The sequence below is a fragment of the Sturnira hondurensis genome, unplaced genomic scaffold (assembly GCF_014824575.4).
Source record: "Sturnira hondurensis isolate 20B ecotype Veracruz unplaced genomic scaffold, ASM1482457v3 Scaffold0007378, whole genome shotgun sequence".
Lineage (NCBI taxonomy): Eukaryota > Metazoa > Chordata > Mammalia > Chiroptera > Phyllostomidae > Sturnira > Sturnira hondurensis.
Window position 1 is genome coordinate 117731 of NW_028080009.1, and position 67681 is coordinate 185411.

The 67681-nt window shown below is 37.5% G+C and overlaps 2 protein-coding genes and 1 long non-coding RNA gene across 7 annotated transcripts; 2 read left to right on the forward strand and 1 right to left on the reverse strand.

The window, feature by feature from the left end:
• Window positions 1-8066: 8066 nt before the first annotated feature.
• LOC118990819 (putative olfactory receptor 52P1) lies at window positions 8067-9619 on the forward strand. Its single transcript, XM_037051610.1, has one exon. It carries the CDS (start codon window positions 8085-8087, stop codon window positions 9048-9050), a length of 966 nt encoding a protein of 321 aa, XP_036907505.1. The 5' UTR covers window positions 8067-8084; the 3' UTR covers window positions 9051-9619.
• A 14275-nt stretch (window positions 9620-23894) lies between these two features.
• Window positions 23895-49103, reverse strand: LOC118990796 (tripartite motif-containing protein 5-like). Of its 5 annotated transcripts, XM_037051566.1 has the most exons (9): window positions 48967-49098; window positions 45653-45732; window positions 36218-36701; window positions 35537-35632; window positions 34656-34886; window positions 28678-28700; window positions 25464-25564; window positions 25155-25181; window positions 23895-24892 (listed from the first exon to the last, which is right to left on the reverse strand). In XM_037051566.1, exons 3-9 carry the CDS (start codon window positions 36635-36637, stop codon window positions 24231-24233), a joined length of 1560 nt encoding a protein of 519 aa, XP_036907461.1. In that variant the 5' UTR covers window positions 36638-36701; window positions 45653-45732; window positions 48967-49098; the 3' UTR covers window positions 23895-24230. The 5 variants fall into 5 exon arrangements, with proteins under 5 accessions (XP_036907461.1, XP_036907463.1, XP_036907462.1 ...); XM_037051568.1 differs by lacking the exon at window positions 45653-45732 and having other exon boundaries at window positions 49038-49103; XM_037051567.1 differs by lacking the exon at window positions 45653-45732 and having other exon boundaries at window positions 36218-36697.
• Window positions 26928-45249, forward strand: LOC118990797 (uncharacterized). The gene is made up of 3 exons (XR_005067295.1): window positions 26928-26998; window positions 40334-40337; window positions 45239-45249. It is a non-coding gene; the product is annotated as an uncharacterized LOC118990797 (long non-coding RNA).
• Window positions 49104-67681: the final 18578 nt, after the last annotated feature.

Genomic DNA, 67681 nt, shown 5'->3' on the forward strand with positions numbered 1-67681 from the left:
GGAATCATACATACAGGAAAATATATTTGCCAACAATTTCTCAGACAAGGGTTTGATCTGAAAAATATATAAGGAACTCACATGACTCCACTGTAGGAAGACAAAAAAAACAATTAAAAAATGGGCAAAAGACCCGAACAGACACTTCTCCAAGGAGGACATACAGATGGCCCAGAGACACATGGAAGGAAACGCAGCTTCACTAGCCATCAGAAAGGTGCAAATTAAAACCACAATGAGATACCACTTCACACCAGTCAGAATGACCACCATAAACAAAGCAACAAACAACAAGTGTTGGAGAGGTTGTGGAGAAAAGGGAACCCTACTGCACTGTTGGTAGGAATACAGACTGGTGCAGCCACTGTAGAAACCAGTGTGAAATTTCCTCAGAAAACAAAAAATTGAGTTATCTTTTGACCCAGAAATTCCACTGCTGGGATTATACCCTAAGAATCCTGAAACACTAATTCAAAAGAACCTATGCACCCCAATGTTCATAGCAGCCCAATTTATGAGAGTCAAGTACTGGAAGCAACCTAGGTGCCCATCAGTAAATGAGTGGATCAAAAAACAGTGGTACATTTACACAATGGAATACTATGCTGCAGAAAGAAAGAAGGAGCTCCTACTCTTTGTGACAACATGGATGAAACTGGAGACCATTATGCTAAGTGAAATAAGCCATGTGGTGAAAGAGAAATACCATATTATCTCACCTATAATTGGAACATAATCAACAAAACAAACAAGCAAGCAAAATACAACCAGACACATTGAAGTAAAGAGCAAACTGACAGTAACCAAAGCGAAATGGGGAGTGGGCTAATAAAGGATAATAAGGGAAAGGCCATCAAGGAACATGTATAAAGGACACATGGACAAAGCCAAAGTGGGGAAGGCTGGAGGGTGGGGTGGTAGAAAGTAATGGTGGGAAAATGGGGACAACTCTATTTGAACAATAAAAAAATGATAAAAAATAATTTTTTTCTATAGGTCATAAAATGATTATACTCATTATGTTTTAAAATATAGTAATAAAAATTTTAAAGGAAAAAATAAAATAAAATTTTATAATAATAATATATATTAATAGGTAACTTCAGCTACTGATTAGTACATTCTTTACTTTCTGATCATTAACATCACATATGTCAAATAAAAGTGGATTTCTTTCTGGACTTTTCATTATTTTATTCCAGTTGTTATTCTATCACAATTTTGGCCTAAACTTCTGAATTTTTAAAATAATTCTTAAAGTTTAGTAGGCCAGTTCTTCCCATCTTGCTCTTACAAATTTGGCTATTCTTCGAATTTTATTTTTTATATATAAATGTAATTGATAAGTTCAACAAAATTCCTCTGAGGAGTTCATTGGGCTTACATCTAATGCACAGATTCCTTTGAGGAGGCATCATTAGGGTATCTATTGTTTCATCTAAGATCATGATGTGGTGCTCTCTTTTTAAATGTTTTTGTTTGTTGCTTATGCTATTACAGTTGTTTCTGCTTTTTCTCCTTTTCCCACCTCCACCCAGTACCATCCACTTCTGTCCCCCAGTCAATCCCCATACTGTTGTCTGTGTCCATGGGTCATGCATAAATGTTCTTTGGTTAATCTCTTTATCATTTTTCATATAGTCCCCATCCTGCTCTAGGAGCTGTCAGTGTGTTTCATGTATCTATGCTTTTGTTTCCATTTTGTTCATTTGTTTATTGTGTTTATTAAGTTCTGTACCACTAAGTGGCACATACAAGGTCAAGCAACCCAATATGTGGTCATCTTGAATTTATACAAACCATGGTGAATTCATGGCTTGAATTCGTAGACAATAAAAACCCCAAGTCAAATACGGATAATTAAGCACTTTATTAAGCAAGAGTAGAGTGAGTTAAGATTATACATCACCAGATGGGAATTCACCAACATCCAAACATAGATGCTGGGGAATCCCAGAGACATCATTCCGGGACCGACTGGTAAAGCTCCGAGTGAAGCATCCTTCTCTTGGGTCAGATTCATCAGTGCTTGCTTACAGGGTTGCTTAAATGAGATTTTAAACAAAGATGGTTATGAGCCAAGGGCATTGTGTGACTTGGCCTTCAGTCCACTCCTCAAGGAACTGGCTAGGTTCTATCAGGGATGTTTTCCAAGGCATGAACATTAAGAAAGTACAAATCTTTCTGGGAGAAGAGCCAGCTCTCCCCAAAAGAATGCACATACACAAGCAGTTGGTGGAAAAACAGGTCATGGTAAGGGCATGAACAGGGAGGGTTCTTAATGTCCTCTTAACCTTTCAGATTCCACACATAAGTGAGATCATGCGGTATTTGTCTTCCTGTGACTGGCTTATTGCACTTAGCATAATGCTCTCCAGGTCCATCCATGCTATCAAATTTTCATAAAATTTACCCATTTATGTTGATTTTGTATCTGTCAATTTTGTTGTACTCTTGTAAAGTCTAACATATTCTCTGTAGCTTGTCTACAAAAATACTACTATTATCCACACACTCTTAAAATTATTTCTTCCCTACTGCATGGCTCTGAGAAGCACAGTGCTCAGTATAGATGGAGTGGGGGTGATAGTGGATTTGCTTGCATTTTTTATATAGAAACACTTATAAATGTTTCCAAATTTTCATGGTTTATTACACATTTCTCATTTTTGACTTTCCAAGATCTAACACCACTTGCTTCCCATTATATTTTTGAAAAGTATGAAATTTATCTAAAATTATACACCTATTTTCATTAGGTTTTTGTAGTAACATCCATAGAATTATCAGAGAGTTCTGTTGCTTGAGGTTTAGTTGAATATTGAGATGGTTAGAAAATATTTAGTTAAGTGTTTGTATTTTTGTACTTTAGTTAATAATGAAACAGTTATAAAATGCTTACTTACATTTGTTTTTAATTGGGAAATTAAGTAACTTGGTGGTTTCATTACATTTTTATTTCTAAAATGGAAAGGGCTTTAGAAATCATACACAGAAGCCAGTAAGAGAAAAATGGTACATTGTATGAGTCCTTTTTATGAGATGTCTGGAACAGGAAAATCATTAGAGGCAGAGTTGATTGGGGATTATCTAGAGTGGGGAGGGGGTTGGTAGGGCAAGATTTAGAGTGACTGCTAATGGATGTGGGGTAAAAATATTCTAAAATTGAGAGTGGTGATGCTTACACAACTCTTTGTATATATTAAAAACCTTGAATTACATACTTGAATGGATGGATTTTATGGTATGTACATCATATCTCAAAAAAGCTATTAAAACATGAAAAATAATATACCTTTGTAGTTGCTATGTCTGATTTATGTCATCTTTTCCATTCTTAATATGTATTTTATTTATTCTTTTTCTTCTCCGAAACATCCCAAACTTCTGGTAGATATACATTAATGATGCAATGAGAGAAGTTAACACATTAGCTTCTGTATTATTAAAAATTTCATCAGAAAAACATAACCAATAGGTACAAGTAAGAAGGGTGTGTGTGTGTATGGTGTATCTGAGATGTGGAGAATTAAAACACAAAATACTAACAAATTTTTATTGAAATATGTAATATATGTGTGTCAAAAGAACCCGTATTAAAATTGAACTCAATGAATTATTACAATGTGAACACCCTCAATTAAAAACACACTACCCTTTCACAAAAAAATGTGAAAAAAAAGATAAAAATAAATAAGGCAATTTGAACTAATTGTAAAAAAAATAAAAACCTATGAGGTAGATGTTATTAGCCACTTTTTACAATAAAGTCTCAGAAAAGGCTCTGAGAAGTAAGTTTCCAATGTCAGACACCTAGCAAGGGACTGACCCCTGTCCTGTGTCCAACTTCAAAAAAATAAAAATAAAAACAAAAACATACTACCAGAAAATGTTATCAGCATTTCAACACAGACAATATAAATGATATACTTTAGAATTTGGAGCTAAAAACGTAAAACCTGTGGGCTATTATATACTTTAATTCTAAAACTAAACAACTTCAAAATTTTTTTCAAATGGAAAAATAGAGAGTTCTAAGGGAGTAACTTACAAATTCTCCTTCCCTGACTAATGAAAGCCTCTACTTTCACCTTTGTATTTTTAGGTGGTCAAATAAAAGAGAAAAGCTTGAATGCTTGATATCCTAGGGACTACAAAGCTCCCCAGATGGCTTTAGCCATAAGCTCAGTGCCACCCCCAAACTCCCAAGTGGGGCTGTGAGATATATTTCATCAGTATAACAACCTCTTGGCCCAGCATTCAACTCGTTGAGGGTGGGAGACTAGAAATGTTCTTTCTATCTTCTGAGGATGTTTCCACAATACTGTGCTTTCTCATTCCTGCTGTCCTGGAGACATGTGAGTTTGTGTCAGCAAAAGTCTTTAAAAGACATTTTGTATCTCATAAGAGAAAGTCGTCTGTGTAATTGGTGATGGAAAGTCTACTTCAAAGCAGGAAGAATGAGATTTAGAGGCCAGGAAAGGGGATTTTGCTGAGTAACAGCTCTGTGTAGTCTAATTTGGAATATTATTTAAAAGGCTTCCTAAAATAGGAGTTTTAGTTTGGTGTTATTTAGGCTCAGTGGTTGAAAAATGGAGTAGAGCTGGGAGCTGTCAGAAAAGAAAGAAGTAAGTGATCTGTTAGCTGGACCAGGAAAATGGTAGGCTTTGTGAAGAAATTTTAAACATTTAATTTTTAATTAATAAAAAGAAGTAATTATTCACTAAGCACTGGAGAGAGAAATGTGTCTGCCTAACAGTGTATAAATCAGATGCAATAAACTAAGCAGGGAGAATCAGCAGAATGCTACTGATTACCTTGGGTTTTGTCGTGGCCCAGTGTACTCATAAATAGGCAGAGGTATCCCAAGTTTAGCTGTGCTATTGTGCAGAAGAAATGACAGCCTTAGGTTTGTGGTGCGGTTTCAGGCATGGAAAGTTTTCTCTATTCCCAATCTTTCCCTCAAATTGTGTTGGAACTTTTATTTTACTGAGGGTATTGGCTCTAATGTCACAATTAGAATTAGGTAAAAGTTTGAATTAGAGGGATACGTTCAAACTGAGTAAGAATGGTCACAAATGTTTATTAATATTATAAATCATTTTATACAAGAGATGGTATGAGATTACAGGTTCATTCCTGTGTGTTGGGATGGTCATGAGGCTGAGTGAGATGATAAGCATACACAACACTATAAAGGAGTTGGTGTGTGTAAAGGTTGGAATTCCTTATAAACCACAGGAACTCCAAGTAAAGTTCACATACATTAATCAAATTAGGAACCAATCTAGATAAGTGATTCATGGTAATCTGTGCTCAGTTTAGTTCCTACAAGAAAAAGTATCAACTCAGAGACCTTTTAAAGAACAGGAAGGAACCTCAATATAGAATCTTTTAGTTAATTTAAGCCTTCTGGCTTTGTGTGGAGTGAATTTATGAGATGATTAAAAACTGTAAGGATGGCTGGCATAAACTAAATTGTTGGGGTGGTGTAGTGAATAGGTCTTTACTGCTTCTTCCACTGATTCTAGCTCCATTCTCTATATTGAGCTACCCAGTAGGGTAGAGGTATTAATTATTTCAACAGGTAAACTTGTGTCATAAAAACCAGAACTGAGCGCATCTATTTGGCTGAGAGCAGCCAGAGAAGCTATTTTCCAATCTATTGATTGTCAGTCAGGTGACCCTAGAGGGCATGTAGAAAAAAACAATTCTAAAACACTGATTTTATCAAGTTTGCCCTACAATGAAGCAACTCTCATTTTATAAATGTCCAAGCTAAGACAAGACCCTAGTTGTTTAAAGAAACTTCATGAAGATTCTGTATTAGATAGGAGGCTACTTTCCTATTAAAATGAGGCAATGACATTTACTGAGCACATTCTATGGGCCACAAACTGTACTAGGTGTTTTATTCAAATTTCAACAACCTTACAGAGGATTATTATCATATTGCAGATCAGAAAAGTCTAGAATCTTACAAGAAATTGGCTTGTCTAAGGCATCACTGCCAGTAAGAAGTGAACAGAAAGATTTGTTCCCAGTTTTATGGATTCCAATGCCGACAGTCTTTTTTTTTTTATCACCACAACTTCCTGCTTTACAAACTCCAAGATTCTATGCCTCCAAAATATTTTGCCTCTCCAATGAATATTTGAGCACAAGAGTGAAATCTGTACTATAGTTTTGCCTGAATATTAGGTAGTTCCAAGAGCTTAAATCACATCAATAATAGTCACATTTTGGACAAGTTCAAACTTTTCCCTTGATATGTTTCTTATTAGGTAAGATAACACCCTAGATCAAATTGATCAGAACCTTAGGTCTTGGCTGCATCTTCCCTCATAGACATAAGCTCACAGAAAATTGTGTCAAACAAGACTCTTCATATGCACCTACCTGTACAAGCCACATTTATCTCTCTTCTGTGGAGGTGATATGGTTTATTGGCTCTGAGCTGATTAAAATAGCACTGGTAACCAATCTCCTCTCCTTCAGTTAGTCCTTATGTCTGTGAGGACAAACACAATAGTTGGTTTTGTTTACCAACATGTTTGGGTTATCAAACGTTGCTGTGTCTTTTAAATCCACCTACCCAGCAAGGAAGAACCTGTTGTGCAGTACAAAAAGAAGCTTCTCTGATTTCTTTTTTCCTGGTGACTATACACACAGAGAACCTGGACTATTAAGGAATACGAGAGTTCACATATGGTGTAAGAAAGAATTGTGGCAGAGTTGATTTGTCTTTGATAACTATTTTCTCACTCCTCAAATTTCCTAAAATTGGTGTCTTTTTTTACTGATTATTGAAGTACTGGTTGTTCAGTTTTGAGACTAGAGCTAGTTAAGTCACAGGTGCACATGAAATATTTGTGGTTGAATGGATGGATATAAATTTCTGGGCACTAAAGTTCTCATTCCCATTTTGAAGACTTCTAGTTAAAGTGATTTCTCAGACTTTATCTTAACGACTAGACCTTTGTTTCTATCCCATTACCATTATACCTTAACACGTTCTGCATAACTCCTTTTGGTTTAAGCACTCCTTGCAGTGAACTGTGTTCTCCCAAGGAGTGGAAGTGTGGGAAAGATGGGATAAATGAGATAGTTGTATAAGATTTTTCCACAAGAAGAGATAGTCATCACTGTCAATTCTGTGAGTTAACATAGAATTGTAAAATCACTTCCTAACATTGTGAAAGGATGAGATTAAGAAGGATTTGGCTACATCTTTTCTTTGAAATCACCAAAAAACACAGGTAGAATGTGAATGAAAGATTAATGCGGAAGTAAACTGGAAAAGGTTGAAAGTTTCTCTTTCAGAAATAGAACAAAGTCCATAAAGGGTTAACTTCAACATCTTGTGAAATGGAAATTGGACATGTGAGGGTCCATGAAGCATGTTCTGGAATTTCAAATGAAGATTGATCAAAGATATGGGGAAATATCTCTTGGTTAATGAAAGGAGCAGAAGCAACTATGGTGGTACTAAGACCAGAAATAATTACCAAGCACTAGATCCTAAACCAGAATCCATTCTCAGTCCAAAAACGAAAAAAAAAAAGTCCAACTGTATCCAGTGGACTGTGTTGGCAGTTTGCATTTGGGACAAATGATCCCATGTAATCTCTTCTGAGAGAGAGATGATAGAGAGAGAAAAGAGAAGGGAAGGGAAGGGAAGGGAAGGGAAGGGAAGGGAAGGGAAGGGGAAGGAAACGGAAAGGCCTAATACCTTCCTTTGAGTACAATAGGCCTTAGATATAAAACAACTCTAATTTATTTAAATGCTTATTTGAGCCCTTTATCACATTCATTAATTTTATTTAACAAGTATGTTGTGTCAGGCACTAGTCAAAGTTCTTTACAAATATTAACCTGTACAATTCTCTTAACAACCCCAAGGAATGATACTATTATTAATCCCATTTTATAGATGATGAAGCTTGCCTAACATTATATAGCTAACAGCTAATAAGTGTTACTCTAGTCTCATCATATCCCTGTTCTGTGTTGTCTCTTTAGGTTATCTGATACAGTGGGGGAGTTTCTGACCAGAGATGCTCCTCGGAACTCCTGGCCAAATCATGGAGTCTCCTAATCACACTAACATGGACCCTTCTCTTTTCTTCCTCCTGGGCATCCCAGGTCTGGAACAGTTCCACCTGTGGCTCTCACTTCCCGTATTCTGCCTGGGCACAGCCACAATTGTGGGCAATATAACCATCCTGGTTGTTGTTGCCACTGAACCAGCCCTGCACAAGCCTGTGTACCTATTCCTGTGTATGCTCTCAACCATTGACTTGGCTGCCTCTTTCTCCACCGTTCCCAAGCTACTGGCCATCCTCTGGTGTGGAGCTGGACACATCTCTGCCTCTGCCTGCCTGGCACAGATGTTTTTTATTCATGCCTTCTGCATGATGGAATCCACTGTGTTGCTGGCCATGGCCTTTGACCGTTATGTGGCCATTTGCCACCCACTCCGCTATACCACTATCCTCACTGACACCATCATTGCCCGCGTTGGAGTGGTAGCTATGGTGCGGGGCTCCATGCTCATGCTCCCATGCCCTTTCCTCATTGGACGTTTAAGCTTCTGTCAAAGCCGTGTGATCCCACACACATACTGTGAGCACATGGCTGTAGTGAAGCTAGCCTGTGGAGATACTAGGCCTAACCGTGTATATGGACTGACTGCAGCACTGTTGGTCATTGGGGTTGATTTGTTCTGCATTGCTCTCTCCTATGTCTTCATTGCACGAGCTGTCTTTCGCCTCTCATCTCATGAAGCCCGGTCCAAGGCCCTAGGGACCTGTGGTTCCCATGTCTGTGTCATCCTAATATCTTATACACCAGCCCTCTTCTCCTTTTTTACCCATCGTTTTGGTCACCATGTTCCACTCCATATTCACATTCTTTTGGCCAATGTCTATCTGCTTTTCCCACCTGCTCTTAATCCTATGGTATATGGAGTTAAGACCAAAGAGATTCGAGAGAGGGTTGTCAGGGTATTTCAAAGGGGGCAGGAAACTGGGGTCAAGGCATTTGAGTGATCCAGGAATATGGAATGGACATAGTCCAAAAGAAAAAAAGCTCTTTAAGATTAAATAATCCTCAGTATTTGAGATTGGAAAGTGGTTTTAATAGGGTGATGACAGTTTCCACATTTCATTTCCAAGGTTAATAAATCATAGAAGAGGTCATGTTGGTTGAGCATTGTTATCTTCAATCTAAGGGGAAATAACATTGGAAAATTCTTACAACCCAGGTTAGAAGAGCCTCTGCATAGCCAAAGAAAGTTTCCTCAGCTCCTGACCCTCTCCCACTATAGTAAGCATGGCTTTCTAACTTCACACTTTAGGCTATAGCTGATATTTTGCCATCTGCAAGGATCAAAAGATGGGACCATAAAGCCACAGAGAAAGAAATTAGAGCTGTGAGTCACATCATTTTGCATAATTTCTATATTCCTTCATCAGAGCTTGAAACCAAGAAGAGGAAAACTCAACAATACCCATAATATTAGCTAGTGGCAGAGCAAAGGCTTGAAAACTATGATCTCTTGGTACAGACCAACAGAAGTTCTATGGATGAGATTGTAGGAAAAGTCTGAAATAACTCTTATTTGTAAACTTAAAATATTCATCCCATGTTTATATTTCTGTTTCTATTATCTAGGGAGTTAAACTGAGTTCAAGTGACTTGGACACCACTCCCTGATGGGCAATTTCCGAATATTCTTACGCATTTGCACAACTGGTAGGGCCCTCCAGAAGTCATTGCCTTCTATATCCTGAACCTGTGAAGGATGGTCACTTCTCCAAATCAATCAGAGGAAGAAGTCTTTGTCAATTCATTTTTCTATTTATTAATAAGAAAGAAGGGCTAAATGTATCTTAGTCCCTCAATCCTAGCTAACCCTGTGTAGGGGAAAGTTCTTAATTGTATCTGTGACACTGAGATTGGAAAGCAGTTATTATAAATACTGATCCTTCTGTTTTCCAAAAAGAATAGCTTTAGAAAATTGACCTAATACATTTCATTAACAAATGAGCACTTTAAATTTTGAATTTATTCACAGTATACACTGTCTGCTTGTCACCCTCCCAGTAGGTCATTCCATATGTTAGGTGAGGGAGACACAAAATCCCCTGCTAGGAATTCACAGACCCTTCCACTGTTGGAGATGTCAGTCCTGAGGGCAGAACACTAAGGCCCAGATTTTTAAAGTTTCCATTCTCAGGAACATAAATGTTTTTTACTGTGTTATTTTATATTGGTGGGGATAGATAGTCTGCAAATATTAGAATTCAGTAAAATAGGCAGAACACTGTCTTTCAAAGAAAGATAATTATTACACTGTTTTATAAGACGATTGCCAGTGCATGGGCTGGTACTGTTTTTAAATAACTTCATATTCTAATCTTTAAATTGAGATATTCTTAATATATTTTTAGTAATTTTATACAATTCTAAACACCATAATTTAGCAATTGAATTGATTTTTGTGCTTCAAATTGTTCACCTCGATAACCCACAAATAACTCTACAACCCTAACTCTGGAACAATTTCTGTACCCTGTGTCATAAGTTCCTAATACTCTCTTTGTGGAACACGTCTAAACAAAGTATACAGATATGCAGATTGCAAGCACAATTCGTACATTATCTACTTTTTAACTGGGATGTCAGTGCTACATGACTATGCTTTCACCTGTTGCATATTTTGCAATAAAAAGATCTTTTAAAAAATATACTCAATCCCCTTATATACCTTTTGCTCCCAATGGTTGCACATTCCATTATTTTTTATTCCATAAGAAAAATAAAATGATAGGAAGTAAATTGTCTCAAATTCTAATTCTCACACAAACTTTTCACATCTACAGTCATTTTTTTCTTTCTTTATTACTCTATTTGTTCCTTACCAAATAATTTTTCTGATTAAGCAAGATTCTCAAAATATGGTCTTGGGAGCTCAGATTATCTAACACTTACTCCTATATCTTGTGTTCACAACCTATGTGAATTCATTCACTTTTTGACCCAATAGCAAAATTTTTCTTTTTCTTAATGACTTTTCTTTTTAAAGCAAGTTCCTGAAAAATATTTTTGGAACTAATTATTTCTGCTTTTTGACTGCTATTTTTTTCCTATGTCATAATCTGGCTTCAACCACAAGTTTAACTTTCCATGGAAATATCTGTCATCAAAGCCACCAGTGACTCAGTAATTGGACTGCTTGACAATATGTTGTATTATTGACCATACCTAATTTTCTAAAATCTATTAGCTACGGCTTCTGTGATACCACAAGATCCTAACTTTTATTCTTTGTCTATAATATTTTCCTTGTTCTCAAAGAAATTATATGGATCAAAAAGAAAATCTCAGTGATGTCCATAAGGAAAAAATAATAACACTTCAAATATGAAAGCAATAAGACTAGAAATAAAGGAATTAAAAAGTCAATATTTTTAGTTATTAAGCAACTGTAAATTTAAATGTCATAAAAATATTAGTTTCATTGATAAAATCAGTATGGACTTCCTAAAGATAAATTTTTTCTTGGCATGGTCTAGAATACGAACTCTTATACACTGCTAGGGATATGTTTTAGATAACTAATAAAACTAGCATGATGATTACTGAAAAAATTATTACAAAATTTTTATTAAGTAAAATGAATCTAGAATATCAAAAGAGAAAAAATTAAATAAATTCTATTTATCTGTTTAATAAAAAGTATGCAGTCTTAAAAATTCCTCTTTGGAAGAACAGTTAATGTACTAATTGTGTACTCTTAATTGTAAAAACAGCAATATATGTGGGTAATGAGGTAACATTATTTCATTTCTCTTAAAGCATGTAACTGGGCATATACTCATATTAAGATATTTAAAAGATATACTAATAAATGTTACTTCTCTGTAAGGACAAGAAAATACATGTTAAAAGTAATTTTAAAGAGTAATTGAATAAATGATTGTATAAATAAATCATTGACATAATTTAAATGTATTCCACTTGTTTTCCCCAGGGTCTTTTTAAATCTTTATAGTAAACAAAAATAAACTGCAATAGTGAAATCATTAGTTTATTTTTTTCTTTTTTCAAAGATTGGGTTTTTTAAAAATATATTTTATTGATTATACCATTACAGTTTTTCTATTCCCCCCTTCATTCCCCTCCACCCTGCACACCCCCTCCCCCACCATTTCCCCCCCTTTAGTTTATGACCACATGTCTCAAGTTCTTTAGATTCCATATTTCTCCTACTATTCTTGCCCTCCCCCCTATCTATTTTCTACCTACCCTCTATGCTACTTATTCTCTGTACCTTCTCCCCCCTTCTCCTCCTCCCATTCCCCTGTTGATAACCCTCCATGTGTTCTTCATTTCTATGGTTCCACTCCTGATCTAGCTGTCCTCTTGGTTTGCTTTTGTTTTAGGTGTGGTTGTTAATAACTGTGAGTTTGCTGTCCTTTCACTGTTCATATTTTTTATCTTCTTTTCCTTATATAAATCCCCTTAATATTTCATATAATAAGGGCTTGGTGATGATGAACTCCTCTAACTTGACCTTGTCTGGGGAGCACTTTATCTGCCCTTCCATTCTAAATGAAAGTTTTGCTGGATAGAGCAATCTGGGATAAGGTCTTTGGATTTCATGACTTGGAATACTTCTTTCCAGCTCCTTCTTGCCTGTAATATCTCTTTTGAGAAATCTGCTGACAGTCTGATGGGTACTCCTTTGTAGATGACTGTCCCCTTATGTCTTGCTGCTTCTAGGATTCTCTCCTTCATTTTAATCTTGGCTAATGTAATTATGATGTGCCTTGGTGTGTTCCTTCTTGGGTCCAACTTCTTTGGGACTCTCTGGGCTTCCTGGATTTCCTGGAAGTCTATTTCTTTTGCCAGACTGGGGAAGTTCTCCTTTATTATTTGTTCAAATAAGTTTTCCACTCGTGGCTGTTTCTTTTCCCCTTCTGGTACCCCTATAATTCGGATGTTGGAATGTTTAAAGATGTCCTGGAGGTTCCTAATCCCCTTCTAATCCCCTGCTTGACTGCTGGCTCCACCCATCTTACTGGTCCCGGTTGAACGGTTCCTTGTTGTTGGACTTCCATATAATTCAATTTTCTGTTCTTTGGCTGTGTCTTCATTTACTAAACCTTTGTTGTATTCAAACTTGGTTGTGGGAGAAGGCACAGTGTTTCCACCTATGCCTCCATTTGGGGGAAGTCCTTCAACAGTCTTCTTATCAAAAAAAATTCAGTTCAAAATTTGCTCTGAGATTGTGATGATTAGACAGCCAAGTTTATGAGATACTGGAGCAGGTGTATTTCACATTGATTTATCTGCAAAAACTAAAGTATTTAAATATAACAATGTAGATGTCACCAACAGAAGTTCCACTTTACATATGGAGGAAAAGAGAGAAAAGAACTTAAGATGGAAAAATATTTAAATTCATTTTAAAACAATAGATTAAATTTGTTATTAACACTATGTTACTTTGGTTTAAGCTTGTACCACTAGCTGGCCATGTAGCAAATGTATCAAACCTATGTAGGACCTAAAATTTATTGTAATAAATCCATTTCTGTGACTTATGAAAAAGAGGGCATATGGAATATTATTTTATAGTAGACATTATAGGGGAAATATTAAGACTTAGAATTGAGCATTTTCCAGAATCATCAAGATTTGTTTAAAAAAATAAAAACAAAGCTGGAAAAGTGAGTAAATAGAGACACAAAGAGATCCAGATGGAGGCATGTAGGGAAGAGTTTCTAGACTAAAAGATTTTTTGTTCAAAAAGAGAATAATGGTGAGTACAAAAGTGCCAGAATGTTTTAAAACAAAGTCTATGTTCCCAATATTGCAATTCATTGTGCTGTATACATGTGAACTTATATTTTGGTAAATGATATATATGACAGTTGTTTGAGGTGTATGATGTTGTAAACTTATTTGTTACCAAATTTTTAAGTGTATTTAAAACACTTATGAACTCAGGATTGCAATATTGGTCCTAGGGGAAATATTATTCATATAATTGAAACTACCATATTTTGACTGTTTTTCTAAAATGCAGATTAGTAAACAAAAATGGTAGCTTAAAACCAAAATTCTGGCATAAAATTGAAAACTGGAGCTTTCATAACATCTAAGTGTGATTTTGAAAAGTTTGCATGTCAATACCTGCTGTATTTGAATAAATTATTAAAAAATGTCTGTGCTCTCCCATGATTTGGTTTACAAATATTCTTTTTTAAAAGATCTTATTTATTTATTTATTTATTATTATTTTCTTTTTTCCTTTTTAATTTTATTGATTATGCTATTACAGTTGTCCCATTTCCCCTCTTCATTCCCCTCTACCCTGCACATCCTGTCCCCCACCATTTCCCCCCCTTTAGTTTATGTCCATGTGTCACAAGTTCTTTAGATTCTATATTTCCCATACTATTTTTGCCCTCCCTCCTGTCTATTTTCTACCTACCGTCTGTGCTTATTCTCTGTACCTTCTCCCCCCGTCTCCTCCTCCCACTCCCCTGTTGCTAACCCTCCATGTGGTCTCCATTTCTATGGTTCCACTCCTAATACAGCTGTCCTCTTAGTTTGCTTTTGTTTTAGGTGTGGTTGTTAATAACTGTGAGTTTGCTGTCCTTTCACTGTTCATATTTTTTATCTTCTTTTTATTAAATAAATCCCTTTAACATTTCATATAATAAGGGCTTGGTGATGATGAACTCCTTGAACTTGACCTTGTCTGAGAAGCACTTTATCTGTCCTTCCATTCTAAATGAAAGTTTTGCTGGATAAAGCAATCTTGGCTGTAGGTCTTTGGATTTCATGACTTGGAATACTCCTTTCCAGCCCCTTCTTGCCTGTAAGGTCTCTTTTGAGAAATCAGCTGACAGTCTGATGGGAACTCCTTTGTAGATGACTGTCCCCTTATCTCTTGCTGCTTCTAGGATTCTCTCCTTCATTTTAATCTTGGCTAATGTAATTATGATGTGCCTTGGTGTGTTCCTTCTTGGGTCCAACTTCTTTGGGACTCTCTGGGCTTCCTGGATTTCCTGGAAGTCTATTTCTTTTGCCAGACTGGGGAATTTCTCCTTTATTATTTGTTCAAATCAGTTTTCCACTCATTGCTCTTCCTCTTCCCCTTCTGGTACCCCTATAATTCAGATATTGGAGCATTTAAAGATGTCCTGGAGGTTCCTGAGCCTCTCCTCATTTTTTTTGAATTCTTGTTTCTTCATTCTTTTCTGGTTGGATGTTTCATTCTTCCTTCTGGTACACTCCCTTGGTTTGAGTCCCAGTTTCCCTCCCATCACTATTGGTTTCCTGTGAATTTCTCTTCATTTCAATTAGTTTAGCCTTCATTTGTTCCTCTAATTTGTGACTAAAATCAACCAGTTCTGTGAGCATCCTGATGACCAGTGTTTTGAACTGTGCATCTGATATGATATCTCTTTGTTGCTTAGAAGTATTGGCTCTGGGGCTTTGAACTGTTCTTCTTGAGCCATGTTTTGGTCTGTTTCCACCTGTTACACATAAGGGGCAGAGCCTTAGGTGTTCACCAGGGGAGGGCGACCCAGGTCTCTGGGTTGTAATGCTGTATGTGGGGTTGGAGTCAGAGAGAGGCAATGGCATTTGTTCCACTCTCTCTTGGATTTCCATCCCCTCTGCTACTTCCTGCAAGCAAACCAGGTCCCCCCTGGTGCCAGCTCCCGGGTGTGTGGGCCTGTGCACCCTCCAGAACCCTGTAGGTCTCTCCAACAAACTCTCTGAGCCTGGGAGCCTCTCCCAGCACTTCGACCCCAAAAGTCTTTCCAATTGATGCATTCAGGCTCTAATTCCCGTCACTGAGGCCCTAGCCTGAGTGGTCTGTCTCACTGCTCGCTCCTTCACTTGGTTTATCTGCATGCAAATGTGTGACTGCAGTCAGCCAGCCGCCTTGTTCCCTCACTGGGTCCGTGGGTTGCCACCCCACACCTGGAATCTGCCAACTGCTTCCAGGTCTCCTGAGTCAATCCTGTGGATCTTTCCTGTTCAACCCGCTCCGACAGCCGCTGACTCCGTCCCTCTTACTGGTCTGGCTGAATGGTTTGTTGTTGTCGGACTTCGGTACAGTTCAGTTTTCTGTCTGTTTTGGTTGCATTTTTGTTACTAAAACTTTGTTGTCTTTAAACTTGGTTGTGCGAGGAGGCACAGTGTTTCCACCTATGCCTCCATCTTGGCTGGAAGTTCTCAGTTTTCTGATAAGCGACCAAGCATGAAGTGAATTTGTTTCCCAAAGTTTTATGGACCTTCAGCTAACTGACCCTGACTCAGAATAAGCCCTCATAGTTCTTTAAATGTTATCTATTGTTTGGTCATTATTGCCTGATGATGAATGATGAGCTTTACCTGTATGCCTGTGCAAATTGAATCCAATGAAAGCCCAATGAGGAACAGGCTCAAGGCCCTTCTCTGAGAGATTGGCCACCTCTCCTCCCCAAGCAGATCGTGTCTTGGTAGATTTATTCTCATCCAGGGGGCCTCTGCAGGTGGAACCGCCCCTCCCCGCATCTTCTCAACAATTTCTTAAGATTAAAGTAAAATGTGTATTATGAAATCATTATACATATGATGAGATCAAGTTTCTGGGTGTCTTATAAGAAGTATACACAGACTATGTATTATAGAACTGTATACTTGAAACCTCTATAATTTGGTCAACAGGTGAGGAGAGGGGAGTTGTGGGGGAAAATGGAGACAACTGAACTTGAACGACAATAAAAAAATAAAAATAAAAATTAAAACATAGTTATGTAGCATTTGATCAGATCTTGCCTAGCATGAGCCATTAGTATAACTGCTTTCTTCCAAACTAGTGGGTTGTTTGTTTTCTTCAAGGTGACTTTCAAAAGATGCACACTTAGGAGGAAGAAGTAGGACTAATGAGGAAAGTTATACAATATCATAATAAATATTTGTATAAGTACAAAGTTATGAAGAGCAATAGTTACTGATCTTCTGAGATTAGAAAGAAAATAAGATAATTACTGAAACATTTTTGTATAATATTCAAGGTCTTTTTAAATTAACATGAAGGTAAGAGACCACAAAAATAATTGTTTTGTAGCATTGTCACAGATATCATAAAGAACATTGCAGAGTTGTTTTTTTGTCCAACTTCTAAGAATTCACATTAATTTTCTGTGATGCTATTAATTTATGCTCATTAACTTCTATTTTATACTTCTTGTGGTATTTTTATTTTATACATGCACAAAACAAATAATTTTTTTCAAAAAACCAATCTTGTATATTTGATTTCTCTCATTCATCTTGATAGCAATTTTTTTAAAAGATTGCCAGTATTCATTCTCTTCACTTACTCATCCCAAATAATTCTTACCCCCTCTGGCTTTCTTGAGAATGTCTTTTATCTCTTCATATGACTGAAATAACTCTTGTCAATTTCATAAATAAGTTTTAAGTCATTAAATCTATTAGGTCCTTCTCCATGCCTATCTTGTCCTACCTCTCAACAATATTGAATATAATTGATTAATTCTTTTTTCTAGAAACACTCCTTTTCCTTAATTTCTAGAACACATTACAAATTCCAAGTTGTTTTTTATATTGACTGAACACTTTCTATAATTCCATTTGATTTTATTTTTCCCCTGCTTTTCTTTCATATCCCTGGGTTCAGTTTTCTTTCATTTTTTCACTCATCCTCTATGCATTTCAGTATAAATGCCATAAATACCACTGTATGTTAATGACTCCTAAATTAATTAACTTATTAATGAATTAATTGAAGCACTAGAAACACAGTAAATATTAAGAGTAATAAAATGTAACATTTCACAATTACAGCAGCAATTTAATAGTAAAACACAAAATACCTATACCTGTATGTGCTTAATATCATAGATACAAACCGGAGAAATTGATAGGACTGGAATGGGAAATGAACAAATCAACAGTTGGATATTTTAAAACATCCTGTTAGTAATGGAACAGAAAAGAATTAGGAAAACCAAAATAGCTATAGAAAATCTGAACACAGTAAGTGACCTAACCTAACTGATTTACACAGAAAACACCATCCAACAACTCTAAGGTAGAGTTTTTATTTCTCAAATGAACATAAAACATTTGCCAAAATAAAAAATGAAAGCCTCTGAAGAACAACTTTATCCTAATAATTTTTTAATCTGCACCACCTTTTTTTATTCTTGTTTATTCTATCACAGTTGTCCCAATTTTCCCCCTTTGCCCTCCTCCATCCAGGTCACTCCCCCCAACTCCCACTATCTCCACACCATTGTCCATGTCTGTGGGTCATTTGTACATGTTCTTTGACTAATCTCTTCTCCTTCTTTCCAACATTCCCCCTTTCCCCTTTTCTCTGTTAGCTGTCAGTCTGTTCCCTGTTTCCACATCTCTGGCTCTATTTTGCTCATTAGTTTATTTTGTTCATTAGGTTCCTCTAAAAAGTGACATCCTATGGTATTTGTCTTTCACTTACTGGCTTATTTCACTTAGCATAACAGTCTACAGTTCCATTCATGCTGTCACAAAAGGGTAGGAATCCCTTCTTCTTTCTTCGTGCATAGTATTCCATTGTGTAAATGTACCTCAGTTTTTTAATCCATTCATATGTGGGTGGGCATTTAGGATGTTTCTAACACTTGGCTATTATAAATTGTATTGCTATGAACATAGGGGTGCATAAGTTGTTCTGAACTGGTGTTTCAGGATTCTTAGGGTGTATTCCCAGCAGTGGAATTGCTGGGTTAGAAGGCAGTTCCATTTTTAATTTTTTGAGGTATCTCCATATTGTTTTCTGCAGTGGCTGTACCAGTCTGTATTCTCACCAACAGTGCACTAGGGTTCCCCTTTCTCCACATCCTTGCCAGCACTTTATGTTTTTTGATTTATTAATGATAGCCATTCTGACAGGTGTGAAGTAATATCTCATTAAGATTTTAATTTGCATCTCTGATGGCTAGTGATGTTGAGCATTTTTTCATATGTTTATGGGGCACCTGTATGTCCTCATTGGAGAAATGTCTTTTCAAGTTCTTTATCTATTTTTTAATTGGATTGTTTGTCTTCTTAGTATTGAGTTAAGTGAGTACTTTATATATTTTGGAGATTAAACTCTTTGCTGATGCATCACTGGCAAATATGTTTTCCCTTATAGTCAGGGAAAACATTTCTCTTTTTTTTATGATGGTTTCTTTAGCTGTGCAGAAGCATTTTAATTTGATGTAGTCCCATTTGTTTACTTTTTCCTTTATTTCTCTTGCCCTGGGAGATATATTGGCAAAAATATTGCTACATGGGATATATGAAATTTTATGGTCTATGTTTTCTGCAAGGACTTCTATGATATTACAATTTTATTCTGAATAAAGACTTTATTTTGAATTTATTCTGGTGTATGGTGTAAATTGGTGGTCTAGTTTCATTTTTTTTGCATGTACCAGTCCAGTTCTCCCAAGACCATTTACTGAAGAGACTTTTTATTTCATTTTATACTCCTGCCCCCTTTGTCAAATACTAATTGACCATGGAGACATGGGTTTATTTCTGGGCTCTTTGTTCCTTTCTGTTGATCTATGTGTCTGTTATGTCAGTACCAGGCTGTTTGGATTACAGTCACCTTGTAATATAGTTTGATATTACCTTAGGTACTGTGATCCCTTCTACTTTGTTCTTCTTTCTCAAAATTGCTGAAGCTATTTTGGATCTTTTTGGCTCCATATAAATTTTTGAAATATTTGTTCTTTATCTGTGAAATATGTCATTGGTATTTTAATAGGGATTGCATTGAATTTATAGATAGTTTGGGGTAGTATGGACATTTTAATGTTAATTCCTTCAATCCATGACTAAAGCATATGTTTCCATTTATTTATATCTTCCTCAATTTCTTTTTTCAATGTTCTATAGTTTTTCAACTACAGGTTGTTTATGATTTTGTCTTAGGTACTTTATTTTTTTTGTTGCTTTAGTAAATGAAATCTTTTCTTGCTTTCTCTTTCTGATATTTTATTGTTGGTATACAAAAATACCATCGAGAACTGGAAAGCATTATGCTAAGTGAAATAAGCCAGGTGGTGAAAGACAAATACCATATGATCTCACCTTTAACAGGAACCTAATTAACAAAACAAACAAACAGGAAAAATAAAACCAAAGATACTGAAATAGAAAACAGGCTGACAGTGACCAGAGGGCAGAGGAAAGGGAATTTCAGGGGAAAAGGAGAAGGATTTGAAGGAACAAGTATAAAAGATGCCTGGACAAAAATAAGGGGGTGGGGTGGAAACAGGAGGAGGGTGGGGAAGCCTGGGGGTTGGTCTGGGATGGGGGTAAAAGGCAAAAAACTGTACTTGAACAACAATTAAAATAAAAAACAAAAACAAAAAAATGCCATCTGGTTACTTTTTATCTGGCTACTTTGCCAAATTTCTTCTTAGGTCCAGTAATTTTTTTGGTGAAGCCTATGGGGTTTTCTATGTACACTATAATGTCATCTGCAAAAAAATGACTATTTTACTTTCTCCTTTTGAATTTGAATGGCTTTTATCTCTTTTTGTCTGATTGCTTCTTTTGGGTGAAATGCTCTTTAAATATCAGTTAAGTCCATTTGATCTAGAGTGTTGTTTAATGCTGCAATATCCTTGTTGATTTTTTGTTTGAAAGGTCTATCCACTTGACAGTGGGGTGTTAAAATTCCCTACAATGACTGTGCTGCTGTCGATATTTTTCTTAAAGTCCTCCAAGATTTTCTTTGTATATTTAGGTACTCCTATGTTGGGTGCACATATGTTTATAAGGATTATATCTTCTTGTTGGATTATTCCCTTAAGTATTATGCAGTCATCCTTTTTTGTCTCTTGTTATGGCCTTAGTTTTAAAATCTATTTTGTCTGATACAAGTATTGCTACACTAGCTTCTTTTTTATGTCCATTTGCATAGAATACCATTTCCCATCACTTCACTTTCAACTTGTGTATATCTTTTGCTCTGAGGTGGGTCTCTTGTAGACAGCATATATATGTGAGTCATGTTTTCTTGTTCATTCAACTACCCTGTTTTGATTAGAGCATTTAATCTGTTTACATTTAGGCTTATTATTGATAGGTACTTATTCATTGCCATTTTTTCTCTTTGTTCCTATGTTCTCTGTATATATTTCTTCTTCTTTACACAGTCCCTTTAGCATCTCTTACAATGCTGGTTCGGTGGAGAGGAACTCTTTCAGCACATCGGATGTACTTGATTATGCTCTGTGCTGATTGCCACTGAGTCTGTGATCATAGTATTTCATTAAGTAGCTGGAATTTTTTATGTACTATCACTTAAAATAAGGATTCATTTGGAGTGCAGGCCCAATGAATGTTAGTAACTCTACTGTATGTTGTATATTGTCACTCACCTTCCAGTTTGATATAAAAGTTAAGGTCTATCAGCTCGGAGGTATTATGAAAATAATGTGAAGGATCTTCTTTTTTTAATTAAAAAATCACTATCTCCTTTTTTAAAAATATCTTTTTATTCATTTAACTCTAGAGGGGAAGGAGAGAGGGAGAGAGACATCAATGTATGGTTGCCTCTCATGCATCCCCCGCTGGGAACTGGCCTGCAACCCAGGCATGTACGCTGACTGGGAATCGAACCACGATGCTCTGGTTCTCAGGCCCGCACTCAATCCACTGAGCTACACCAGCCAGGGCTAAGGATCTTCTTTACAAGTCTGGTTTTCCATATAGTCTTGAGCACATTTATGTCAACTTAAAGGCTGACAAATAGAAAAGCCAATGTTTCTATGGACTCATAAAATAACTTTCTTTAATAATGATATATTTCAATAAATTAAGATAATTGAAGAAAAATATGTTTGATATTTTCAATAATGATACAAGAAGATGGCACTTTTATTCAATGACATTGACCATAATAAAAGGAAGTGAAACAGAACTGATATTCCAGAACTAACTTACACATTACAGTACAACAGAATTAGATTTATTAGAATAATTTTTACAAACCCTATGTCAGTACTGCCATCTTTCCTATGTCAACTACAGAAATTTTTTAGTATGTTTTCTAATCCTCGTTCACCTATTTAACCCACCCTCACCCCTCTCCTTTCTGGTTATCATCTGTTTTTTCTTAGTGTTTATCAGTCTGTTATTGTTTTGTTTTGTTTACAGGCCATATATAAGTGAAGTAATACCATATTTATCTTTCTCTGGTTTATTTCACTCACGGTAACACCCTCTATGTCCCTCCATATTGTCACATATGGCAAGGTTTCATTATTTTTTATGGCTGAGTAATATTCCACTTTATATATGTATCTCCTTTAGCCATCTGTCAGTGCACACCTGGTTCCTTCCATACCTTGGCTAATGTAAATAATGCTGCAAGGAACATAGGGGGCATATGCATGTTTTTAATTTTTTTTTACTGTCCAAGTACAGTCATCTCCATTTTCACCCCACCCATCCCTACTTCCCACCCTAGAACCTACACCTTTTGACTTTGTCCATGTATCTTTTATACATGTTCCTTGATGGCCTTTTTGTTATTTCCCCCCATTATTCCTCCCCCTGCTTTGATTAGTCCCAGTTTTGTTCTTTAGCACATGTATGTTTTTGAATTAGTGTTTACATTTTTTTTTGGATAAATATCCAGAAGTGGAACTTCTGGGTTATATGGTAGTTTTATTTTTAATATTTTGAGGAGTCTCCATACTGTTTTCCATAGTGGCTGCACCAATCTACATTCCTACCAACAATGCCAAATGGTTCCTTTTTTCTGAGTTCTTGCCGACACTTGTTATTTGTTAATATTTAATATGATTATAAATATGTTATATTTTAGTTTTTTACTTGCTTTATATTCCTCATATACATTCTTTGTTGCCTTTTGCTCCTTTTTTTCTTCTTTTACATTATTTAGTATGACTGACTACGTTTCATTTTCTAGCTTAGCACACATGCCAAAAAAATAATGCTCTATTTTAAAAAAATGCCCTGTCTGGTGTGGCTCAGTGGATTGAGAATTGCCTTGTGAACTGAAAGGTCACTGGTTTGATTTTCAGTAAGGGCACATGCCTGGGTTATATTTTAGATAACGTTAATATTTAAACCAGTAGACATTGGGATCCCACCAAGTCCTGAATGAACATATTCCATATTCCCTCTCATTAGAAGAGCAGACTTTTCTCTTTGTTCTTGAGAATTTTTGACTCACTGCAAATGTCAGGCTGACCTGAGCAACAAAATGCTTCTCGACACAATTGTTAGAAAAACCCACAATTGTACTTCTGATTCATCGTATCACTGTGAATAATAAGTCTTTAAAACTGAGTAAACAAAGCTAATATAAATTCTATTTCAATGAAATAGAATTACTCCAGAAACATGGGGTGGGGTGTGGAGACTAGGTAGCTAAAAATGGTAAAAACATTTATTTTACAATTAGCTGTTTTTTAAAAAAATTTGTAATTCTTTTACCAAGTTATTTTATTTCTTAAAACAAAATAAGGGCAATAAGGTTGAGAGTAAAATAATATGTATTCTTTTTTTTTATATTTATAGAGAGGGGGAGAGAGGGAGAAAGAGTAGGAGAGAAACATCAATGTGTGGTTGCCTCTCATGTGTCCCCTACTGGGGACCTGGCATGCAACCCAGGCATTTGCCCTGACTGGGAATCAAACTGGTAACCCTTTGCTTCACAGGCCCGTGCTCAATCCACTGAGCTACACTAGCCAAGGCAATAATGTGTATTCTTAAAATCATTTATTTCAGTCACAGTTAGAGGCAAACAAAAAATGAAGAGACAGCATATTTGATTATTGCTTATGTGCTTAAAATGATGAAATTTATTGGAAACATTTTTGTTTAATTCTCACAAAATTACATGAGGGCCATACAGTCTTTTTTTGAGGCATTAGTAATTTTATTTGGGATGACAGGAAAAAGTAAATTAAGATCCTTTACTAGTGCAAACAGGATATTGAGGAAAATATGCTTGACACGGGGCAAATTTTACAGTCTGTTGAATGAAAGATGTTGATGTGAAAACAGAGGGGAAGGCAGCAATAAAAGGTTGGTGAGAATAGTGCAGAAAAGCTCAGCACCTTAGGTGCACCCCAGGCCATAGGCACTACAAGGAACTGGGTGAGAGCATAAGAGCTTTAAGAGTTTGGAGAACACAGTGTCATGGGGACATCACATGTCATAGGACAGAAATATGGATACATTTCCTGAGAAAAGGAACATGAAGAGAATTTATAGATAAGAAACCCATGGTTGGTGATGTTATAAAATGAGACGGTGCGAGCATCATAGTCTAGGAAAACGCCGACACGACGGGGAGGAACGGTTGGACTGAGGGTTACTTTGAAGAGACCAGAGAAGGAAGATTTTGCAAGAGCATTATATGCACATCCATTTACTAATTGTATAACCCAATAGCCATCATCTCTAGGGACTGGGGCTATAAGTGAATTACCAAATGTAAAACATGAAGCCATCCGATCTTTTCTACCAACACTCAATGGTTTGAGCTCATATAACGGATTGAGCGTCGGGGATTTCTGAGAACACACCCCCAAGATCCAGGTACGTTTGTTTGAGACATCTACCTCCCAATAATGTTTCCCTGATGTGATAGATGGTACACCAACTACACCATTATTGCTTTCCTGATGGAAGTGATTTTCTTGGTTAACACCAAGAATAAAAGAGATTTCATGTTGCACTTGTGGTTCACGGTGGTATTCATATCTCACTTGTTTAAGGTCTGCAGAAATGGCAACGTTTCGCCTGTCTTTGGGAGGATCCAGGGTAATGTGATCTGTAGAAAAATTCAGGGTTGGATGAGGGATATGATATATTTGTATTTGTGACATTGTAGTGGGATCTTGAGAATAACATGAATAGAAACTGGGAAGAACTTAGTTTTACTCTTGGGAATAAGTATAACACTGCTGAATCATAATGTGTATGTGTGTGTGGGAAAGGGATACTCGGTCTTAAAACAAGGGACATAATAAGAAACTTGAAATTCTGAAAGAGGATGAGGGCAGAGGCTTCATGATACAGTGATTTTTCCTTACCCCAATAGCGGCGCACATCTGTTAGCTCTGAAATGAAAAAAAAACACATAATATTAAATATAAGCAAAGGAGTTAGCACTAGAATCTATTTCTTTTCCAGGTGAGGGGAGAGACTAGGGGCTATGTGAGACAGCAAACAGCAGAATGAGAGATGAATAGGACAGCTGGCCTCTCCCCATTAAATATGAGCACATAATATCCCTCCTCCTTTGTGTCTTTTATCCATACCTAGAAACTGAACCCTCCTCCCTCTTTAACTCCCACCATCACAAGAATCCCACAGCCACCCACTTGCTCAGCATTCCTTACCATCGAACACTTGTAGCATCCCATTCAGGTCAGGAACTCGGAACACTTTCCTTTGTTCCTTGGAGAGAAGTTTTGGCCTCTTCAGAGTGAAAGTCTGACTACTAAGATGACAAAAAAAGATCCCTACATTTTTTGTCTCTCCAAAACTACTGAATTCTTTATATTCAACCCATTAAGCACTTAAGCCTCCTTCCATGCAGAACTTGTGAAAGGAAAAAATAGACACCTGAATCTGTAGCCAAAGGAATGTGCTCATGTCCAACTTTTCAGTATGCACTGTGTGTTCTTAGGAAGGCCTTGACCTCACAGAAGTGTGGTTTATTCCTTTCAAGATGGTAACTAACATATATATCTCTAACTCCTAAAATTATATAAATGTACATAAATTATTTTTTAAAATGGAAACTTTGGTTTGTAAAAGTAAAATAATGTGACGAAAAGTCACTGAATGGATGTATAGGGATATTGCCCAAAGGTGAGATTGCGGAACCTAGCCCCTAGTTGTTTGAGATACATCAAGTGAGGAAACACTCTCTGGAGGGCATCAGGACCTTTAAAATCTGCTCCCCAGTGGAAAGGCCCTAAGAATACATTTCAGGGTTTCTGGGGAAAATTGTAATACTTGGAAAAGAAGACATTATATATACCATGCTAATAGTGGTCTAAATTTCATGGGTTTGAAGAGCTTGATGCAGCCAGGTAGGACAAAGGTGCAGTCCTTTCATTCTGGCTTCAAAAATGCATGATCAAAAGGGATCAATTGTTCACACCAGGACCAAAATATTCATTGTGATTGAGGTCTGTTTTTGAAAAAATAAAGAGAACCATGTAGAAGGACTACAACTCTCCTATTCCCAGAACAGAAACTTAAATATAAAAGACTTGTCTCCAATTCTGGGTATTTGGCAGATAAAGAGGACATAACTTACCCAGTATAAATCAAGCAACTATGAAATACTCAGTTGAATACAGGCACACTGGGTGAGCAAAGTTTCCAAAATCACATGGATCTGATACTGCAACATCTCATCCCTAAGTGCTGCTGTCACAAACTCTGGAACTTCCCCAACCTACATTCTCTACCATAGAATCTTCTCCAGTCTCAACAGTTATATAACATGCAAACCATAATATGTGAACATAAATTTAAGGTAAAACTGCACCCAGATTTTTCTCCCTTTAGCAATATTTTACTCTAATTATACACCAAATAACTTTAGGGCTTCTGGCCAAGGTGGAGGCACAGGTAAATGTGTTTTTCTTCCTCACATAACCAAAAGAAGGAATAACAAACAATTTAAAAACAAAAAACAACCAGACGTTCCAGAGAATTGAACTGTGTGGAAGCCTGACAACCAAGGAGTTAAAGAAGAAACACTCATCCAGACTGGCAAGAGGGGCAAAGATGGGAAGATGGGGCAGTGACGACAGGTGAAAAGGTGGGAGATGGCAGACTAAGATACTCCACATTCACGTGCAGGTAAGCCAGAAGGAACAACTGGGGAGTGAGACAGATTGCATAACCCAGGGTTCCAGTATAAGAAGCTAAAGCTTCTAAACCCCTGGCTGTAAAAACCTGTAAAGGTTGCAGCATCAGGAGAAACTCCCAGTCTCACAGGAGAGTCCATTGGAGGGGCCCATGGGACCTTAGAATGTACTCAAGCCTGCCTACCCAGGAATCAGCACAATCTGCTTGTAGGAAGTGAGGGAAGTGACTGAGAGTGGAGCGAGAACCAAGCAAGTGACAATGTTCCCTCTCTGACCCCTACCCCACATAGAGCACCACAATGCAGTGAAGTGGGTTGCCTTGCTCTGGCAAAAACCTAAGGCTCCTCCCCTTTCAATGTAAATGGTGGACTGAGACAAAGAAATATGGCCCAAATGAAAGAACACATCAAAACCTCAGGATAAGAACTAAGCAACGAGTAGAGAGCCAACTTATCAGATGCAGAGTTCAAAACACTGGTAATCAGGATGCTTACAGAAATGACAGTATGGAAGAAGTGAAGACTATACAAAGTGAAATAAAGAAAAATATACAGGGAACCAACTGCAAAGGGAAAGAAACTGGGACTCAAATCAACAATTTGGAACAAAATGAAGAAATAAACATTCAGCCAGCATAGAACGAGGAAATAAGAACTCAGAAAAATGAGGAGAGACTAAGAAGCTCTTATATATTCCCACATCTGAATCATAGGGGTGCCAGAAGGAGAAGAGGAGAAATTAAAAACTTATTTGAAAAGATAATAAAGAAAAACTTCCCCAATCTGGCAAAGGAACTAGACATGCTAGTCTAGGAAAACACAGAGAATCCCAGAGAAGTTGGACCCAAGGAAAGACACACCAAGACACATCATAATTAAATTACCCAAGATTAAAGATAAGGAGAGAATCTTCAAAGCAGCAAGAGGAAGGGAGACAGTCAGTTACCCACAAGGGAGTTGCCATAAAACTGTCAGCTGCTTTCTCAAAAGAAACCTTATAGGTAAGGAGGGGCTGGAAAGAAGTATTCAAAGTCATGAAAAGCAAGGACCTACAACCTATATTACTCTACCCAGCAAAGCTGTGATTTAAAATTAAAGGGCAGATAAAGTGCTTCCCAGGTAAGGTGAAGTTAAAGGAGTTCATCATCACTGAGCCCTTATTACATGAAATGCTAAAGGGTCTTATTTAAGAAAAAGAAGATAAAAATTATGACAGTAAAAGCCCTGGCTGGTGTAGCTCAGTGGATTGAGCATGGGCTGTGAACCAGAAACTATGACAGTAAAGTGACAACAAACTCACAACTATCAACAATTGAACTCCCCCCCACCAAAAAACAAACTAAGTAAACAGCTAGAACAGAAATAGAATCACGGAAGTGGAGACCACACGGAGGGTTATCAGTGGAGAGGGTAAGGGGGGAGAATGGGAGGAAATGTACGGGGATTAAGAAGCATAACTGTAGACACATAAATAGACAGAGGGAGATCAAGAATAGTATAGGAAATGGAGAAGTCAAAGAACTTACATGTACAACCCATTGACATGAGCTAAGGCGGGGGAATGCTGAGGGAGGGGAGTCATGGTAAGGAAGATAAAGGGGAGAAAAAAATGGACAAATGTAATAAAATAATCAATAAAATATACTTAAAACCTCACCAAATAACTTTAATGGCTTTAAACCTTATTTGATAGCACAAAAGGTTCATCTCTGGTCTCCCACACATACCTTTCCAAGATGCCATTCACATCCTAAAGGGAAAAGAAAACATAAGTCAATAAGTAATAAGCCTCCTCATTTACAAAGCTTCAACTCATCCCCACCACCCTGTGATATGATGGGAATAGATATGGTCCCAGTGTGAGCCAAAAATTAAAGAAAACACCCAGGTCAATTATTGCAGAAGGCTCAGTTAAAGTTGCCAGGTTTCCTACCATTTAAAAAGAATTTTGACCCTTGTGGAAGCACAACATGATCTTCCAGTACTTGGCGATAAGACTTACTTGGAGAAAAACATCAGGTCCACAATATTTTCCCCATGTTCATAAGACTCCCCTTAAGATGATTTGAATAATTCATGGACTGTTAATTATTCAATGTGAATATAAAGTGATGTACTATTATTTGTCAAGCATTATGCCATAAATGGGAGAAACAAAGATGAGCAATTATAGTGTTCCTCAAGAACTTGACTTCTGCTAAGGGTACTAGCAAAAAAAATGTATTAATGTAGGCTTTTCTCAAGTCTCTGCTCATTTTATACAATATCTATAATTGACCTCATTCACTCCCTAAATTAAAAACACACATGGGCAATTGATTTCCAAGCCTTTATTTTTACTCAGTTTTGTCTCTTAAATGCAGGTTAATATATTCCCTAGAAAAGAAGCCACAGAAACCAGTAACTTAGGATGTCTCATATGTACCTTATGCTTCACCAACCAAATTGCCTCCTCCTTTACACCCCTTTTTCTATGTTACCAAGATCCACTGAGTCACTGTCCTCAACATTACAATGCTTACCTACATTTCACTCTCTACCAAGCCAGTTTAGTCCACACCGTTAACAGTTTTTAGTCATCTGAATGAGCTTACCATCACTCATTTATTTGTTTGAACACATAAGTTCTAATATATTTGTTCTTTTTATCTCAGGCTAACTTCTTTCATGACACCAAAAAGCAGGCCAACTTACAGGTCTATACACAAAAATTTACTTTGCTCTCTGTGTTAGGGCTTTGTTGTTGTGTATTACAAAAACAATTAAAAATGGATGAACTAGAGAAAAGGAATTTGGGGGACAGTTGTGACTTCAATCAAAGCTTAGTTTTGAAGCTCCAACATTGTCATCAAGATCTGGTCTCTGTCTTTCTCCAATTCTATGTATGCTTCTATATTGACTTTATCCTCAGTTCATGAAGAAAACATGTGTCTCCTCTAATAAATTCCTGAAAAAAAATAGAACTTGTCTTCCCAGTTACATCAAATTCCAAGGCCCTAATGGCACTGGCCTGCACTGGATCAAATGCCCATGTTAAACCATCACTGTGTTGCTGCTAGAAGAATATAAAGCAATGTTAGAGGCTAGTATCCATATTTTGTTGGAATTAATTTAGTATTAATCTGAAGTAGATTATGAGAAAATAGGACACATGTTGTAAATAGAAAAGCAAACACCACAAAAGTAGAAAATAGTAAAACTTAAAATTTTGTACTAAAAATATCTGTTTAACTCAAAAGAAGCTTGTCAAGGAGAAAGAGCACAATTAAAACAGCAGGCAACATGTAGAAGAAAATAACAATATAAATTAAATAGGGCTATATCAATGATTGTATTAAATGTTATTGTCTTAATCCACCTATTAAAAAGCAGAGGTTGTCAGACTAGATAAAAAGCAATTACAATTATTGCTATATAAAACATGTGTTTTGGGTTCAAAGATACAAATATGGCAAAACTAAAAAGATGAATTTTCATTTAAATGGTGCAGTAGGTAGATGCTGTGCTCATCTCCTCCAGCAACCACACAAAGACAAGCTGAGCAGAACTCCTATATCTAAAGATATAAAGAAGAAGCCACCTCAAGAGTGGTAGGAGGGGCAGAGACTAAACTGGCTGGTATCACACCCACATGTGGAGGTTATGAAGCGAGAGAAATATCTTAGCTGCAGAGGTCCTACTGAGGAATGAGGAGTCCCAGCCCCACAGCAAGCTGAGACAGAACTACCAAGAGGAGTCCCCACATGATCTGACTGTGAAAATCAGCAGTCTCAGTCCACATGTGATAGAGGGTTGATGCAAACCAGGTGTCTCTTTAAAGGGCCCTAGCACAGGATGATTCCCTCACAAACACTTGTCCTATGCCCCAGAGTACGGGAAGAATCTTGCAAAGGCCAGAGACATTCAGAGAGAAACTGAATTGTCTGGCTTCAGGTGGAGGGCTGGATGGGAAACCCTCCCAGGGACTAAAGTACCAACCGGTGCCATTTTTCTCTGGTTGAGCCCTGCCCGCACACGGCCTGCAGGCCCAGGTCAGTGCCAAATCTGAGTCCTCATTAACCTGGCTAACACCACTCTTGCTCCATTCTAGTGATTCTCTGACACTCCACCAAACACAATTAAAACCTCTGGCCAAATCTCTTTCAGACATACAGGGACACCTACCAGCCAACACTCTAACTTTCCTAAAACTTCTTAAGGGTCCACAAACAGCAAACAAGCAGTGGCTGACTTCAGATGCCCTTTAATTCTTGCTAAGCAGCTGCAGACAGACAATAGTAGCATCTGACCTTGGTTAACCACAGCACCTCTTCAAGGCATCTGCAAGCCCAGAACAGGCAAACACCAACCCCACATCTCCTTGTAGTCTGTACCAGGTGGCACTGGGCCACACATAGGCAGTGGCTGACCTTGGCCTTCACCAGAGTCCCTCTAAGTCCCCAAGCCAAAAAACCTGGTGGCCAGCTTCAGAACATACCAGTGCACCACCCAACTAGCACCAAAAATGACACACTCAAAGAAGGGCAGATTCAGCAGGCTTTAGAGCCCTGCTAAAGTGAATCCCACTCCACTGAGTCATCACCGTCACAAAAGCTTATTCACTATAGCCAATGCCATTCCTCACAGCCACTCAGCCTGAGGGTCAATTCCACCCACCAATTTGCCAACAGTAATCAAGCTCACCTACAACAGTAGAGACACACAACCCACACAAGTGAAACCCCTGGAGCACACAGTTCAGATGAACAGGGATACTGCAAAGGACACTTACTACATAAGGCCATTCTGTCAAGATGAGGAGACTTGGCAGATATACATAATACATAGAAATAACCACGGGGAGGCAGCCAAAATGATGACACAAAGAAACATGTCCCAAATGAAAGATCAAGACAAAACTTCAGAAAAATATATAAACAAAATTGAGGCAAGCAATCTACCAGATAGAGAATTCTAAACTTTGGTTAATAAGGATGTTCACTGAACTTAGGAGAAGAATAAATGATCTCAGTGAGAACTTCAACAAAGATATTGGAAACATAAAAAAATGAGATAGAAAGTATTAAAAGCCATCATGAGAAATGAAGACCAAAAAGAGAGAATCTGAAAAGCAGTTAGTTATCTCTAAGGGGGCTCCCATAAGACTATCAACTCAGTTCTCAATGAAAATTTTTCAGGCAAGAAGGGATTGGCATGAAATATTGAAAGCGATGAAAAGCAATGACCTACAACCTAGATTTCTAGGCTATTGTTTAGAATTCAAGGAGATGTAAATAGCTTCTTAGAGAAGAAAAAGCTGAAGGAGTTCATCACCACCAAACAGTATTACAGTAAATGTTAAAGGAACTTAAAAACAAGAAGAAAAAAATCAAATATATATATATTTGATTTTTTTCAAATACCCTCTATATATGCCCTCTATGATTTTTTCATATACCCTCTATATATATATAAAGAGGGTAAATGGTAATAGAAAAATACAATAAAAAGTTTTAAAACATAAGTAAAGAAACCATCAAGAATGTAGATGACATGTCAAACCATATGAACCAGGTTTATCTGTCACTCAATGAATGTACAACAAACTTTTAAAGTTAAATTCATGTAATAATTTTGGACATGCAATATTTTAAGCAATAAACATGCATCAATACATTTAATAGATTCAAATCCTAAAATACGTTTTCTGATTAGAGAGAAACTAAATATGAGACACAGCAGAATAAGTTTACACCAAGTGTTTGTAAATTAAACAAGAGTTTCAAATATCCCAAGAGTCAATAAAGTAATCAAAAAGGAAATCTGAAAATAAGTAAATTAAATTTAAAAAGTAAATAAATCAAAAGTGGGGAATATAATTTTTAAATGCATTTATATATTAGAAACTATAACAGGAAAGATCATATGCACCCCAATGTTCATAGCAGCATAATATACAATAGCCAAGGGTTGGAAGTAACCTAAGTGCTCATCAGTAAATGAGTGGATCAAAAAACCGTGGCACATTTACACAGCGGAATACAGCAGAAAGAAAGAAGGAGCTCCTACCCTTCACAACAGCATGGACGGAATGGAGAGAATTATGCTAAGTGAAATAAGCCATATGGTGAAAGAGAAATACCATATTATCTCACCTATAATTGGAACATAATCAACAAAACAAACAAGCAAAATACAACCAGAGACACTGAAATAAAGAACAAACTGACAGTAACCAAAGAGAAGTGGGGAGTGGGCTAATAAAGGATAATAAGGGAAAGGCCATCAAGGAACATGTATAAAGGACACATGGACAAAGCCAAAGGAGGTAGGTTAGAGAGTGGGATGTGGGGATGGATGGGGTGGGGGTGGGGGGCATGGTGGGTGAAAATAGAGACAACTGTACTTGAATAAAAATAAAAAGATTCTCTCAAATCAGTGGTCTAAATTACCACATTAAGAAACTATAAAGAGAACAATAAACTAAACACAATGAGCACACAAGCATACAACACACAAAAACATATACACATACTCATACATGCATGTGAATACATATCTAAACATGCAAAGTAAACTATATAAGAGCAAAATCAATTATATAAAAAGATTAAAAATAGTTAAATTAATAAAACAATATAGTTTATTCTTGAAAAACATCAATAAATTTAGCCAAACATAACTAAATTGACAAAAAATAAAATAAAATCATCGAAATTAGGATAAAAGATAGAAAATTACTGCAGTACTGTAGAAATAAAAGAAATTCTAAGGGACTATGATGACTAACACCATGTTTACAAATCTGACAAATTAAAATGGACAAATTTCTACAATGATGTACATTATGAAAAATTGACAAATACCATATGATCTCACCTTTAACAGGAATCTAATCAACAAAACAAACAAACAGGCAAAATAACCAAAGACACTGAAGTTCAGAACAGGCTGACAGTAACCAGAGGGGAGAGGGGAGGGAGTTTCAGGAAAAGAGGGGAAGGGTTTGAAGGAACTAGTATAAAGGACACATGGACAATAACAAGGGGCAGGTGGAGGTGGGAGGAAGGTAGGGGGGGTTGGGGGATGGGCTGGGATGGGGGTAAAGGGCAGAAAACTGTACTTGAACATCAATTAAAATTTAAAAAGTTAAAATTAAAATAAATGTCTTTAATTGCTGCATGAAACATTAAAAAAATTGACTGAAGAAATTTTTTTTTAAAAAAACCTAATACAAGTAAAAAAAGTTAAACTTTTCAAAAAAAGGAAAGTCCACAGTAACATGGTTTCCATGGTGAATGTATTGAATAATTAAAAATATATATCAATTCTTAATAATTGTTTATTCAGAAAAACACAGAAGTAGGAGAAAAATCTCAACTCATTCTAAGGAAAAAAATCTTGCATCATGAAGAGGTATCTCAAAAATATTCTATACTAGATAATAGATACAGGGCCTATAGTATATAATTAAACACAATGGACCTTTTATCCATCATCAAAATTTTGCGCTGAAATTGATACATTAATTTGAAAAAACAAGATTTTTCCTTGTTGTTCATGCACACAGTTATTCCTATAACCTCTGAAATGCAAGAAAATTTCACTGCAAGACCATGGGAACCTCAGTGTCACCACTAGAAACAGCACAGCCACACAGCAGTGCAGGAAACTTTGTCTTCACTTTCTTCAAGTTCAGATGCTGAGGCTTCTTCCCTAGTCTTACCTGCAGCATCTTCATTGTTGACCCCTGCAACCGATGCTCCAGCTCAGAGATGAGATCTCTCAACAACAGGCTCTGCTGGACCTGCTCACTCTCAGACTGTTCCAGGTCATGGAGAATATCTCTCTTTTCCTTCTCCAGCTTTCCCACTTCTTCTTGCTCCTTGCTGCACAGTATGTCTCTCATTTTTTTAAAACAATCTTGGGCACTTTGGATCTCACTTTTTATTTGATTCTTCAGGAATGAGAAAGACAGAGAGGAACTCAGGCAATTAGACAGAGACTGGGAGCCAGAAAAAGTATTTGATTCAGAAGTTCTCACAGGGAAGGGAGATAAAAGCAGAGGAGCAATGCTTGGGGAGGCTATATTTCCTATAAAAACTAATATTTCCTATTACTTTCTCTTAATCACATTCTAAAATATTAGCCTTTGATTTGCATTATTCAGGCCAACCCCACACCACAATGCGACCCTGGGTGTGGCTCAGCTTTCACATAGCTGTGCAAGACTGTCAGGTCTCCTGCATTACTCCTGACCCTCATCCTCAGCCTAACACTGAGAACCAGAGGACAGAGCCATGAGACATTGGCAATTGTTTTCCCCTGGAAGAGTTAAAGGCTCAAAATAATGACAAAAATGAACAGAGAAGTCACTAGCTCTCCTTACCAGAGAGGCTCTCTATGAGAATCACTAACTTACAATTACCTGTGTTAATTTGTGACAGGTTCACTTTCAGTCACAATTTCTCTCAGGAAAAGGATAAAGAATGATTAATCAATAACTCTGGACATACCGACTGTCAGGGAACAGAAGGAAGGGAGCTCCTTGGGACTGAGATCTACCCAGATCCTTGTCTAACTCCCTCAAGAACAGTCTCCTCCTACCTCCCAGGAAATTCTCTCTTCTCTGATGTCAGCGCCAAACTCCTTAACTTTCTGCTGTTCAGCCCTCAGCCTGTCCAGAGCTGCCTGGAGTCTCTCCTGTGAAGAGGAACCACATCAGTGTCAAGCTATGGGCTTTTTCAGCATCAAAATAGAGGACAAAAGGGAAAAAATCAGGCCAATCTTTGAAGAAACTATAGTATACAGTAACTATGAAACAACATTTAGAATCTGTGACTTAAAGGAAACCTGATGTCTGAATATTTTCTCTAAGACTCAGGTGATAGAAATTACCATTCCCATGTCGGGAGAAGACTGATTCTCTGTGTCCTCAAAGAAGACACCTGATCCAGTAGTAAGGAGAGAACTTAGGCATGAATCCACCCAGTTGCCCACTTACCCCTCCTGTTCAAAGGGGCAACAACAGCTTTTCTTAGACACTAAACCTCCACTTATTAGCACAAGCTATGAAAATATTGACTTCTGGTTTTGAGTCTCCACATCATTTTGTAATTGTGTGGAATGCACAAAAAGTCCTTCTGGCCTTGGAAGATGAGCATAGGGAGAAATGTGATCACAGGCCTCAACAATACATTGGCAAGGTAATTAGAGCCAAATGCAAAGTAGAGATTTCCCATCAAGTTCTATTTTCTGCCCTGTCTTTCCTCCACCCTGGTCTGTTACCTTGTACTCCTGGGCAACCTCCTCTGTGAGGAGAGTGTGGTGATCTCGGTGCTCTTGAGACCTCTCGCAAAGCCAGCAAATAAACTTCCCATCCTCCTTACAGAAGAGCAGGAGTTTCTCTCCATGGCGCTCACAGAGCTCTGTCTTTTGCTCCTCCTCTGGGCTGAACTTGACCTTTTGAAGCATCTCCACTATGTTGGCCACATGCCGATTAGGCCGCAGGTTCCCAGGCTGGTACCTGATTCGGCACACAGGGCAGCTGCTCTCTCCTCCACTGACTATGGACTCTTTGATGTTTGCAGTGATACAAGCTTGGCAGAAGGTATGCCCACAGTCCAGGCTCAGGGGTTCTGTCAGGAGCTCCAGGCAGATGGGGCAGGTCACCTCCTCCTTCATGTTCACCAGGATTCCTGAAGCCATCGCAGCTGCTCCCCTTCTCCTACTTGTCCTGATGTCCAAAGCTTCTCTTGCTCACAGATCCTGACTTTGTGTCAAAGTTTAAAAGGGAGCAGAGTAAGAGAAATAGGAGTAAATCATGATAATTGTTTAGAATCAAAGTGGACAGTGACCAAGATTGAAGAGAATAAAATAATAGAAACAATGAAAAAATTTGGAAACCTAGTTATAAAGGTTTTGCATAAAAATTTCAAACACTTAATTTCTGAATCATCTCAAATGACAAATTATAACTTTATATATGAAATTGTTGTTATTTTAATTATTTTACTGAAAAAAAAAAACCAATGACCCGACACTTTTTCTACCAAAGTGCTTGTGTGATTCTCCATCTCTCTTGATTCTTCTTTCCTAAGTCATGCACACCCTGGATCATAAAAGCACCAAGCCACTCATGCTTCCTGTCTTTATATCAGCTCTTCTCTCAGCGGGCAGTGCTATCCCCGATATCAGTAGGACTCATTCTCCTGACAGGTTTGTTTATCAGAAAGACCTGCTTTCATTTGCTTGTTTACAGTTTAACCATTGTCATCACTTATTGCACATTTACAACTTCTCTTATTATTATGACATACTATGTGAAGATATGTTTGCACACATAGACAAAGTAAACTCTTTATCAGATGTATATATAGAAATAGTAAGTGCATTAAGAACAACTGAGAAGGGTGGAAATGGGAGGGAGGGGGAGCATGGGGGTGGGATGGGATGGGAGTAATAGACAGAAAACTGTACTTGAAAAATAATTAAATAAAAAAATTAGACCGCAAATCAGTAAATGCAATACACCACATAAACAAAAGCAAGGACAAAAACCACATGGTTATATCAATAGATGCAGAAAAAGCTTTTGATAAGGTACAACGCCCATTTATGATAAAGGTACTCAGCAAAGTGGGAATAGAGGGAGCATTCCTCAACATAATAAAGGTCATATATGAAAGACCTACAGCCAACATCATACTCAATGGGCAAAAACTGAAAGCTTTTCCACTAAGATCAGGAACAAGACAAGGTTGTCCACTTTCACCACTTCTATTTAATATAGTATTGGAAGTTCTAGCCACAGCGATCAGACAAGAAAAGGAAATAAAAGGCATCCAAATCGGAAAGGAGGAAACAAAACTGTCACTGTTTGCAGATGACATGATAGTGTACATGGAAAATCCTATAGACTCTACCAAAAAACTGCTGGAACTAATAAATGAATTTGGCAAAACAGCGGGATACAAAGTCAATATCCAGAAATCAAAGGCATTTCTGTATACTAACAATGAATCAGCAGAAGCAGAAATCAAGAAAAAAATCCCATTCGATATAGCAAAAAGAAAAATAAAATATCTGGGAATAAATCTAACCAAGGAGGTTAAAGACCTGTATGCAGAAAATTACACAACACTGAAGACAGAAATCAAGGAAGACACAAACAAATGGAGACGTATACCGTGTTCATGGATTGGAAGAATTAACATCATCAAAATGTCCATACTACCCAAAGCAATTTACAGATTCAATGCAATACCTATTAAAGTACCAATGGCATATTTCACAGACATAGAACAAACACTTCAAAAATTTATATGGAACCATAAAAGACCCCGAATAGCAGCTGCAATGTTAAGAAAGAAGAACAAAGTAGGAGGGATCACAATACCTGATATCAAACTGTATTACAAGGCCACTGTAATCAAAACAGCCTGGTACTGGCATAAAAACAGGCACATAGACCAATGGAACAGAATAGAGAACCCAGAAATAAACCCAAATCTCTACAGTCAATTAATATTCGACAAAGGGGGCAGTATCATAAAATGGGGTAAAGATAGCCTCTTCAACAAATGGTGTTGGGAGAACTGGACAGCTACATGCAAAAAAATGAAACTCGAGCACCAACTTACATCATACACCAAAATAAATTCAAGGTGGATAAAAGACTTAAATATAAGCCATGACACCATTAAAGTCCTAGAGGAGAACATTGGCAGGAAAATCTCAGATATTTCACGCAGCAACATTTTTACTGATATGTCCCCTAGAGCAAGGACTATAAAGGAAAGAATAAACAAATGGGATCTCATCAAAATAAAAAGCTTCTGCGCAGCTAAAGAAAACAGCATTAAAATAAAAAGACAACCAACTGTATGGGAAAACATATTTGCCAATGATACCTCAGACAAAGGTTTAATCTCCAAAATATACAAAGAACTCACACGACTTCACTCTAAGAAGACAACTAACCCAATTAAAAAATGGGGAAAGGACTTGAACAGACACTTCTGCAAGGAGGACATACAGAGGATCCAGAGACACATGAAAAGATGCTCAATATCACTAGCTATCAGAGAGATGCAAATTAAAACTACAATGAGATACCACTTTACACCGGTGAGAATGGCTATCATAAACAAAGCAATAAACAACAAATGTTGGAGAGGGTGTGGGGAAAAGGGGACTCTGGTCCACTGTTGGTGGGATTGCAGACTGGTACAACCATTATGGAAAACAGTATGGAATTTTCTCAGAAAACTAAAATTGGACTTGCCTTTTGACCCAGCAATTCCACTGCTGGGATTGTATCCTAAGAACCCTAAAACACCAATCCCAAAGAACCTATGCACCCCAATGTTCATAGCAGCACAATTTACAATAGCCAAGAGTTGGAAGCAACCTAGGTGCCCGTCAGTAAATGAATGGATCAAAAAACTATGGTACATATACACAATGGAATTTTATGCTGCAGAAAGAAAGAAGGAGCTCCTACCTTTTGCAACAGCATGGATGGAACTGGAAAGCATTATGCTGAGTGAAATAAGCCAGGTGTTGAAGGACAAATACCATATGATCTCACCTCTAACAGGAAGCTAAACAACAAAGCAAACAAGCAAGCAAAATATAACCAAAGACACTGAAATAGAGAACAGGCTGACAGTGACCAGAGGGGAGAGGGGAGGGAATTTCAGGGGAAATAAGGGAGGGATTTAGAGGAACCTATATAAAGGATACATGGACAACAACTGAGAAGGGTGGAGATGGGAGGGAGGGGGGAGGATGGGGGTGGGATGGGATGGGAGTAATAGACAGAAAACTGTACTTGAAAAATAATTAAATAAAAAAAATTGGAAAAAAAATTAGAAAAATAAAATTAAAAAAAAGAAAATCATTACCTTCAATACAGAGTGTTGAAATGAAACTAATATTTGGGATCTCCCTCCGGAGATCTGTTCCTACTCCACTGAATCAACCAATGACAAACTGAGGTAACCTCACTGATCCAATTAATACCCAAATGGGAAGAGGGGTAGTAATGAAGGGATACAGACCAGCTAGGAGGTTTTGGGGAGTCTTGTGCTTATAAAGAGTGAAATTTCAGCTTGTCCTGGAAGTATGCCAAGGACATTTATAGGAGATAAAATGTGTGTATGTATGTGGATGGTAAGAAAGGAGATGGTACAAATATACTCATAGGATTCAGTCACACATCTAAAAACAGAGAAACACAGATGAAATTAATGTCAGTCTTGAGAAAAAAGTCTCCAAATACTAGGAAACATCATTCAACAAATTATCACTTGTTGGGGACCGCCCTGCCTGGTTTCAGGAATTGTAACCGTTCAAGGCTGAGTGTACGACCTGTGGAATGCGAGCCACTGAGGAGACAAGGCTTGTCTCTGGCAGCAGATGCTGCCCCTGTTTCATCTCTGTGCCCCCAAAGTATGGTCGATGGTCAGAGACAGGTGAGACCCCTCAGAGGAGCGGCAACCTAGGCCAGACACGATCACTTGGGAGGCCATCAAGGAAGGAGTCAGGGGGCTGCAACAAAGAGGGAGTGATGGACCCTCATTCCATCACCCCCCACCCCCGCTATTCTGACATAGCCTGAGTTCCCGTTTCTGTCTGGGAGAAGTGCTTCCTGGCTCTAATCCACTTAAGCCTAAAAACCTATGACCCTATGACGGGAAAGGCAGTGCAAGCCTTGTGCTGGTAATGGCAGCTCCCTGGGAGCTGAGTAATTAGGCCTGAGAAGGAATATGTGAAACCCTGTGAGACCTGCTTTGTTTAAGAATGCTTTTAGTTAGATGATAAAGGCCCAAGCAGAAGAAGAGTTTATGTTCTCAAAGTTCTATAGCCTTTTAGCTGAGAGGACCTGATTTAGAAGAAACCCTAATGGTTCTTTGTGTACTACCTACTGTTTACTGCTTGACAATGATTAATAAGCTATACCTGAACTCCTGTGCAAAAATCCCAATAAAAGCCTGACTAGGCAAGGGTTGGGGCACTCTCTCTCCCTTGGAGAGAGTTGCCTGGCTGCTCCAAGCTGCTCTCCCCTTGAGAGGGTGGCGAGGCTGTTCCAAGGCTCTCCTCCCTTGAGGGAGTAGCCTTGATGGCCCTTTTCCTCCACAGGACTCGGTAGTCAGTGTGAACTTGTCTCACGTCTCATCCATGACACCATGGACACTGCTTGTCAGTGCACGTGTCAATCACTGACAATGAATTACACGCTAATAACTGGGCTAGTATTCATAAACACCACAATGAGTCTAAACAGAGGGCTTAAACCACGAGGATCTTGACATTCACCTGAAAATAAATAGTAAATTAGACAATCAGTCATACATATGTGCAAATGAAATGATGTGAAAAACACTGAAAGAGAGCTGTGCATTCTGTTGGGAAATCCAATAATGGGGGCAGATAAAGGGTTGTCCAATAATTCCAACTTGAAAACATAAAAGTTGAATTGACCAATGAAAAAGATGAAAAACTGAGGGAGAGAAAAAAAGTATTAGGTAGAGGAAATGTTTGTGGAAGATATATATCACCTTGTCTTAGTTTGTAAATGCTAGTATGGCTGGTATGCACACAACTGCGGGGCCTTTGATACCACACGAGCCTGTAGTGACCATGATATATGGCGTTTTCCCAATATGTAACATTTAGGTACTCTTTCCAGGAGCAAAAGATATTATCCATATTTTCCCACCAGAGAACACAGAGAACATGATTGGCTCTGCACTTTGTGGGCTGCACAATGTTAGTTGTAGTAGATGAAAGAGAGGTTCTATGGATAGTTACTTCATAGGGAGATCTGATCATAAACCTCTAACTGGGGGTGACTGGGTATATCACCCCCAGGCACATAACTTCTTTACTCAAAAGATTATCTTTGCCTTAAGCAAACTTTCTGTGCGTAAATTATCTTTGCCTAAATAAACGCACAGTTTCTGTTCACTTAGGCTTAGCACACCTTCAAAATGTCTCATTTTCAGACTTCTCAGAAGTGTGACCACCCTCAAGAGAGCATATAATCTTAACTATCCAGTAATTCCTGCCTTTCTTTTGCCAACTTTGGCGTAATATTCCTTACTATCCTGCTTAATTCCAAACATGTAAAAGAAGCTGACAACTGCCTTTCTAGGAAGTATTTTTTTCAGTCTGTTGCTTCCAGGCATATCCTCTGTTTGGCTCAAATACATTTTTAAAAAAACCCTTTCCAAGTTTTGACATTTTTGCTTTGACAGTGGAGTTGGGAAGGCGAGTAGGATGCATGCACTGTTGCCCAAGGGAGAGAGGATGACAGCTTTTAGGACAAGGAGATAAAAGAAACGGAGAGCAGGGGATGAGAGAGTGAGACATACCATTAGGTAAAAAGGCAGGAGGGGAGTTAGATAATGTGGGAACAAAGGATCAACATCAGGTCTGGATTCTTTATTCCTGCAAAGGTAATATTGGCTTATTCATCTAGTAGGCTGGTTTTTGCTGTTGTTGTTTTTCAGAGGATTGGGGCCAGGGGCACCTACAGGGTTACAATAAAGTGGAAGTTTGGCTACCTTGTAAGGCAACATCACAGACAGTAAAAATGAACAAATGTGTAAAATACATTTGGACTACAGAGACTTTGCATAGCCTTTAAATGCCAGTTATCATAGACCTTAATTGTCATAAGTAACATGTAACTCATAACTTACTATACTTCTTTTCGGCCCCTGGAAGTTGTGTTCATGGGCTATTACAAGGTAATTGGTTCTTTGTAATTAATTACTAGGCTTGCATAAACAATGGTAGTTTTGTAAGTGCCAAGAATGGCATCAGTTTTTAACCAATGGAGTCAGACTGGACCTTGGTTCAGCAACCTCGGTACTTGAGTTCTGGTTAAGAGAAGCATTCAGAGCTAAGACTCAAATTATAAAAAAAAATTTACTTAGAAAATCACAGAGGTAGAAGAAGGGAACCATAGGAGAAATGGCTCAAGAAACAAGTTACAGAGGCAAAAGTAGGGCCCTTGGAGATTAAGCGGGGAGAGAGAGAGGAGAGAGAAATGTGCCTTGAGAGGTGAAAGAAAGGTTCAGGGTGGAAACGGGAGGGAGGTGGGGAAAACTGGGGGTGGGGGCACTGGGATGGGAGTAAAAGGCAGAAAACTGTACTTGAACAACAATTTAAAAAAAAAGAAAAAGAAAAAAAATGTTCAGGCATGTTCAGGGGAGAGAGCGAGAGCCCTGGAAAAGAAGGGGGTGAGGAAAGCTTCAGGGCTTGCTCCATAGAGAGAGAGCCTCACTGGGTCCTCAGTCCTAGGGGCTTTTTTTCTGAATTCTCAGGGGAGGATCTTAATAGAATATTCATCAGCTTTCTCCATGTGTCTCCTCAGGGTCTAGTTTTCAACGCATTGGTCAGCACTAGAGGACGGGGGTCATTAGTCATTGTAGCTGGTCTGGATGTCTTCCATGGCATTGCTCTGCCTGGCCTTGCGGCCTTTCTGGGCCTGAAGCTGAAACACACCTGAGGCCTAAATGTTATTTCCAGGAGTTAGCAGGTGGTTGTGCAAGAGACAGTAGTTTTGCCATTGCTAGATACCTGGGGCTCTCCACTCTGGTGACCCTTGGAACCTGGCCCATCATTCCTATTCTGCTCACGCTCATTTTAGTGCTTACTAAAATTTCACACATTTTCTTAGTCTGATTTCTTAAAAGACTGAATGTTTCTTAAAAGACAGGAATATTTCTTAAAAGACAGGAATAAAGTACCTCTTGTATCTGCAAAAGATATCACTGAGAGCACACCTGAAGAACCATGCCAGCAGGCCCTGTCTCTTAGCCCCAGGGACTATCTGTCCTTCCCAAGATGGAGTCAAAAATGCAAACAAAAATTAACTTCAGATGGTAACAAAGAATAAAAAGTATGTATTGGAACAAAAGGAGCTGTAGCCTGGAGACACGGATTCAGGTAGCAACATAATTATGTTTCCCTCCACAAAGGGGAGGTCAAACTTTAGAAGTCCAAGTTCCATCCAGAATTCCATTTAGGTATGTTCTATGTAAATGAGATATCTAAACAGCAGAATGTGTTCTGGGGTTCTTCCCTGTGCACAGAGCAGCCCCCTGTCGGAAAATAACTTTATCGTGGTCTAGTTAGGTTACATTACATATCCCCTTCTGTTTCTTCACCCTGTCAGCCTAACTTCCCTATAACACACTCTTGCCACCTTTATGATTCTCAATCACTTAGGACAGGTTTCATCATTTCCTTGAAGACTACTCAAAATCATCTTCCCACACTGAGACCTAATCTGAAATTTATTCAAAATTGCAAAGCTTTTTACCAGTGGTTTGTAGATAACTTGTTCTGTTGTAACCCTTTTGATTTATGATTATTGTTCTTTCATTCTTTTACATTTATAATATAGTAATTTTTATTTTGTTTTATAACAACTTTCTATTTCTGCATGTTTACCTTCTCTTTCATGCCTGGAGATACAACTTTTGCAGGTACTTAATATTTATTGTAGGTTCAATATAAGTTAATACAGTTTATACCACAGGTATATGCACTCGTTCTTGTGATTTTAATAAAATATGTTCAATATTTATAAACATTTATTTTCTCCTGTATTTGGGACTTCTGATAACCCCTAAGGAGCCAATTAATGTAGATCAGATATGGACATGGTACATGTATAGGGCACAGACTCCCAAGTTCTAAAAGGAGGAGAAAAAGAAAATACACATCAAAACATGTGTAAAAGAAATATCAAGGTACAAAATGATCAAAGGTGAAATTAACATGGAGTTCTTTCCACTTTTAGTCCAGATGGCAGTGAAGGCATACATGGTGCTCACACCTCCCACAGTGGCATAAAAATTAAAACTAAACTACAGAACTACCATCATTCAGAATTGCCTGAAATCTAAGTGAACAGAAGTTCAATAACTAAGACTATAAAGAAGCAGCCACATGGAGACTGGTACTAGGGGTGGAGATGCAGAATGGGCTGGTCCCACACCCACATGTGGCAGATAAAAATTTAGAGGAAATCTCAGCTTCAGAGGTCCCTTCTGAGGAACTGGGGGTGTTAGTCCTACACCAGAACCTTCAGCCCAGGCTTCCAGTACCAGGAATTCCCCATAACTTCTGGTTGTGAATAGCAGAGGAGATATTGGCTGATTGAGATGGAGGTTCCTGAAGTCCCAGGCTCCTCCTCTTAAAAGGGCCCATGCACAAACTTATTTGAACTCACTACCTCTGAGCACTAGTGTGGGGACAGCAGCTCCAAATGTGCCAGGGACATATGAGGAGGAAATGAATTGCCTTTCTTTCAGGACAAAGGGAGAAGGAGAAGATTTTTCCCAAACAGAAGTGCTGGCAGAAGCTGCTGTTACTTTGCTGTGCCCTTACCTCACAGAGCTGGCAGATGGGTATCATATCTGAGTATCCACAAATGTGGCTAACACTGTTCATCCAGCCCCAGCAATTCCCTGAAACCCCACCCAAAACAACTTTTGGCCCCACCCAACCTGAGAGGCATTTCCATAGAAACAATCTGTATGGCTCATGCCACAGACTTTCCTGAAACTGCTCCAATGAGCAACATCTGACTTCTGTGTACCCTGTACCACTTGTGAAGATGACACAGTCCTGGTAAAAGCATCACCTGGCTTTGGTTCACAATTTGGACTTTCTCAGGTACCTCCAGTCCAGCACACGTACCAGTCATCTGCAGATCTCCTTGTAGCTCATGCCAGATGGCCCACTGCAGGGCACAGGTGGCAGCTGATCTTGGCCAGTACCTGCCAAGAGGCCCCAGAGACAGTATACCCAATGGACAGCTTCAGATCATGCTGAAGCACCAACCAACCACCTCCACAAGCAACACATTCAAGGATGCACCCAGTGGGTACCTGAGCCCTGCTGAAAAATGTCCGGCTAATGGGGTGTCCCCAGCATAGCAAATTCTTCACAGTAGTCACAGCCAGTCCTCCCATCCTATGGGCTTATAATCCCATCCTCTGATGTTCCAACATCATTAAGGCTCAACTACAACAGGAGTAAGTACACAACCCACACGGTAGGTGCACCTAGTATACTCAGCTCAGGTGACAGAGGAAGCTAAGCCACTAGGTCCTACAGTACTTCTACTCTATGAGGCCACTCTACCAAGCTGGAGAGATGTAGCAGCTCTGTCTAATACATAGAAACACACACGTGGAGGCAATTGTAATGAGGAAACAAGAAAACATATCACAGATAAAAGAACAGAACAAAACTCCACAAAAAGAACTAAACAAAATGAACAAGCAATATACTAGATGCAGAGTTCAAAATACTGGTTATAAGGTCTCTCAATGAGTTTAGGGGAAGAATAGATGATCTCAGTGAGAACTTAAAGAGGTAAGACACATTAAAAAAAGGAGATAGAAAACCTAAAAAAGACCCAGTCAGAAATGAAGAATACATTAAGTAAAATAAAGAATGCATACAGGAAATCAATAGTAGAGTAGATGAAGCAGAGAATGAAATTAGTGATTTGGAAAATAAAAAAGCAGGAAACACCCAATCGAAACAGCAAAAAAAAAAAAAACCTCTAAAAAATTAGGACAGTGCCATATAAGGAGTCTCTGGGACAACTTCAAGGATAACAACATTTGCATAATTGGAGAGCCAGAAAAGAGAAAGAAATTGAAAACATACTTGAAAAAATAATGGCTGAAAAATTTCCTAACCTGGTGAAGAAACTCAACATACAAATCCAGGAGCTCACAGACTCTAAAACAAAATGTGCCCCAAAAGGCCCACACCAAGACACATCATAATTAAAATGCCAAATGTTAAGGACAAATAGAGAATCTTGAAGGAACAAGAGAAATGCAGTCAGTTAACTAGAAGAGGGGTGCTCCCATAAGACTGTCAGCTGATATATCAACAGAAACTTTCTTGGCCAGAAGAGACTGGCATGGAAATTTCATACTGATGAAAAGCAAAAGTCTACATTCATTCTTATTTTACCCAGCAAAAATATTTTTTAGAATTGAAGATCAGGTAAAGAGCCACCCAGAAAAAAAAAAGCTAAAGAAGTTAATCACCACCCAATCAGTATTACAAGAAGTATAAAAGCATCTTCTTTAAGAAGCAGAATAAAAAATATAAAAATTATGAATAGTAAAATGGCAATAAATACATATCTATCAATAATTACTTTGAATGCAAATGTATTACATACTCACAGTGATTGACCCTTATATATACTGTTACCAAGGGACTCACTTCAAATGAAAAGACACACACAGACTGAAAGGAAAATAAAAACAAGTGAAAAGTTGTGATAGCAATATTTCTACCAGACAAAATAGACTTAAATATAAATGCTATAAGAACAGATAATGAAGGACCCAACAATTCCACTTCTGTGTATTTATTTGAAGAAACCCAAACACTAAATTCAAAAGACATATACATCCATATGTTTATTGTAGAATTACTTACAATAGCCAAGATATGAAAGCAACCAAAGTGTTTACTGAAAGATGAATGGATAAAGGAGTGATGCATACATAGAATGAAACACAATTCAACTGTAAAAAAGAGTGAAATCTTGCCCTGGTTGGTGTAGCTCAGTGGATTGAGCGCTGGCCTGCAAACCACATGATCGCGGTTCAATTCCCAGTCAGGGCACATGCCTGGGTTGCAGGCCAATTCCCAGCAGGGGACTCACGAGAGGCAACCATACATTGATATTTCTCTCCTTTTCTCCCTCCCTTCCCCTCTAAAGATAAATAAATAAAATCTTAAAAAAATAAAAAAATAAGTGAAATCTTGTTATCTGCAACAACATGAATGGACCTAAAGGATATTTTGCTGAATTAAATAAATCACATAGACAAAGACAAACACCAAATGATTTCACTTGTATGTAGAATTTAAAAAAACAAAAAACAAAATAAATGATTAGGAATAACAATAGACTCAGATACAAAGAACATTTTCAAGGAGATATAAAGTGCACCACAGGAAATAGAGTCAATAATTGTATTAACTACATATGATGTTACATGGGTACTAGAATTATCAGAGTGATCCCTTTTTCGGTTATGTAAATGTGTAATCATGATATTGTACAATTGAAGCTAAACATCAACTCTACATTTTTTTAGTGTTTTAAGAAATAGAATAGAGGGTGTTTTTTTTCCAGAAAAATTACAAATTCATTTCTTAGCTTACTGCAAGGGAAAACTGAGTTAGGAGCTGAAGTAATAAACAACAGAAGGGTATGTTTAGATAATGAGCAAAAACAGGAAGGAACATCAGAGGGTCATGGGATACACTGAGGTAAGAATAAGCCATGGCACTCAGGGGACAACAAATTCTTTGTGCCTGGTCCCCAGAGACACGAGTGACCACATGAGAGTTACAGAGATTGGCAGCAACCTGATCATCCAGGCTCTCTCATCAGGCTTGCCAAAGGGCTAAGCATTTATCAGGGAGATTGTGCACAGCTTCCCAAAAGTTACCAGGACAAGAATACAACAACAGCAACAAAAGGGGTGATTCCTGGCAAGTCCCTGAGACCCTGTCTCTCACACATGCATTCAGATAGGGGCTCTCATTTCAGCTGGCCCTTCCGAGAGCTTTTGCTTTATGAAGAAGGAAAACAGGGCTCCATCAAACAGACTTCACTGGAGAAAAAGATGAAGGGATTATCTGCCTGGAAGCATGTGTGGGTGGGGGAGAGTATTCTGTTTCAAATTGACAAGGTAGAAAGTAAAAACTACAGAACAAGAAGAAGATGAAGGTAACACAGCCTGGGGAAATAATGGTCCCTCCAAGAAACAAATAAGACTCTGCCCTTCTAAACCTTCCTTCTTTAAAGGTCACTTATCACCAAGATTCCAGGTTCACCTTCTGCCACTTCAGCAAAAACACACACAAGCAGAGAGAGCAGCTCAGAACCACCATTACAGACACCAAACACATTCAATGTTTCCTCAAAGCCTCCTCTTTTTCTCCTCAGAAACTGGCCCACTTACCTTCAGGAGAAGTACAGGAGTCTAAACACAGTGGAGAAGATCAGGTGTAGGACTGGTCAAGATTCACTCACCAAGCCAGAGTTCAGCTCTCCGTGGAGGAGCTCCCCACAAGAAAAGGAAGAGAAATGAAAGTTAAATTCATAGGAGTGGAAACAAAAAAACAGAGCAGAATTTAAGAACAATGCCACCTAATGGTACACTTGGGAAGTTAATGCCTCAATTTGTTCTAGCACCTACATCAGCTGGGCACTCAATCACTGTGTTTTATTCCTTTTGCAAATTATTCTAGCAGAATATTTCAATGAATAATAAGAATGTGAATTTTAATGGCACATTCTAGAGCTTGCCTGAATACTTGGAATTTTAATTTAATCCTATAACTATTAGTTAAGCTTATCTCATGTTCATGTCCTAAACTATTTACTAAGAATGAAATCATGATCCAGAAAGCCTGGTTACCTGCCTTTTATAATACAGAGTGTGACCAGTGTTACACCTCTGTTAAATTGAGTCATAGCAGCTGTCATCGTACAAGGTAAAAATGACATTTTAGAAAATATTCTTTTTTTCCCTAAATAGCAGCTGCAAAGAGCTGCTATTTAGAAAAATGTTGAGCCTATTGGAAAAATGTTTCCACAATACAACCGAATATTTTTATGTTCTACTGATTGATTTAGAGAAAGATTTATTGTTCCACTTATTTATACATTCTTTGGTTGCTTCATTTTTGTGCCCTGACAAGAGATGGAACCTACAACCTTGACGCATCAGGATGACACTCTAACCAACTGAACTACATGGTCAGGGCAATAGCACTGAATCTTAGGGGTCCACTGGTTAATTATCAGTTTTTGTTCCTGACCTAGGCAGGACAGATGAGAAAGCCTTCCTGACACAATGGTGGTACAACTGTACCAGTGACATGTTATCAGAAACTGGCACAATTGTAAATAATAAAGAACATAGAGGTTAACAGATGGTGCTCTTCAAGTATAGTCTTTTACCAGGTAACATACACCTCCATGATTGTTCAATTTCCCCACTTCCTGTGTGAAACATTTGTTCCTTTTTAAACCACGCACCAAATCCAGAACTGATAAAAACGAATAAAATGAAGGTAATGAATTGCATAGTACTATCTCTCCAAGGCACCTCCAAGCTCACACAAGCAACCACCAACCTCACATCTCTTTGTATCCTCTACCAAGTGGTGTTGGGCCATAAACAGACAATGGCTAACCTTGGCCTACACCAGGATCCCTCCCAGGAGATCCAAGAACCAACAAATCTGGTGGCCAGATTCAAACCATATCTGAGCACCAACCAATTAGCACCACAAATGGCACTTCCAAAGGGTAGACTTAGCAGACACTAGAGTCCACTAAAGTGATCTCACCACCATGGAGTCAGCTTGTTCACTGTAGTAAATGCTATTCCTCATAGCCACTCATTCTGAGGATCAATCCCATCCACCAGCTTACCAATAAAAGAGGCATACAACCTACAGAAGCAACACCCCTGGAGCACCCTGTTCAGGTAAACAGAAATACTAAAGGACACCTACTATATAAGGCCACTCTGCCAAAATAGAGAGACTTAGCAAATATACATAATATACAGGTATAAACATGGGGAGGCAGCCAAAGTATCAGGACAAAACTTCACAAAAAATAACTACACAAAATGAAAACAAGCATTCTGATAGATGAAGAATTCTAAGCACTTGTTACATAGATGCTCACTAAACTTAGGGGAAGAATAGATGATCTCAGTGAGAATTTCAACAAGGAGATAGGAAATGTAAAAATATAAAGATAGAAAGCATAAAAAAGACCCAGTGAGAAGTGAAAAATGCACAGAGAGAATCTGAAAAGCAGCAAGCAAAAAAGTAGTTAGTTACTTAAAAGGGGAATCCTGTAAGACTATCAGCTAATTTCTCAATGGAAATTTTTCAGGCAAGAAGCGATTGACATGCAACATTCAAGTGATGAAAAGCAAGGACCTACAACCTAGGTTAGTCTAGCCAGCAAGACTATCCTTCAGAATAGAAAGAGACACAAAGAACTCCCCAGGTTAGAAAAAGGTGGAGTTCATCACCATCAAACTCGTATTATAAAACATGTTAAAGGGACTTAAGAAGAAGAAGAGGAGGAAGATGGCCCCAGAGTGGGTGGAAGATGAGCCCACTTGCTCACTCTCCCACCACAGAATTTCAGGTGATCTTCTGGCAAGTGACCTGAACAATCAGTGGAATCTCAGCTGATATGAATTTTTGAAGCCAAGGAGTACAGAGGATGCTTTGTACCACCTGGTAAGAGATTTTATAAGTTGTAGGGAAAATACCCTGTGTGAGGTGCCTGCAGCAGGCGAGTCCAGATGGAAAATGCAGGTTAGTTGCTCCCTCCATTCCTGGAGCATGAGGTCCAAGTCCTGCACAGGGAACCACCGTCCCTAATCAGGAGAGACTTAGGAAGAGGCACAGAGTCTGAGAGATTCAGGTTGCACACACACAATGAGCAACACATCCATAGCTGCAGTATCAACCAGGAGAGTTCCAGAGAGAAATTCTATCTTCTAAAATTGCTGGACACAGTGGCAGGCTGCAGCCAGCCCTGACTGGGAATGAGACTCTGCTTTTTGGGGAGGTTGAGGGTATGGAGAACTGGAGTGACTTGGTGCTGCAGTGTGTGTGCCACAAAGACACTTTTTAAAAGGGGAACTTAAATGTGGCTGGACAGGAAACCTGCATGTATGCACAGCTGCTCTTTTCAGCAAATAAACCAGATTGAAAATGTAGGGTTTGTACCCAGAGAATCCAGCTAGGCAGAAAGATTAGAAAGCTGTATGGCAAACTGACTGCAGGGCCCCACCCAGTGCACCTGGCAAGAGGAGAGCTGTGCACCAAATGGAGAGATCAGGTCTGAGGCTCCTGCAAGAGCAGTGGGCTGGGAACTAGATGGGCAAGGGCTGAGCACCTGAGATTCTCTGCAGTCAGGCAAGTCACTCACACAGCAGAGTTTGAAGCTCTGGGAAGAAGTGTGCCCAAACCCCACCTACAGGATTGAAAGCTACATAGAATAGTATGGCCAAGCTCAAGAACCCCCTGCTGGTGCATATCCACATAGGAAATAAAAATAATCTCCACATGAGCCCTCTCTGAACTTTTAATAGATGCAAAAGCTGTACTGGTTCATCCTTGGACCCTATTCCACTGAAAACAGCAGAGCAGAAGGATTAGAAATTTGAGCAGCAAGGAGTATTCAGTGTCCCACCTAGCCTCAGCTACTAGCCTCAGCTACTGAACAGAGATACTATCAGCACCAAGCAGGAAAGAGCTGATCCTTTTACACAGATTAGCCCCTCACGTGAAATGGACAGTTAATTCACCAGAAACTGTACATTATTGGACATAGTCTGGAACAGACCAAGACGTATGGTGCAGGAGTGGGAGAACACACCCACCATCTTCCCTGAAGACTGAACAGCACCTCCCAGGGGAGAGCTAGGAAGATGAAGCAACCCTAGGCCTTGTGCTGATAAAAATCCAGCAGGGCAGAATGGCAAGGACCAGCCATCATGAAGGAGACAGACACAAACTGTGGATCACTTGTAGCCTAAAACAGGCTTTCTAAAGCTAGACTGGGACCTTATCTGACATTACCAGAGAACAATCTAGAAGGAGAAAGCAGTAGGCAAACACTAGACTGTGTTGAGGTGAATTCCACCTCATTCTTTTTTATTATTTTTTCTCCTGCATACATTTAAACATTTTTCTTCCTTTTTAAAATTATTTCACTATTTTTATTTTAGTTTTACTCTAAATCTTATATTTTATTCTTTCTGTCTCTAACTTTATTTTAATTTCTTCTTCTCTTTTCTTATTTTAATTTTAAATTCAATTTTCCCCTTTCTATACTGTGTGTCTATTTCTCACTCTTACTACTTCTCTTCCCTCCATCCTCTCAAAACAACTTTTCTTTCCATTAGTCATCTCACATTCTTTTCCCCTATCTTACAATATCCTTATTCTCTTTCCACTTTATTAATCTCTACTCATTTGTCATTGATAGTATGGTTGTGTAGTTGTTGCATTTATTCAATTTTATTTCCACATGTTCACTATGTTTTTACTTCAAATCTCATATTTTACTATTCTCCTGTGCTACTCCATTTCACCTCCAACCTTCCCTTTCTTGTTTTTGTTTTAAATTTTATTTTGTTCCTTTCTCAGCTTTGTTTCTATTTTCTGCTCTTATTATTTCTCCTACCTCTACTCCTTCAAAATTCTTGTCTTTTCATTAGTCACTTCATATTATTTTTTCTTTCATATAATATTCTTATTCTCTTTTTTGTTGACATTACCATTGTGGTGTGGGGTATTTTTGCTGGTGTGTGTTTTCTGTCCTGGGTTGTTTTGATTTATTCTGGAAGCACTTGTACAATGGTGTAGAAGACATGGTAGTTTTGTGAATCTCAGTCAGCCAGCCAGAGGGGATAATCCACCAACAAATGAGCCACCAACAAACGGAACATAATTATAACAAAACAGCCTACATAGAGGGAGGAAGATGGCCGAGGAGTAAATGGAAGTCACACTAAGCACCTCTGAGGACCAATCTGGAATTATGAATCAATAGTGAAGAAACCACCCAGAACAAACAGCTGAGCAATAGCAAGAGAGGAACCTTATAACCTTGGACAGACAAAAGAATCAGCTTCAGCACAACCTATCTTCACCCGCACAACATCACACAAGATGTGGTAAACAGTGTGACCCTTAGTCAACCAGCTGGAGGGAAGAACCCACCAAAGGAAGACTTAACAACAATCAAAAGCCAATTACATCTGGAAAATCAACATAACAAGCATAAAGGGCATCCCAAGAGCATCAAGTTCTGGTGATCAGGAGGCTGCGCCACTGACTCTCACAGACCTCTGCCATAGAAGTTCACACCACAAAGTCAAGAAGTCAAATCAGATCAATTTAAGAAGCAGAAGCAAACAAGAAGAGTCTCACAAACAATGGGAGGACAAAGAAACAACCCCCAAATGAAAGAAAAGGAGAAATTTTCAGAAAGAATGCTAAATGAAATAGAGGCAAGTCAACTGCCAGATAATGAGTGCAAAACAATGGTTATAATGAAGCTAATGAGCTCACTGAAAATTACCAGAAAATACAGAGAAACTTTGAGGAACTTATTGCAAACTATATTAGCATTAAAAAGGGACATGGAAACAATCAACAAGGGCCAAGAGGAAATGAAGAATACAATTTCTAAATTAAAGAACACAGTACAAGGAATCAAAAGCAGGATCGATGAAGCAGAGGATTGAATCAGTGAAATGAAAGAAAAGGTAGGAAAAAACTCAGAGAAAGAGCAAGAAAAGGAAAAAACACTCAAAAAGAATGAAGAGGGGTTAAGGAAACTGCAGGACAACATGAAATGTAATAATGTTCTTATAATAGAGATACCAGAAGGAGAAGAAGAGGAGCAAGGAATAAAAACTTGTTTGAAAAAGTAATGATGGAAAATTTGCCTAATTTGATGAGAGAAAAAGCCACACAAATCCAGGAAGCACAGAGGGTCCCAATCAAGAGGAACCCAAAGAGGGTCTCTCCAAGATACATCATAATTAAAATGGCAAAATCCCAAGACAAAGAGAGAATCTTAAAGTCAGCAAGGGAGAAACAGGAAGTAACATTCAAGGGCGCCCCAATAAGATTAGCAGCTGACTTCTCAATGGTAATGCTCCAAGCCAGAAGAGAATCACAAGAAATATTCCCAGTAATGAGAACCAGAGGCTTGAAACCAAGGCAACTCTACTAAGCAATGCTCTCAATTAAAATGGAAGGTGAAATAAGGAGTTTCCCAGACAAAAGAAGATTAAGGAAATACACCTCCACCAAACCAACATTGCAACATATGCTAAAGGGATTTCTCTAAGAAAAGGAAGAAAAACACTGAGAGAGAGAGAGAGCAAGGGAGAGAAAGGGAGAGAGGGAGAGAAGAACATAGTATGAAGGAAGTAAAATGGCAATGAATAAGTACCTACCAACAATAACCTTAAATACAAATGGATTAAATGCTCTAATCAAAAGACATATTGTAGCAGAATGGATGAGAAAACATGACTGGAACATGTGCTGTATACAAGAGACCAACCTCAAATCAAAAGACATACACAGACTGAAAGTGAAGAATTTGAAAAAAATATTCCAAAGAAATGGACAGGAAAAAAAGGCCATGGTAACAATACTCATATCTGACAAAACAGACTTCAAAACAAGGGCCATAAAAAGACACCAAGAGGACACTTCATAATACTCAAGGGAACAATCCACCAAGAAGACATAAACATTATAAATATATATGAACCCAAGATAGGAGCACCCAAATACATAAAGAAAATCTTGAAGGATTTCAAGAAAGATATTGACAACAACACAATTATAGTAAGTGATTTTAACAACCCACTGTTAAAAGTAGATAGATCTCCCAAACAAATTATTAACAAAGATACTATGTCATCAAACAATGCCCTAGATTTCATTAACTTAACTGGTATACATAAAACCTTTCATTCCAAAGAAGCAAAATACACACTCTTTTTAAATGCACAGGAAACATTTTTTAAGGTAGACCACATGATAGGACACACACACAAAAAAGCCTCAACAAATACAAGAAAATTAAAATCATAGAAAACATTTTCTCTGACTAAAAAGGACTGAAACTAGAAACCAAACTCCAGGAAAAAAACTCAAAATAACTCCTCTAACCAATGGAAATTGAATAGTATGTTATTAAATAATGAATGAGTTAATAATAAGATCAAGGAAGAAACCAAACATTTTCTGGAGAAAAATGAAAATGAATTCATCAGTCCAAAATCACTAAGACACAGCAAAAGCAGTCTTGAGAGGTGAGTTCATAGTGATACATGTTTACCGAAAAAGATAGAAGCATTTCAAATAAACAACCTAACCCTATATCTATAAGAACTGGAGGAACAACAAAGAAAGTCCAGAGCAAGTAGAAAGAAGGAAATAACAAAGATCAGAGCAGAATTAAATCACATAGAGACTAAAAGCACAATTCTAAGGATCAATAAATCCAGGAGCTGGTTCTTGGAAAAGATAAACAAAATTGGCAAGACTTAAAGCAGACTTACCAAGAAAAAGAGAGTGAACCTGAACAAACACAATCAGAAATGAAAGAGGAGAGATTACAACCACAGAAATACAAAGGGTCATACGAAATTACTATGCCGAAGAACTATATGAACTATATATATGCCAAGAACTATATTCCAAGAAATTTGAAAATTTAGGTGAAATAGACAAATTTCTGAAAAAACATAACTGTCCAAAACTGAACAGAGAAGAAAAAGAAAGCCTGAACAGACTAATAACAGCAGAAATAAAGCAGTAATCAAAAACCTCTCAGCACACAAAGCCCCGGACTGGATGGTTTCACAGGACAATTTTATGAGATATTTAAGGAAGAGCTAACCCCTGTCCTTCACAGAATATTAAAAAAAAAAAAATTAAGATGAGGGAAGACTCCCAAACTCTTTTTATGAAGCCAGCACCATCCTAATCCCAAAACCATATAAAGATACAAGAAAGGAAATTACAGGCCAATGTAGCTGATGAACATCAATGCTAAAATCCTCAACAAAATATTGGCAACTGCATCCAGCAATATATTGAAAAGATTATACATCATGATTAAGTTGGATTTTTCAGGGATGCAAGGATGGTACAATATTCACAAATCAATAAATGTAAAACATCACATAGACAAAAGGAAAGACAAAAATCACATGATCATATCAATAGATGCAGGAAAAGCACTTGATAAGGTACAGCACCCATTTATGATAAAAACACTCAGCAAAGTGGTAATAGGGGGAGCCTTTCTCAACATAGCAATGACCATTATGAGAGACCTACAGCCAACATTATACCCAATGGGCAAAAACTAAAAGATTTCCCACAAAGTTCAAGAATGAGACAAGATTGTCTGCTTTCACCACTTCTATTCAACATAGTATTGGAAATTTAGCCACAGCAATCAGACAAGAAGAAGAAATAAAAAGCATCCAAATTGGAAAGGAGGATGTAAAACTGTCCCTGTTTGCAGATGACATAATAGTGTACATAGAAATCTTGTAGACTCCACCAAAAAACTACTTGACCTACTAAGTGAATTTACAAAACGGTGGGATACAAACTCAATATTCAGAAATTGAAGGCATTTTTGTACACCAGCAATGAAATATCAGAAATAGAAATCAGGGTGAAAAATCCCATTTGCTACAATAATAAGAAAAACAAAGTACCTAGGAATAAACCTAACCAGGAAGGTAAAAGACCTGTACTCAGAAAACTATACAACAATGAAGAAGAAATTAAGGAAGACATAAACAAATGGAAGCATGTAAAATGTTCATGGACTTGAAGAATTAACATCATCAAAATGTCTGTAATACCCAAAGCAATTTATAGATTCAATGGAATCCTTATTAAAGTACCAATGACATATTTCACAGATATAGAACAAACATTTCAAAAATATATATGGAACCATGAACGATCCTGAATAGCCACAGCAATTGTGAGAAAGAACAAAGTAGAAGGGATCACAACACCTGATATCAAACTACATTAAAGGCCACTGTATTCAAAACAGACTGGTACTGGAATAATAACAGACATATAGACCAATGGAACAGAACTGAGAGCCCAGAAATAAACCCAAGTCTTCACAGTTGAGTAATATGACAAAGGGGGCAGAAGCATAAAATGGAGTAAAAATAGCCTCTTCAACAAATAGTGTTGGGAGATCTGGACAGCTACATGCAAAATAATGAAAGTTGATCACCAGCTTCCATTGTGCACAAAAATAAATTTAAGGTGGATAAAAGATTTAAATATAAGTCATGACAGCATAAGAGTGCTAGAGGAGAACATAGGCAGGAAAATCTCAGATATTCCATGCAGCAATATTTTCACCAATATGTCTCCTAGAGCAAGCGGCATAAAGGAAAGAATAAAGAAATGAGACTTCATCAAGATAAAAACCTTCAGCACGGCTAAAGAAAACAGCATTAAAATGAAAAGAGAACCAACCATATGGAAAAACATATTTGGCAATGATACCTAAAACAAGGGTTTGATCTCCAAATATATAAAGAACTCACACAACTCTACTCCAGGAAGACAAACAACCAATTAAAAACGGGCAAAAGACTTGAACAGACACTTCTCCAAGGAGGGCATACAAGGGGCCCAGGGACATATTAAAAGATGTTCAGCATCACTAGCCATCAGAGAGATGCAAATTAAAACCACAATGAGTGGGGGGGCGGTGGTGGAGCCAGTAGTGGTGGTGTTGGCTGAAGGGCTCGGGGGCAGAAATAGAAGACTTCTGCCAAGATGGAGGCATAGGTGGAAACACTGTGCCTTCTCCCACAATGAAGTTTTTATACAACAAAGGTTTAGTAAACAAAGATGCAGCCAAAGAACAGAAAATTGAACTATATGGAAGTCCAACAACAACAAACCATTCAACCAGACCAGTAAGAGTGGCAGAGCCAGCAGTGGAGCGGGGTCGGGCAGGAAGGATCCCTCGACCCCAGGCGCCCAGGCAGCCATGGCATGGGGTAGCATCTGACAGATCCAGTGAGGGCATAAGGCAGCAGGCTGACCGCAGTCACACATTCGCACACAGATAAACCAGCAAAGGAGTGAGCAGTGAGACAGACCGTGCAGGCCCCAGCTGCAGGAAGCAGCAGAGGGGACCACCATTGCTCTTCTTTGACCCCGCCCCCACATACAGTGTCACAACCCAGTGACTGAGTTGCCCCACCGTGGTGAACACCTAGGGTTCCACTCCTCATATGTAACAGGCACGAACAGTCCAAAATATAACTCAAGAACTCAAAGCCCCAGAGCCGGTAACTCTAAGTGACCAAGAAATAGCCAACCTATCAGATGCACAGTTCAAAATACTGGTGACCAGGATGCTCACAGAATTGGTTTATTTTAGTCACAAATGAGAGGAACATATGAAGGCTAAACTAATTGAAATGAAGGGAAATGCACAGGAAACAAATAGTGATGGGAAGGAAACTGGGACTCAAATCAAGGGAGTGGACCAGAAGGAAGAAAGAAATATCCAATCAGAAAAGAATGAAGAAACAAGAATTCAAAACAATGAGAGGCTCAGGAACCTCCAGGACATCTTTAAATCCTCCAACATCCGAATTACAGGGGTACCAGAAGAGGAAGAGGAAGACCAACAAATGGAAAACTTATTTGAACAAATAATAAAGGAGAACTTCCCCAATCTGGCAAAGGCAATAGACTTCCAGGAAATCCGGGAAGCTCAGAGAGTCCCAAAGAAGTTGGACCTAAGAAGGAACACACCAAGGCACATCATAATTAGATTAGCCAAGATTAAAATGAAGGAGAGAATCCTAGAAGCAGCAAGACATAAGGGGACAGTCACCTACAAAGGAGTTCCCATCAGACTGTCAGTGGATTTCTCAAAGGAGACCTTACAGGCAAGAAGGGGCTGGAAAGAAGTATTCCAAGTCATGAAATGCAAGGACCTACATCCAGGATCTCTCTATCCAGCAAAGCTTTCATTTAGAATGGAAGGGCAGATAAAGTGCTCCCCAGACAAGGTCAAGTTAGAGGAGTTCATCATCACCAAGCCCTTATTATATGAAATGTTAAAGGGACTTATCTAAGAAAAAGAAGATAAAAAATATGAACAGTGAAAGAACAGTAAACTCACAGTTGTTAACAACCACACCTAAAACAAAAGCAAACCAAGAGGACAGCTAGATCAGGAGTGGAACCATAGAAAGAACACATGGAGGGTTATCAACAGGGGAGTGGGAGGAGGAGAAGGGGGGAGAAGGTACAGAGAATAAGTAGCATAGGCAGTAGGTAGAAAATAGACAGGAGGGAGGGCAAGAATAGTAGGAGAAATATAGAATCTAAAGAACTTGAGACATGTGGTCATAAGCCAAAGGGGGGAATGGTGGGGGGAGGGGGTGTGCAGGGTGGAGGGGAATGAAGGGGGGAATAGAACAACTGTAATGGTATAATCAATAAAATATATTTAAAAAAACACAATGAGATACCACTTCACACTGGTCAGAATGGCCATCATAAACAAATCAAGAAGTAACAAGTGTTAAAGAGGTTGTGGAGAAAAAGGACCCCCTAGTGCACTGTTGCTGGGAATGAAGACTGGTGAAGACACTATGGAAAAAAGGATGGAATTTCCTCAGAGAACTGAAAATTGAACTGCCTTTTGACCCAGCAATTCCACTGCTGGGATTATGCCCTCATAACCCTAAAACACCAATCCAAAAGAACCTATGCATCCCAGTGTTTACAGCAGCACAATTTACAATAGCTAAGTCCTGGAGGCAATCTAAGTGCCCGTCAGTAAATGAATGGATTAAAAAACTAAGGTATGTTTACATGATGGAATATTATGCAGCAGAAAGGAATGCGCTCCTATCCTTCATGGAAGCAGGAATGGGACTGGAGAGCATTATGCTGAATGAAATAAGCCAGGTGGTGAAAGATAAATGCCATATGATTTCACCCATAAATGGGACCTAACCAATAAAACAAACATACAAGCAAAATATAAGCAGAGACATTAGAATATAGAACAAGCAGACAGTAACTGGATGGGAGCGGAAAAAGGGATAATGGGGGAAAATAGGGTAAGGGCCATCAAGGAACATATAAAAGACACATGGACAAAGCCAAAAGGGGTAAGGTTCTATGGTGGGATAGAGGGCTATGGTAGGGTGAAAATGGAGATAACTGTACTTGAACAAAAAAATATAAAAAATAAACCAAGATATATTTTTAAAAATAAAATACTTTTCTATATTTTCTAATATATGGTGCCATTATTTTCATATATTTTAAATAGGTAAAAAATTAGAATCAGTTACTTTTTAAAATTATTGTTATCATGATAACCATTATTTCAATGTTTATATATTCATGTAACTATTTTTCTAACTTAAGTAAGTGAAATAAACCTAAACTTTTGATAACTTGTTTTTCTAGACCACCACACTATTCATCTTTTTTCTCCCTTGAAAGAAAGCTTTTCAAATCAGGGCCCATGTTTATGTATTTTCTAGCCGACCTTGGAGAGTAGAAAACTCTCAATAAATATTAGTTTATTATATGGAGAGATGAAAAAATGCACGGATTTAAAAAAAATGAAAAGATGAATCAGTTTATGAATTACAAAAATTCTCTACTTGAATACTCTTTATTTATTTTCTACAGAGCAGTGGGCAAAAAAGAAATATACACATGTGGTAAACAATGTACCACATTTTTTCATTAAAAATAACTGTGCTCATTTTCATTCTGGACATCCTCAAACAGACATGGTAACACACAAACATGCACACAAGGGTTTATTCACACTTATGTATATAGTTATTTGAGCACTAATTACTTTAATTTCTTGCTGTTTTTTTTTCACATAGAGGTTATCTTGATTCCCACACCAACATCTGTGTCTATAATACTCAAATATCCCTTTGGGCCTCATAATACAACTTTTCATTTAAAGGATCAGTCAATAGCACAGATTTTGTTCCGTAGAATTCTATAGAATTTGGTGGTGACTACACATGCACATTTATTCTAGAATTGGGATTTTTAAGAACAATATCCTCAATGTCTGGAAGAGATTGTACTCAGCTCACTATTTTGCTATCCAGAAAATAAGGTATTTAAGACATACAATTAGAGAATAGTTGCATGATTTTTTTCATAGGCAGTTAAGATAAAGTGGAGAGGGGATTTGGATATGTATTGATTGCTTAGTATTTTTTCAGATATGAATCTTTGATTTCATTCACACAATTTGAAGGCAGAAAGTGGTGTGTGAAATTGAGTATGTCTGGAAAATGTGTGTTTTCCAAAATATGGCAATAAAACTCAGTTGAATATCATACTGATCATGACTGACTGTGTTACTCTCTATCCAAACAGGAATCTTTATTTCAGTAGTGGTAGAAGTCAGGGTGAATCACTCCCATGATAAAGGAAAATAGGAAGCTACAAAATTGTTCTTGACCACTAAACTAATCTTCAGATTACTCTTGCTTCTTATCTGTCCCAGCTTTATTCCTCAAACTTATAGTCTAGTTTCTCTTGATTTTTTTTCTGGAGAGACTGAACTATAAATTGGTTTCATTTATTTTGGGCAGCAAAAACTACTACCTCAAAACTACTACTACTTCACTTTTTGTGAAGCCAAAAACCCTCATATGAAAAGAAGAACAATGGGCCTAAAGGGTCAGAGATGATTTTATAAAAAAACAAGATTTTTACCCATAGGGTTTAAGAATGAGGATCAACAGGAGATATCAAAGTCGTATTTTATAAGTGGTGATAGTCATGTGTTAGTTAATATTACTATTCCAGTAACTCTGTCTACAAGCCAACATGGTATAAGTCACATTATTTTCAGAAGAAGTTAAATTTTGATGTATCAAAATTATTTAAATTTACTTTGAAAAAGAAAACTGCTTAAATTTGTATTTTATATTTAGATCTTTAACTTAGATCTTGGAAAGCTTTTCAAATTTATGGAAGAAAGGACCTAAATTTTTGTGTAAGCAGAAAGCCAGCTTTTGTGACTAAATCTAAAACTCTAAAAAGAAAATTAAGAAGTAAAAACAGAATATTTATTTAACACAAAAAAGTACATCCTTCAGTAAGTGTATATACAATCTCAGACAAATATTTTCAATTTTCAATTAGTACTGATGCTTGCCTTATTTTCACTACTTGTTTTTTATACATGGCTATATGATTAAAATAAAACAGACTAAGAAAACATACTTGGATAAAAACATAGTGTATTTTTCTCCAACTTGAGTAATTTCTCTTTATGGGCAGAAATTATTAAGATATTCAGGCTATATTTTCTATTTTTGTTGTGAGACCCTAACTCCAAAAGCTACAGTATGACATTGGGCCCTGCTATTTATAATACAATATATAGACAAAGTAGATATTGAACATTGCAGTTAAGAGAGACTGTTCAATGTATTAAAGTGGAATATAGGGAGAAAAGAATATTGATTCAATTGACCAGTTTATGCTACATAATTATAAATTATTGAAAAATTATAAATATTTTATTACAAATGTAATTGTATGTATGTTTATATATGTATGTTGTGTACATACATATTGTTTTAAACTTATATATAAATATCTTCATGATATATGTGCAAAAAAACTAGAAAATAGAATGTTAACTATCAGTATGAATTATGAATTTGTGAACTCTAAAGACGGAACCTTGTCAGCAACCTTGATCTTCAAGAAAAAGTGTTTTTGATATTGTGAAGATCACATATTATGCTTTTATACAAAATGGGTATTAATACACTCCTTGAAATTCCAAAGTTAAACTGTAAATTACAAACAAACTGCTCTCATAAGTAGGAAATTTAAAGTCAGTTTAATAAGCTGCCATGTGCTTTAAGTGTAAATTTGAGTTCTCATTTTAGGACTTTCCCTGTGTATTATTCAAGTGAGAAAATGAATTTAGTTGTTTTTCATTATTTGAGTTGTGAAGAAACCTTATCAAACCTTAGAATGAAACAAATTTTTTGCAATTAACTTAAATTGCGCACCACCGAGTATTTCCTTTCCCCCAAATATTTTGCTCTGAATTCTTTTTTTCTGCTATGAATATCCTCCCCAAGTCTTTGGTATCTGTTTACCTAAAGCATGTCTATGCATATACATTCTTAAATCTTTCTGTATCATTTTCATTCTGATATACTCTTTGTAATGTTTATATAATTTTAAAAACTTTTTCAGAATTATGTTCAAATTAATAGATAATTTAAGTAATTTGTATTTATTGCCAAAATCAAGGTATGTGTTCTACTTTTGTCATCTTACTTTTTCTACTTTTTTTGTATTTTCTTTGTTTCCCTGCTTTATGATAGAAATGCTTTATTTATTTATCTTTTCTGGTAAACTTGAGAAAGACATTCTGTATTATTTTCTTTTAAAAAAATTTTTAATTATTGTTCAAGTACAGTTTTCTGTCTTTTACTCCCATTCCAGCATCCTCCCCACCCCGCCCAGCCGCAGTGTTCCCCACCGCCCTCCCATTTCCGCCCCTGTTAGTTTTTGTCCATGTGTCTTTTATACTTGTTCCTGTAAATCCTTCCCCTTTTCCCCTGAAATTCCCTCCCCTCTCCCCTCTGGTCACTGTCCCTCTGTCCTCTATTTCAGTGTCTTTGGTTATATTTTGCTTGCTTGTTTGTTCTTCATAGCAGTTTATTTTATGCATTCAAAGTAATATTGTTTAAATTATAATTCAATAATCCAGTCATTCATCCATCTACTTATTTATTAATTTTTGAGTATCTGATATGTACCAAATGATTTGCAAGACACTGGGGATGCAAATATAAACACACGCTGTACTTAATACCAATAATTTTATTGAACTGATGACCTGCAAGTGGTCTTTGATGAGCGTGCTTACTAACATGTTCAACCTGTGTTTCTTTCCTATTTCCAAAGCAAGTTACCTTTTGAAAAATCTGAGCTGTCTTCGTGCCACTTTATGTTGTAGAACTTCCTTTTGACCATATTTCATTTCAGATGATGATTTTAAAATAGTCAATTTTATTAATGGAGGATAGAATGAGTGTTTCCTACGATGGAACACAATTCATTTACTGGCACTATATTGCTTTCTGTGGTGTTAACTTTTGTGAGCTTGCCAGAATTATTGCTCAGGGTGAGAATATACAAAATTTAAATTTAAATTTAATTTAATTTGTCATTTTGATTGGTAGCTTTTTTGTGTGTTTTGTTTTCAAATACTTGCCAAGTCCAGATATCAAAGAAGATGTTTGTTTTTGCATTTTACCTTTAGTTTTAATATTTTTCTAAAATTGCTTTTGTGTATTTAGAGAAAATGTGATTTAGGGAACAAATTATGTTTTTTTTTTTACATATGTTCATTAACCCAGTAATTTTTTAAAATTATTTATTTATTTTTAGAGAAAAGGGAAGTAAGGGAGAAAAAGAGGGAGAGACACATCAATGTATGGTTGCCTCTCGTGTATCCCCAACTGAGGACCTAGCCCACAGCCCAGGCATGTGCCCTGACTTTGATTCCCAGTTTGACTGGGAATCAAACTGGTCACCCTTTTGGTTCACAGGCCAGCACTCAATCCACTCAATCCATAGCCAGGGCCTAGTTATACATATTAAAAATAACATTGTTTTCTCTACAATCTGTAGTGTTTCCTTTGTCACAAATCAGATGGCTTAACATATTTTTCAGTATTTGATTTCTGGACTTTGCATTTCTTGAAAAGCATTTTCATCCATAATTTAAAAAATGGGCAATCTTCTATTAAAGGCAGTCATAAAGTTTTCCACATGCATATCCTTATGAACTGAAAAATGAGGTTAAAATCCATATATTTCACTAAGTCGTTGCTCCTCTTAAACTCCTGATGTTAGAGGATATGAGAGGTCAAAAAAGGCTCAGTGAAATTAAATGAATCGCAAAAATAGTTCTGGAATACAGATGTCCTAAGAAATTGGTGGAATTTCCATCACAATTAGTTGACAATGCCTCTATGGAAAATCAGATACACTTTCTGTTTCTGGTAACTATAGGTTATTGGGAAGATGTTTAATGGAAGCCAATTGGGTTATTTGGCAAATTTGGTTACAGATTTTCTTTCTAGAATTCTACTGAGTAGAAAGCTTACATAAATTTCTTGTGTTATCTAAAGATTTAGCTGCCCTTCTAATCAGTCTGAATGTCTCATTAATTTTTATTTTGCTATCTGTTGGGCAGAGACTACAATAATGCAATATTTTTTCCTTCCCTATTTTATCCTCACTGCAGGGTTTGGGAAGTGTGGGTGGAGGGTATTTTCTTGAGGGATGGGTAGAAAGAGGATTCTGACTTCTTCAATGCCTAGCAAGTTTCTTAAGCACCACTGAGTTAACTCATGACCCTCTGAATTCTTTTTTTTGTGTTTTATTTATTTATCTTTAGAGGGGAAGGGAGGGAGAAAAAGAGAGAAATATCAATGTATGGTTGCCTCTCATGAGTCCCCTGCTGGGAACTGGCCTGCAACCCAGGCATGTGCCCTGACTGGGAATCGAACCAAGATCGTGTGGTTCGCAGGCCCGCACTCAATCCACTGAGCTACACCAGCCAGTGAATTCTTGTGAATTATTTATTATTTATTCTCCATAACCAAGATATTTCCTATTATTTGATAATCAGAAGATTCTTTATGCTTTAGCTCCTGGCCAAATGTCTAGCGTACCACCTTTCTTCACACCTGTGAATTCACACACTTGATAGTTTCGATTCCTACATTTTAAATGTTTATTTTTCTTTCTGAAAATCCCCTTACAAATATGTCTCCTTACAATTTTGTTACTTCAAAATAAGAATCAAACACTTACTCTTCAACATAGTCAATAGTCTAGTGCTCATTTTGGGCCTTGCACATACTTCTCATATAGTTCTTGTTAAATTTATTGTGATTATTTATATGCATCTTGATCTCTTCATTAAACTCTGAGTTTCTTAAAAGGTGGAAATGTGTCTCATTCTCCATATTGTCACATTGTAGGTACTCAAAAAATATTTCTGAGAAATAAAAAGATTAATGTCATTTCTTCACCCCCCAAATTTAATTAAGTTGAAAATAAGGTTTTGGTGTAAGTACAGAATTCAAAATTAATTAATTTTGCTTTTGGATGAGAAATAAGTTTGATGTGTGGCTAGAAATAAAAATATAAAATTGTATTCATATTAACGTCCACTAAAATCCAATTAAAATAGAGTTCATTGTTAGTTAAAGTTATAAAAATGTAAACCTCAAAGATCAGAAAGAACAAGTGAGAAGATAATAAAAATTATTATTATTTTCATTATAATGTTAAAGAAGTTACCATATTATGGAATGATAAATATTACTGGAGTAACTAGCATAACTTAGACAAAATATGTCACTCCCTCCAGTAAGATATCATAATATCATTCTACCTTTTTGTTTGTTTGGTTGATCTTTTGTTTGTTTTTGTATTTGCTGTAGACACAAGGTGATTTTAGAAGGCAATGCCTGAAATTAAATCAGGAAGATCTCTTAAAAGACAGAATGAAAAAAATGATTTTTAGCTGCTTCCAGTTTTTACTAGAAGTTTTTTCTGAACAGAAATTTAAAAGAATTTATATAAATGTATCTAGATGAGGTTTAATAATAAAATGAGGTTTCTTAAAATCAAAAAGATTAAATCAAAATGGGAGGGAGGTGGGGAGCATGGGGCGGGCAGGGCTGGGAATATAAGACAGAAAGCTGTACTTGAACAAGAATTAAATTAAAAAATTATTTTTAAAAATCTTTTTAAAAACAAAAAACAAACAAAAAAGATTAAATCAAACATTTTTCTGAATTGTGAAACTCTAAGTTCAATAGAAGAATAAATAATTTTGCCCTGGCTGGTGTAGCTCAGTGGATTGAGTTCGGGCCTGCGAACCACACGATCGCGGTTCGATTCCCAGTCAGGGCACATGCCTAGGTTGCAGGCCAGTTCCCAGCAGGGGACTCATGAGAGGCAACCATACATTGATAT

Bases quoted from the DNA above. Each gene is read 5' to 3' on its own strand.
- LOC118990819 (XM_037051610.1), top strand. From the start codon at position 8,085: ATGGAGTCTCCTAATCACACTAACATGGACCCTTCTCTTTTCTTCCTC.
- LOC118990796 (XM_037051568.1), bottom strand. From the start codon at position 36,637: ATGGCTTCAGGAATCCTGGTGAACATGAAGGAGGAGGTGACCTGCCCC. The intron at 35,633-36,217 runs GTAACAGACCAG...TCCTCTTCACAG, and splicing joins AGGTTGCCCAGGAGTACAAG to GAGAGACTCCAGGCAGCTCT. The intron at 25,182-25,463 runs GTAAGGAATGCT...TTTTCATTTCAG, and splicing joins GATGCTACAAGTGTTCGATG to AGCTAACAGATGTGCGCCGC.